This window comes from Musa acuminata, chromosome BXJ3-6, assembly GCF_036884655.1.
Source record: "Musa acuminata AAA Group cultivar baxijiao chromosome BXJ3-6, Cavendish_Baxijiao_AAA, whole genome shotgun sequence".
Classification (NCBI taxonomy): domain Eukaryota; kingdom Viridiplantae; phylum Streptophyta; class Magnoliopsida; order Zingiberales; family Musaceae; genus Musa; species Musa acuminata.
This window is the reverse complement of record NC_088354.1, coordinates 19,527,454-19,595,000: the sequence shown is the minus strand read 5'-3', so window position 1 is coordinate 19,595,000 and position 67,547 is coordinate 19,527,454. Positions and strand designations below refer to the sequence as shown.

Below are 67,547 nucleotides of genomic sequence, written 5' to 3'. Positions count from 1 at the left end.
GGGATTTAGGGATATATGATCTTCCTAGGTAAAATATAATATAATCTTTCATATATGTAGTTTTTGGTTTTATGGTTTTTGCACACCAATCTTCGCACGATGACGAACACCTTTTTGGGAAATCTAAGAATTTTGTTTTCTATTCTTCTGTTGCACATGTGATGTCACCCCTAAATTTTCCTTCAAATTGTACAATGATTTGAGGAGTGTGCATCTACCGTTTAGATCACCGCTAGAGACGAGAATAGTTGATCTTCTTCATCCTCTTTCACAGATCTGTAGGTTTACAAGGATATATGATCTCCCTATGTAACACATCTTTCATATACGTGTAGTTTTTGGGTTTTACAATTTTGGCATACCAATCTTTGCATGGGTTTTACAGCTTTTGCACATCAATCTTCACACGATGACAAGAAACTTTTTCTATTGGAAATCAAAGATTTTATTTTCTGTTTTTCCGTTATGCATATGATACTGCCCTAGTATCTCAATAATTTTTTTTTGTGATTAGATAACTCATGACTTTTAAATGACATCGTTATTTGGTTGATAACGATATCATGCCTAATTTTTATTTTCATTATGCCATAACATTGGTCCATGTTCATGGTTGAAGATGACCCCTATACCGACCTTAGGTCCGAGTTGCAACGATGAACCAAGGCCCGACCAAACCGCTCCACTTTTGATAACCCAAACCCGATCCATCCTTCTTAGGTCCCACCTTCCTCCAACCCACCCACCCAATCGCAACATCACCCAAACCTATCTCATTCGTCTCCCGTCCAATATGTCCCTTCCTAATATGAGCGTCCTGATTGCCATTCATCTTGTTAGCCAACTTAACATGTTGTAGAGAAATCTCCCAGATGTGGGGTTATAATCTGTCTACCATTTTATGTTCCAACTATTCATCTTCACCTATTTGAAGATGAATAGTTGATTTATGTTTTCAAAAAAAAAAATAAAAGATCACACCACTAAATTATATGGAGTGATGTGAGCTCTCAATTCAACTTAAGGATTTTTATAATCTCAAATAGAAAAAATTAAAATGATAAATAAATATATAAAATTACATTGTTGTCGACACAAAAACAATTATGAATGCAGGATAGATTTTGTAAGACAAGAATCTAAATAGAAAAAGGATTTACTAAAAACATTGTATTATCATATGATAGCTCTATTTGACTTCTTTATCATTATGATCGTTGAGTATAAGTATAAAATCTATAATATGTGGTATTAAATACAAAAATAATTTTTTATGTCAGGATTGAAATCAAATAATTAGATCTGGTTTAACGATACGTACCTTTTGATGTCATAAGAGATCTTTATTTGATTTGCAAAGGCACCATCTTTAATCCAAGATCGTTGTGAATCTACAAAAATAATTAGATCCTTCTCCTCTCTTCCTATCTTTTCACAGGACCACCTAGATTAATGGTTAGGGAGAATGGTTGAGAGAAAGACGGTAATCCTTCAACTAAGATAACCTCTATATTCTTCTCTTCAGTCCCTAGAGATCCTGTCTATTTATAGATGAGAGCAAAGGGTCTAGAATAAATAAGTAGGAGAGTTCCTCTCATCAAGGTTATCTCCTAAATAATCCTACTTTAAGTATACTTCATTTATATTATATATATCTTATCCAAATATAAATGGTCATAAAATCTAACATTCTCCCACTTTGTCCATTAATTGATAAGATATAAAAGAGATATTCAAAATCAAAATAAATAAAATAAAATTATTTAAAAATAATTTTACCTAATTGGATTCCAAAGAATTTTGAAAAGTATTTTATATATGGTCATCAATTTTAAAATAAGTGAACAAGTCCAATAAACACAATAATACTATATTAAGTCCAACTATCAAAGCAAGTTATAGCGGTTATATATCATCAATGTCATACTCCCTTTATGTAACACAATATTGTTAGTCATTCCTAATATAGTCCATAATGATCCCTGTAATTTATCTTATTAAGACAATCCCGTTATTATATTTAATTATAATATACATAAACATAATGTAAATAGGATAACAGAAACAAATAACTTTAGTTAAGCAAGAAAAATATCAATAATAGCATCCACCTATACATGCGTCACAATATCTTTTATGACTTACTCACAAGCCTCATTCTAAGAACATATTCTTTAAATATTTTACACTATAAAGCTTTTGTCAATGGATCAAGAATCATCATAGTGGTGATCAAGTTCTCAATTAACACATGTTGTTTCTAGACTCTTTCTCTAACCATCAAGTACTTTATCTCGATATGCTTGGAACCACTAAAGTACTTGTTATTCTTAGAGAAGAAAAATATTGCGGTGTTGTCACAAAATATCATCAGCAGCCTGACAATTGAGTCGATCACACTAAGTCTTGAGATGAAATTTTATAATAATAAAGCTTGATTTGTGGCCTCAAAGCATGCCACAAATTCAGCTTCAATTGTTCATGATGCAATAAACGATTGCTTTGTACTTTTCCAAGAAATTGCCCCACTAACTAACATGAATACAAATCCTGAAGTTGACTTCCTATTATCGAGGCAATTTACAAAATTAGTATCTGAATATCCTATCACTTCAAGTTGATATGATCTCCCGTATGTAAGCATATAATCTTTCGTCCTTTGTAGATATCTCATTACTTTTTTTGCAGCTTTCTAATGATCCATTCTTGGGTTGCTTTGGTATCTTCCAAATATTACAACTACAAAACTAATATCTGGTCTTATATAAGTTTGAGCATATAATAGACTTCCAATTACTCACCCATAAGGAATATTCTTTATTTGATTCTTTTCTAAGTCATTTTTCGGGTACTAGTTTTGATTGAATTTTTTACCTCTAGTAATAGGTATATCATTGGCTGGACAAAGCTATATATTAAATCTCTCCAAGATACAATTAATATATCCTTTTTGAGATAATCCTAATAATCCTTTAGATCTATCCCTAAATATCTCAATGCCAATAATATAGGTTGCCTCGTTCATATCAACCATCTTAAAGTTCTTGTTGAGAAATATCTTAGTTTCGTGTAATAAACTAAGATCACTACTGGCAAGTAAAATATCATCTAAAGACCAATATAATAAACTTGTTTCCACTTACCTTTAGATATATGCACTGATCAATAGTATTTTTTTTAAATCCAAAGGAAGTAATGGTATCATGAAACTTTATATACCATTTTCTAGAAACTTGTTTAAGGCCATAAATGGATTTCTTAAGTTTATAAGCCCAACTCTCTTCACATCCATCTAATGTAACTCAAGATCATAATGAGCTACTAATGCCATGACAATTCTCAACGAGTCCTTTCTAAAAACTAGAGAAAATGTTTCATTATAGTTGATGCCTTCTTTTTGAGAAAAACCTTTGGTCACAAGTCTAGCTTTATATCGTTCGATATTGCCCGTTGAGTTACATTTTGTCTTAAAGACCCATTTATAACCGACTCTTTTATAATTATTGTGCAATTTAACAAGTTCCCAAACACCATTCTAGACTATTGATTTTAACTCTTCTTTTATTGCATCATACCCTTTTTCAAAATCGTTATTTTTTATGGCTTGTGAAAATGATAAGGGGTCTTTTTTTATTCCTATATCATAACCTGATTCTTATAGATATACCACATAATCATCAGAAATGACATGTTTCCTTTTCCTTTGAAATCTTCTCAAAGCTATCAATTGTGATTGTTCTACAAGATCATTAGCGGCGACATCAACATCATATGAGAGTTTTTTATGTTATTTTATTATTCGCTCTCGTCAATACTCTCATTGATTTGAGGAGCAATAATTTCTCGAATAGGAGATGATAGGAGAAAATTAACCTGAATCTCCTCAATATCAAAATTGATCCTTCGAGATTTTTCACCCCCATTGATTTCATCATTTTCTAGGAATTTTATAGTATCAGATTCTACTATCCTCATACTATGATTAGGACAATAAAATATGTATCCCTTGGATATTTCTATATAACCAATAAAATATCTAGAAATAGTTCTTGAATCCAATTTCTTTTTATGTGGATTGAATACTCTTATTTCTACAGGACATCCCCAAACATGTAAATGTCTCAAACTGGACTTCCTACTAGTCCATAACTCAAATGGAATTAATGGAATTGACTTACTAAGAACTATGTTCAAGATGTACATAGTTGTCCTAAGAGCTTCACCCCACATCGACTCATGTACAAAGGAATAACTCATCATACTCCTAACCATATCCATATGAGTATAATTTCACCTTTTAGCAACACTATTCTGCTGTGGCACACATGGTAATGCATATTGAGCACAAATACCCTGTTGTTCTAAGAATCTAACAAAAGGACCAATGTTCTAACCAAATCTATCATATCTACCATAAAATTCACCACCCTTGTCAGATTTGATAATTTTAACTTTTCTATCTCTCTCGACCTCATTTATGTATACTTCAAGAGTATCAACGGCTTGAAACTTTTCATGTATTAGATAAACATAGCCATATCTAGACATGTCATCTATAAATATGATAAAATATATTTCTCCACTAAAACAAGGAATATGGAGTAGTCCACAAATATCAATGTGAATAATCTCAAAGAGTTCTTTACTTCTTGTGATATTTTTCTTTATATGTTTAGTTTGCTTTCCTTTAATGCAATCTATACAAACATCAAAAACAGTGAAGTCTAAATGTTCCAAAATATTATCTTTCACTAATCTTTAAATTCTTTTCTTGAAGATATGCCCCAATCGTCTATGCCATAATATAGAATATCTTTCATTATTGAAACTATGTTTCAATCCAACACTTAATTGCAGGTCAATAATGTCTTTACAAACTCAAGATCCAAATTAATTTTATACAAACCATCACATAGAATTCCTGAACTAACTTTTATTGAATCATAAAATATATTGAGTTTACCATTACTAAAAGAAAGACTATCCTAACTCATCAATTCTAGATAGAGAAACTAAATTTTCAGAAATAGTAGGAACATAACATGTGTCAACAAGATCCATTAGATGACTCATCTCTAAGCGTAGACGATAAGTCCCCACTGATATCACTTTCATTTTAAGATGATTTTCCATAACGATGAATCTTTCATATTATTTTGGTTTCCGGATCGAAAGAAATCCCTGCATATTATTGGTAACATGAGTTGAAGCACCAAAATCAATTCACCAAGTATTAGAAGAAACTTATGTAATGTTTGATTCAAAACATACAAAGGTTGAGTTAATACATTTCTTTTCGAACTAAGTTTTGTGTTTAATGTAGTCCTTCTTCACATGTCATTTCTTATCACAAAAGAAGCACTTTACTATAAAAGCTTTTTTTTTTCATTAGTCTGTTTAACATTTCCAGACCCGATAAATTTCTTTGATTGATGATACTTCAATTTTCTTTTCTTATTACTAGCTCCTTGAGTAGCAATCATGACATTATATCAGCTTTCTTGCTTTAATCTTAATTCTTTCTGAACACATATATTAGTTAACTCATTCAAGTCTTATTTATTCTTATTTGTATTATAGTGAATCTTGAATGGGCCAAACTGAGAAGGAAGAGAATTGAGAATGAACTACACGAGGAAAGACTCATCAGCATCAATGCCCAATGCTTTAAGTTTTACAGCTTTATCAGTCATATTGATGATGTGATCTTGAATTCCTTGAGTGTTATCATATTGAGTCATAGTCAGTTCTTTCATTAGTGTGCCAACCAATAACTTATCAGCAGATTTAAATCTATCTTCAATAACCTTTAAATATTCTTGTGTATTAGTTACAATCGGTAATGAAATCTTTATATTATTTGCAATCGCCATTCTTATGAATATTAAACTAAGTCTATCATATCTTTCCAAGCTTTTATTTCATTAACTTGTTCTATAGTACTTTCATAAGTCAAGTCTGTAGGTTTTTTAACAAGTAATGTTAAATCAAGATCTAATACACCTAGTGTAAATTGCACATGCTCTAACCATTCTGAATAATTTGATGTAGAGAGTACAGGGACACTAGAAATATATCAATGTATAGACGGAAGTACCACTACAAAATATAAAATAACATCAATGCTTTGAGTTTTTTTTTTTTAATTTGATGAACTATTAATATCATCTATATTACACTTTTGGGTGAAATATTGACATATCTAGTGTTCACTCAAAGATCATCTATGGAGGACTGATACCATCCTTGTGAAATAGTGTTATTACCTTTGTATATACAACTCTAAACTATAAGTATATCCAAAACAGTATCATTCTACTCCATCACATAATTATTTGAAGTAGATTCTCCTTTGAGATTATCTAAATCTCTTAATTATGTGTACCATTATAAATATTATTTTTTTAATATCATTTAGGACCAATTCTTTAATATCATTTTATAAATTATTAGTCTAGGTCACTTTGGTGGCTACAAGATCAATACAATAATATAAAATATAATTTAAAATATCATATAAATGATAAAATTTTTATTATAATTCACATCAGAAAAGCTTATCATCCCAAGCCATTTTGACAACTACAAGTTAGATAATAAAACTTAGGAATATGATTTACAAATAATATTCATCAATTTTTCTTCAATTTAATTTATATTAAACAGTTCAATAATAAAATAATAATCATAATAATTATTAAACATTAATCAGCAAAAAAAACTTATATAATAATCATGATAACATATAAATCATAATGAAATAAATATCCAAGAACAATAATTAGATTTTATTTACCATATGTAAAAAATATAATCAATAATTCATATGAGAAAATAATAAAATTAAATCATAATTTATATTTTTTTTAGTCAAAGATTAATTCCAATCAAATAATCAAAATATAATTATGATTAAATTTAATCATAATTATAATGAATCATATTTATCAATTTTACAATTGAGAATATAAATTAGATTTCTCAAATTCATAAGGGTAAAACTATAAATATTTGACAAGACATAAATTAGAATTATAAAATTATAAAGGGTAGAATTATAATTTGATAAAACTAGCCTCGAGGGCAAAACCATAAATATGCCAAAACCCTAACTTGCGTGCAGCGTTGTCGTTGACCGTGTGCGATTGCAGACGCCTGCGCGGGCAGCTGCGCGTGCAGCACTGCCGTTGCCCGCGCGCAACCACTGCCGCGGTTCCTGCCCGCACGCGGCTCTACCGCTTTGGGGCCGCCTCTGCTAGCGCACAACCGTTGCGGTGGTTCTTGCTAGCGCTGGCTGCTGCCTTGGGGTCGCCTTTGCTTGTGTGCGATCGCTACAGCGGTTCCTACCTGCGTGTGGCTACCACTTGAGCGGGATTGCCGACACCTACACACGGTTGGCCGCGGTTGTCGCCAACGCATGACCACTACCTAATGCGACTGTCTACCCTCGTGTGGCCACCGCATGGACGTGGGTTCTGCTCGTGTGCGGTCGTCGCATGGATGCGGTGTGCCTAGCATAGCAGAATCACTGGTTGTACGCAGCAAGGTCAACGATGACTATTACTACTTCGCGATCATTAGAGAATAGGTATTATTTATGCATTGTAAACAAAATAATATATCTAATGTATTTGATCTCAAGAACCTAGGCTCTGATACCAATTTGAAGCATAAAATCTGTAATATGTTGTATTAAATGCAAATCTTTGTTTGATCTGCAAAGGCATTATCTTTAATCAAAGATCACTGTAAATCTGCAAAAGGAACTAGATCTTTCTCCTATTTTCCTAAAAAGACTATAATCCCTCGAGATAACCTCTCTATTTTTTTGTTTCTTCAATCTCGTCCTATCTATTTATAGGTGAGAGCAAAAGGTTTATGATAAGTAATTAGGAGAGTTCCTCCCATCAAGGTTATCTTCTAAATAATCCTATTTTTAAGTAGACCTTTTTTTTATTGGTAAATATATTTTATCAGAATTCAATTAGTTATATTATATATATCTTATCCAATTATAAAAAACCTGAGCATTATATTTTTATCTTTTTAACTTAATTATATATTCATAATATAAATCTGATTCAGATATTTATATGTTATTAAGTGAATGCACTTCTTCCAGCAGTCCAAGTAGTGACACTGTTGCAGCAGCCGTCACTGGGCCCCACATACCTTAACCTCTTCAGGTACGTGACAGCCAATGGCCGATGTAAAAAATCGCAGCGACAGGCCCGCTCTATTTATCTCGCAGCAAGTCCTTTTCCTTCTTCCTGTAGATGTTGAGGCAAACATCTCACGGTTGCCAACCCCCAAATCACCCACCGACACACATCCGGAAAGGATCGCCTCACAGCAGATCTCTGCGATAAGAGAGAGAGAGAGAGAGACAGAGACAGAGAGAGATGCCGAGCGTGGCGGTGAAGCTCTACAGCGTGTTCTTCAAGCTCCTCCTGAAGCACAAGCTGCAGCAGCGCCTGCAGATGGAGGACGCGGCGAGCCCCTTTGGCGTCACCTCCCGCCCGGAGGAGTCCACCGCCCCGGCCAACCCCTCCTTCGGCCCCGACGGGGTCGCCACCAAGGACATTCACATCGACCCCCTCACCGCCCTCTCCATCCGCATCTTCCTCCCGGACCCCGCCCTCGACCGCGTTGGCACCAAGCCACGCCAAGCCCCTGATCAGGACCGCCGCAACAGCTACGGCGGCGCCTGTGCCACCCCCCCGCCCGACCATACCCGCCGCAGCAGCTATGACGGCCCCGGATCCCAGAACGGCAATGGAGCCGCTGCGGCTGAGACTGCCGCCACGGGGACCTACAGGGGATACCTGCCCTCTGTCGTGGATGCGCGTCATCGGACTGGCAGATCGAAGAAGTTGCCCATCGTCGTCCAGTTTCATGGAGGCGGGTTCATTGCCGGGAGCAATACTTCGACCGCGAATGATTTCTTCTGCAGACGGATCGCTAAGTTGTGCGATGCCGTAGTGATTTCGGTTGGGTATAGGCTGGCGCCAGAGAGTCGGTATCCTGCTGCATTTGAGGATGGGTTGAAGGTGCTGTATTGGTTGGGGAAGCAGGCAAAATTAGTGGAATGTAGGATGTCGATGGGGACTGCCAGGGGATTAGGGGTTGGAGAGGTGAGGAGATCCCAGATCGTTGATACATTTGGGGCTTCCACTGTGGAACCATGGCTAGCAGCTCATGGTGATCCTTCCAGGTGAATCTTCTTCTTAGGGTTGTGTTGGTCCTAGGTAATTATTTCTGTTAGCTCTATGCCACAGAATTTGATCTCAAGAAGATAATGCCTAAAATTAGTTCTCTTTCGTGGTTATTTGTTTATCTTCTCATTGTTGGAGGATCTTCAGATGGAATGATATCTAAGCTTCTGGACTTGGTTGGTGTATGTGAATAACATAGATGAAAATAGTGGCTGACATATGGATCACTGCTTATATACTTTTGTGAAGTTGCTTTGGACTGGAACCCCAATTAGAGATAATTCAGATGCACATCTGATGACTTTACTGCATGAACTTTGGCACTTGGTAATGTAGTTGTGCATGACATGAAGTAACATTTAAAAAGTTGGCATTAAACATGCATATATGCAGTAAAGTATTGATTCACCTAGGAAACATTAGTTACATAGGGAACTTTGTGAACCATTAATGGAGGATTTAGTTTGGCACTTGAGTTATAAATTGTTGGTAACTTATAACTTGTGCCAGACACAACAACTGAATGAGCAAGGTGAAATTCTTGAGCTTAACTTTAAATGCAAGATTTTTTAAACAGCTTGTTAATGAAATCAAATGGAATGGGTGCGTGGCTACATATTATTGTGTAAGACACATTTTGAAAGATTTATTATGAAATACTTGCATCATGGAAAATGAACACAAGATTTTTAGCCAAAAGATTTGTGTGCTCATATGCATTTTTGATATGCGAGGCACAAGATTTGATATGAATGAAGAATTTGGGATCTTCACAGTTGGTTTTTATTTTTTTGTTGCTAAGTTTAACTCACAACAAAATGGTGATGCTTACCATTTGGCAAGTATTTAAATGCTGAACTGAATGTATATACTTATCGTGGTTTCATGTTTTTGCTGCATACATGCAATTTATTGGCTGCAATTCTTCTTAGATGGGAATGATGGCATATCGGAAAGAACAGAAGTTTCGGAGGTTTTGTTTAAATAAATACGGGGAGAAGTTGTTCAATATGCAGAGTCAAACACTGTTCTGATTATTTGTTTCTTACATCTAAGAATTCGAAGAGAATTTCAGAAGCCAAGTATGTTATGGAATATAGATGCTGCACCGAAGTCTAAATAAGATGATGGACTTAAGTCTTTAATTGTAGTCATTTTTATAGACTAAAAATGTAAGACCGATGTTTTTCTGGTAACCAATTTCAGACAAGCAATTGGTTTTTTATTGAAAGTATGAACATAATATGTCAATTTTTTTTTTAGCATTGTTTCATTGTACTTTTTTTGGACATCTTGAAAGATTGTGTTTCATTTTCTCTGAGGTCTAGCATAGTGCTTGCATCATATGTTATGTCAACTGCCCAGTACGTCACATGCCTATAATTGAGACGAGTATAACTTAAAGTAAATGCCTAATGTGTACTTTCTTAATGGATCTTAAGAATCTGAATTGTTAAGTGGTGATTGAGTTGTATTTTGAGCATGAGATGTTCAATAAAACCCTTGGGGTAAACCACTCACATCATGTTTGCTAATTCAATCTGACCAAGTTGGGCTGACACATATCTTGTTCTGTCACTTGTGTCGTGTTGACTTGGACTCCATAGTTGGTTACCTGAACAACATGTTATGTTAAAGAAAAGTGGCAACTTGAGATTATGGAAAAGGATTGGATGAGTAGTTCGGGGGATGATGGATGGGACAGACACTAAATTCTGTGCAAAGCATCCATACTCTTAGTAATTAAATAAAGATACCTTTACCTTAGATATTTTTATATGACAAATGAGAAACTGGAAAGAATAGGATTTCACTTCTCAGTAAACAAGTATTTTTTCTTCTTTTTTTCTTTTTTGATTTTCTTTTTGTTGTCTGTGTTTCTATTTATTTATTTTTGTTTTCAGAGGGTGGAAGTTTGAGATGTGTGAACAGAATAAGATCACTTTTTTTTTTGTAAAATGATCTTTGTTTCTGTATAGTTCTTGACCTATTTGGTTTTCTAGGGGAATGTGCACCTTTAGATTGGTTGCTAATGAAGATCATGGTAGAAACTGGCAATAAGACTGAGAGTTTGAATTGTTAAAACTTAAAAGCAGTATAAGTAGGTGAGTCTCTTAGGTTGAATTTTTGCAGATCAACAAGGCGCAATAACCAACTTTTATTCTGCTTGCCACAAAAATGCCAAGCCTAAGTATCAATTTATATTCCAATTATGTTTTTTAGCCAGTTGGAAGTGTTGGTATCAGCAATCTTGCAGGTCCTTTGGTTTTGGCAGTTGTGGTTTTATGGACTATTGACAGGTTTTGCCTGTTCAGCTGATTCATATTGGACTTGGTGGTTTTTAATTGAACATTAACAGATATAATTATATAAAAATCATAGAACACCATTAGTTGCTTTTGAAACTATTAATCTGGATCTGAACCAAAAGTTTGAAGGAGTTTTGAGTTAGGTCCAGCTGATCCAAATCCATTGTGCAGCTTCTTTTCATCTTAATGTTTGTTTTATTTGTTTATTTGATATGCTCAAGGTTTTCATGCTGGTTTTATTGGCCTGTGCCATTAGCTTGGGCACTTGCACCATGTTGTTCATGCTAGTGCTGTGCTCATATATGTACGATAAGCTATGTGACTATGCATGTGATAGACACAGCACATATGTGGCACTTGGAGACATGCAACAGCACATTGCCTGGTCTGAATCTGCATGCATATGTTGTGGTTGCTGTTTGCAACATTTGTTTCAAGTTTGCTGATACTTAGTAGCTGGTGATACTATCTTCAGCTACTATTTGTTGAATATCATGACAACTCTTTAAATTAGTCCTCCTTTAAGCAACTATGAACCTCTCATAAGTTATATTGGTGAGACTCATGCACTGCACCGTCTGCCTTTTAAACAACTATGAGATGTTTAATTGTAATTGTTCGGTATGTTCCGTTAAATTCTTCAGATATTTTAATATTTGGTGACCTGTTAGTGTATCTCTAAAGGTAATAGATATTATATCTGCAGCTATAGCATTTGACCTATTGGCTTCTGGCTGCTGTGTTGAAACAGATGTGTTCTACTTGGTGTAAGCTGTGGAGCTAATATTGCAGATCATGTGGCTCGTAAAGTAGTTGATGCAGGAAAACTCGCCGAGCCAGTTAGGGTTGTTGCTCAAGTTCTAATGTGTCCCTTCTTCATTGGATGCGTCTCCACCCGTTCTGAGATAAAGCTAGCAAATTCTTACTTCTATGACAAATCTTCGTGTGTGCTTGCTTGGAAGTTGTTCTTACCAGAGGATGAGTTTAGTTTAGACCATCCAGCTGCAAATCCTCTCGTTCCAGGTAGGGGACCTCCATTGAAATGTATGCCTCCGACCCTCACAGTGGTTGCAGAGCATGATTGGATGAGGGACCGTGCAATTGCATATTCCGAGGAGCTTCGCAAGGTAAATGTTGACGCACCAGTCCTTGAATACAAAGATGCAGTTCATGAATTTGCCACGCTCGACATGCTCCTCAAAACTCCACAGGCGCAGGCCTGCACGGAGGACATTGCAATATGGGTGAAGAAGTATATATCGATCCGTGGACATGAATTCTCATATTAGATGCCACAATTTTGTGACTTAGATATCAGGGAAGGGCATTGCTGCAATTTTCTTTGCAGGGGCTGTACGTTTGTTTAGCTGCATCTGGTTGGCACGGTTGATGTGGTCAATTCTTTTATGATCTTCATTCTTATATGGTGTAAGATGTGAAGAACAGGCTCATTAAATGTAATGCTGTTTCCCTCTGTTCCCATTATCACTCCACAAGAACTATGAGACATTTCTTCTTCATTGCAGACTTAGTGATGAAATTTGGATGTATATATATTTTATTTTGATCATAGTTTGATAATCCTCTTTATGCTGATAGCGATTATGGATGTTAGTTTAATTTAATCCTTGCCAAAATATTTTGGTATATGGATAGATAATTACGAAACGAGCACTTTGGTTTGCTCGATGTTCTTTTCTTTGATGTTCTTTGGTTGGTTAATTCATACGAGAGTCCGATCTGAAAAAACATGTATGAGTCTATATTTTTGATCCAATGTACTAGGACTTGGCATGGGTGCTGATTTGGAGTCAATTAGGATCCTTCTGTCTTTGTCCCAGGATTGTGTTGACTAAATTGTCGTCCGCTTCTACTTCTGAATCACATCAAAACCTATAAAATTGGATTGGGAGCATTTCGGATAAGGCTTCTCGCTTTGAATACATTTGTACAGACTTGGGTGCCAAACCACGGGTATTACGTTGAGTTGGACCACGAGCTTTGGGCCACATTGGGCCTATGTCATTCTTGCTTACTTGACTCTGGTTTGATTCTCACACAGGTTGCATCGGACTAGACTTAACCTAGGTTTAATTTGGTCCATCTTAATAGATTGTTTCGACTCAACTCGTTCTAGTCTAGGCTATACCAAAGTGTCGATTGGACAAGATCCAATAGTGCCTCATCGATCCACATTTTAATCTAACAAATAATTTATTATATAATAGTATAAAATTTGTAATAACACAACTAAACTAACAATGATAAGGTAATTTAGTATCATTATGAATTATAAATGTAACTCTCTTTTTTTTTTAAGTCTAGTATCAAATAATATGTGAAATTCATAAAAAATCAGCAACATAAATTGAATATTTTCAACTTAAATTAAAGAAATATTGGAGGACTTACATATGTCCTCGATCAATGATCACTGCCCTTCGTCCTTTCATCCTTTCCACCAAACACTTCATGATCACCGTGAGATTGAATTGGGGTACTTCATGTGACCTAAACAGGAGAGTAGCGAGGATGTTAATTACGATAGAAACTGTAATTGTATTTTTCTATTCAATAATTAATTAAATAATTATGTTAGTCCATATTTGCTCATTAAAAAACAGAAAAATAGTCTTTTTGTTTAAAAATAAATTTTCATTTTAGGAAACACCTATCAGGAAGTAAATTGTGCTGTTATTGTTAATGGCTAATTATGGAATGATTTAGGAAATAAAAATAAAATTTTGGTGATTGCACTATGGTGATTTCATTTAGGAAATTAAAAATATAAAAAAAAATTAAGAATTTGGTCCTCACAATTTACCTTGTGGTAAAAGATGTAGTCATGTTCTTTGACGTCCTTTTCCTAAATGGCATAATGGTCTTTGTGTAATATTATTAGCAGATTTTTACTAAGAGTATGATTTTATTGTAGAAAACTCGTTTTCAAAATTTGAATGGGTTATCTAGATGAGTAGCATCATCTCTCAACTTGGTTTGTGTCAACATGAGATGGATTTTCGATATATTTTTGAGCATTAGTATGTACATTATGTATGTTTGCAAATGCTAGAGTCATGGTCAATCGGTAAGCCACAAATTCACTAACCTTAGATAATATAACCAAGACCTCGTTGGACTGTGTCCAAGGGGTTCCATATGGAGACAAGATTATTTTATGTATTTTTCCTTTTGTACCACCTGCACAGCCTACGACATTTCAAGCTTTACAAATAGAATCATAAAAATAAAAACATGCTGCCAAAAGAAAATTAATGCTAATAAAAATATGTCACATCCTATCCCATATAATAAGTTATCTATGAGAAAATATTTGAGAACACTGAAAAAAACATAATCGAAAAGCATCAAACACCTTAACTACGAGGAGGTTTTGGGTAAATTACCAAAGAAACAGCTATTTTAAATTAATATAAAATAAAATTAATTATATAAAATATTTTGCTAAGATTCGATCATAACACTTTACAATTATTATAAAGGCCAGGTTCAAGTTCAGGATTATGAAGGTAATTAATGAAGGAAATATCTTTCCATACTTTTTGAGTTAGTCAATATTCAAGTTAGTACACATGAAAATTTTATTCCTTCTTGGTGTTTTCTAAAACAGCCTCGGTACTCAACTATCTTCTAAAAAATGACGTGAAAAATATTTTCTAAAAAAGCTAAAAATAATCATCTATCAAATATTATAAAATAAATAATATTTTTTGTTCACTTATATTGGACAATTTTCCTAGAAAATACTCGATTATTTCCCAAAAATACCCCATCTTTTGTTTTTTCTAAACAATATCTTTCATTTAAAACATATCCCAAATACCCATCAAAAAGTTTTTCCACCAAGTTTTTTTACCCGTTCTTTTACTAGTTTTTAACTGATATAGTATTTTTATTCATCTAATTTATAATATTTTTCTATAGTATTTACAATGTTTTATTAATATACTGAAAATATTATAAATTATTTAAAAATATTATAAGTTATATCATATCGTGTCTATTTAGTTATTATTGCTCATATACCATTTCAATATTATATCTTTAGGCTTATAGTTAGTTTGATATAGTATATTCAGATCATTTACAGTGTTTTTAAAATATTATATTTTTGATATGGAGGCCTAAATTTATAATATTTTTGTCATGGTGGTCAAAATACTATAACATATTAAAATTGTAACAATCTAAAACATTATAATAGAAGAGAAAATTTTTTAGAACAGTTTAATTTTTTAAAAAATTAGGGGTATTGTTTGAAAAAAACATAATGAGGGATATCGGTTGGAAAATATCTAAAATATAAATACTTTATAGAAAAATTACCCATTTATATTTATGTGATATATTTAAATTTTATTTTGGACTGATATCCAAAATAAGTGACAGTAGGTACGTTACTTTGACTGGTAGAAGGTAGATCATTTACGAACAAGTTTAGGGTTAAGATAAGAAGTAGAGAAATAAGAGAACAAGTAAAATTAAAAGAGAAAATTAGATCTATATTTTATATTAGAAAAAAAATTATAAGAGATGATGGATTTTGTTCCTTTTGATGACCGCCTCAACCATTTTTTTTTCTCATGCTCGATCAGTCTCGGCAAGCAAGCAGGTGAAGCTGCTCCCTCTTTTCCCCTACAATGGTCCAGTTGAATCGGCATTCATGATCGGGAGATGGAACAGTTGACCACCAGCGTTGAGACTAACATGCAACATTTTTGTAAAAGGATATCATTCCCTTTCTATAATTTACAATCTTATCTTAATAATTTTTAATATTCTAAAAATACTCCTCTATAAATCCACATAAATGTCTTATTCTTCCTCTTATTTCCCATTACTCATCCCACTGCCATCGCCTAAGCGACAGATATGATCACCTCCTGCATGACTTCGGTGGCTGCTACCACCACCTTCTTCTTTGACTCATTGTCCGTGCTTCAACAACTTTGTGACCGTCATCGCTTTTTCCCCTTTCAGTTATTGTTGATATTGCTATCCAAAATGATTTCAAGAAGCCCCACCTATTGTTCTTGCCAACCCTATATTACTAGTGAGATCCACCTACTACTGTGGTGACGAGGAACCAAGGAGCGAACGACGAGCAAAGTCAATGGCAAGCAATGTAGGCAGTGGGTGAAGAGGTGACGAGCAATGTCAATTCTTACTGCACCCTATTCTCACATATAAAATTAAAATTTATAAGTGAGATATTTGATACAATGTTAAAGCATGTATGTATCTTTTAATTTTATTTATAGTAGGTAAAGGATAAATAGTAGATTAAATAATTTTATTTTCTTTAGTTTTAGTGATCGCCTTATGCTTGTAGATAAAAGTCATGTTACATAGTCATTTATAAAAATTTCATTCTATAGTGGATCATTTTGAATATTTTAAATCGTTCAAAATTTATAAAGTTTATTTATAATTCGTATTGATTATAAAGTGTTTAATGAAATGATTGGTCATAGATCTCGTGTTAGAACCCTTACAGATTCTAAACTTGGGGTTGATCTCTTTAGGGGATCGGTCTCCTTGGAACTCTATATGGGTTCCTCCCTCCAAGTTGCTGCTCAAAGGCTGCAGAAAAGATTCATCTATTGCTTATGAAAAGAGGATGAATACATGGCTATTTATAGGGCTTCTAAACCCTAACTCCTAATAAGACTCCTACTTAAGACTCTTACTTCTAACCAACTCCTAATAAGACTCCTACTCAAGACTCCTATTCCCTTACAACTCCTAATTCTTCTCTAAGAAGAAACCTCCTACATGAATGTCCCTCTCAATTAGGACTCTCCTAACTAGAGTCCTAACAGAATGTCCCTCTCAATTAGGACTCTCCTAGCTAGAGTCCTAACAGAATGTCCCTCTCAATTAGGACTCTCCTAGCTAAAGTCCTAACAGTTTTACATGAATGTCCCTCTCAATTAGGACTCTTCTAGCTAGAGTCCTAACATCTCGAGTAAAATATTTTCTCTAATCCGTCTTTTTTTTGAAGTCTTATAAAACTATAAAGGTTTTATGAAGATTGATTTTTACGGACGGACATGTAATTGTATCATATAACTTGTACAAAAGCAACTAAGTTCTTCGTGACACTATTATGAACTGGGAAGAAGCGTAGATAGCAAGTAGAGATGAGTCGAAAGGAGTGACAAGCGATATTTACGAGTGACTGCGCACTATCAGCAACGAGTGATCTCTAAGACTAAGGGGATGCGATAAAAGGTTTTTCACGTAAAAGAAAAATATAAGATTAGTAATAATGGGAGTATAAATATTAAAATAATATATTATTATTATTTTTTCGATTATCAATAATAAATGAGTTGTCAAGGCGCGCCCCCCGGGGGGAGACAGTAGACAGTTGACTGTAAACAGGAAAATAATATTTTATTATTTTATAAGAGATTATTAATAATAGATGAGTTGTGAATGGAAAGTCTCTTTGTGAAAAGGTGGAAGTTTGAGGGCAAAAGGTGTTGGTGAGACCGCTTTATCCTTATTAATTCCTTTCCGCACTACGCCAACTAGGGTTTGGTATCCTTGATTTCGGGACTGAGGCTCGGTGGTTATCTCCAGGATTTGGCCGGGGACAAAATCTTTTGATTCCGTCTTCGTTCTCTATCTAAGAAGGTAAGTTATTTCTTGTCCCCCGTGCTCTCGTTCGTTCTCTTTCTTTTTTCCTTTTCTTTTTCTCTTTCTTCGTTTGTCTTTTCGCTTTTCTTTGTGGAAGTATTTATTTATTTGACACATCAAATTTTTGAAAAGAAGCTTTCGATGGATTGGTTTGAGGGATATGGTTGCATTTGGATGGTTTTGTCGCATTTTATTTTTGTCACAGGTAAACAATCTCATGTGATAGACAGAAGGCTTTTGACTATTTGTGTGTTTTTTATTAAAATATTGTGCTCTTAATCTTTTTAAATTTATCGTTGTCATGGGTCAACATTCGGTTGGAAAATGGATTAAAAAGAAATGGATGTTTCTTCAAATTCTTGATTTTTGGATTATATTATTTACATTAATATTTCTAGACGTTTGGACTTAAAAAAATCCATTTTTTTGAAATAGATTAGAGCCGTTAGACTGGTCGGATATAGCCAAAACCACATTGAATATGAATACTAAGGAATGCTAACTTTAGAAATCATATTTTTTTAAAGTGGATACAAATTTACATGTTAATATGAATAAAAATCAAATGTTAAAGCTAAACAATAAAACAGATCATGGGAGGATGCAATGTGAATCAAATATGAAATGGACACATGTTATAATAGATTGATGGATATAGGTTAGTAATTAATGTATTATGAAAAATTATAGTTTGCAAATTTGCTGTCAGAATCGAATTGACCAAGGGCTCCATGAGTGTCTTTTTGTTAAAGCCTTCAGCATAAGTAAGCTTTTGTTCTGCAACATTTTTTTTTTCAAGATACTGAACAAGTGCAACATGAGATCAACATTTACAAGAGCAAAACAAAAGATGCAATAATGAGAATCCCCTTCAGCTGTTGAAAGGTAGAGGAACTTACTGCTGTGGTGCATATTATGGATTTTCTGTGAATCCAGCCTCCTATAGCTCTTTGGATTTCCTAGGTTAGGTTAATTAAGCTCTGGGCAGCTGGGTAAAGAATTTGATATTGGAGATAAACCCTGAGATTTATCATCATCATCAACAACTCATTACCACTTCACATTTTATTTGTATTTTATCTTTATTCTCATGGCTTTATGTTGCCTTGTATTTAAAGCTGTTTAAGTCAGGCAAGAAGCTCAAGAGGATGTCACTACCCTAATCAACTCAAATTATGCATGAAATTTATAGTATGTGACAAATAACATATATAGAAAATTTACCAAAATATTTTTGTAACATATTCAATTGTCTATCTTGTTTTATATTCTGACATACATCTTTGGGTATGCCTTCATAATTTGGCAGCTGATGACTAAATGCAATTGTGTAAACTATTAAAATAAATAGTTGTTAAATTTATTAATCTTTTATGCCTATATCTTGCTTTAGAGAATATCCAGTGCAAATCTGATGCTCTTTCTGTGCTTCCATGTTATCATATTTTATCTTCTTCTGATATGTTATTAGGTAAATCCTTTATAAATGATTTATGACAGGGTTTGACTTCTTTATGATGCCTGAAAGTTCTTCTGTTACGCAAAATGAACTAGGGCCTGACTATTTTGGTTACTTCAAGCATCTATTCTTTGAGCTGTTTCCTCAAAGTGGTGATAGAGCTTCACCTTCTCTGCCATCAAATTTGGAGTCACTGTTAGGATATCCTAGTGGACAGGTTGAAGGCATTGTTAGTCCAAACAATGTTGTGGAAGATAAAAGTTGCTATCATTCGGCTTCGTTCTTTACCAGAGTAATTGGTGAAGAGCTTTCAGAATATAAGAAGGAGAGACTGAAGGCAATCCTCCACCATGCAACAGTTTGTCTTAATCAGGAAGCTGATGAAGTACATTACAATTTACTTTTTGTCACTATCTAAAAATGTCTCCTTAATAATTAAGTTAGCTTTTCACAATCTGTAAATTGTTGTTTCAGGAAACTTTTGCAGATAAATAGTCATGCTTGGCTGCTTGCATCAAAAACATATATTATGCATCAACAGTGTATAATTACAGCTGTTCATGTCATATAAAATTTAGATGTATTTGACAATATTTTGGCATTCTAAGCCTCTCTACTTCTGTTCTCTAAGATACTATCATATGTATAAAGCGACATTTTTTGTTGCCTACAAAATATCCCTTTAATATGGTAGTAGCATTCCTTGTCGCTTGAGGCATTAAATTGTTCTGTCTGTAACATGTTTTGTAGCATGAGGTGGCTAAGTTTATCAATATTTTATTTGTTCTTATCATATGAAGCAATCAATACAAGTTGCAAAGATCTATAATGATTATTACCACCTTGAACAATGAATGCAGGTTTTTGGCTGTATTTTAACAACTCTACTGATCGAGTTGGATCTGCAAGATAAAAGGCAATTGTCATGTCATTCAAGTTTCTCAAATGAAGAGATTTGTGAACCTCTTTGCAACAAGAAGCGAAAGTCATCTTCTCTCGACAACTTTGGTGGCTTTTCTAATCCTTTCGGTGTCAATACCCAGTTTAGGACAAAGGTATATGTTACGTTTAAGAAATTTATCTTAAAGATATGCATAGTAGAATAGTCACTACTCTTAGGAAAGTAAGAGATATGTATAACTTGTATCCTGTAGTCATAAAGCAGTACCAAGCATTAATGTTAAGTTTTTATATTTTTGAATTGATAATGGATGAACTTACGAAGCATACACAGAGGCTTTGGTGCTATATTTTATTTGTTGATGATATCATTCAGACTCATGGGTGTTTAGTTGGGTTTAATTCTAAATTTGAGTGTTATATATATACATATATATATATATACACATACACACACATATATATATACACACACACACACACACACACATATATATATATATATATATATATATACACATACATATATATATATACATATACACATACATATATATACATATACATACATATATATATAAGAGTTAGAAATGACAGGTTTTAACAAATAAGGATTGTGACACGATAAATGAGATATAATGCTAAGAAAAAAATTATAGACTTATTTAAGATACATGGACAAAAAGATCACAAAAATAAAGATTTAGATATCTTTGATCTAATATTTAACAAAAAAGAGAGATTGATGTAGATATTATTTATGGAGTATGGACTAAAAGTGCGATGGATAAAGTGAGGAGAGGCATTAAGGGTTTTTGTTTTATTGTTGTGTATCATAAAAGAAAATTTATATGTGATATTACGAGGCCAGCCACATCTCGTGGATCAAGATGTTGAGGAATTACAATATAACATACAAAAAAGTTAATGCCACCAAGATGAAAATGTTGGGATGGATGTGAAGAATTATGTAGAAAAGATTAAAAGTAAGAAGTTAAAAAATAACATCCTATTCAGACAATAAGTATGTGTCTTTTCTTTATCTTTTTCACCCATGTGATAATGAAGGCAATAGCGGCAACAATTCTTAAGACAAAGGTGGTGGCACCAATCAGAATGGTGCTCTACCATAATGGTGGCAGATGTGGACTGCATGTCATAGTGCTATTAGTAGATATCATGGACTACATATCATCTATAACTTCAATGTTGTAACCTATCACAAGGATTGTGATGGTACATAGTATCAAGGTTCGCCGTACTGTACCGTACCGGGGTTTCGACCCGGGCTCGATACGGTACGGTACCGGTGTATTGGGCGGTATATCAGGGCGTATCGAGTGGTACACCCTGATGTACCGAACAATTTAATATTTTTTTCATACTGTAGCATTGCTACAGTATAGTACTGTAGCACTGTAGCGGTACCGGGCGGTCCGCGTACCGGTAACCTATCGGACCGGTACGTATCGCCCGATACGGGCGGTATGCTTCGGTATGACAGACCTTGCATAGTATCATTGTACTTAAATGAATCAGCACCCTGCCCTCCAGATGCTTTGTCGATAAAATCCAGATATTCATAGTACAAGGAAGAAAACATGCTTTATGTAAAGCATGTCCTATCTTGCCATGGGTCTTTAGGTGTGATAGTTAGGTACAGTAAGAGCACCTTTCTCCTTGGTTAATCTCTCTTGAGCATTGGGTTTACTTTGGTGATGTTTTGGGTGATGTTGTCTTTATGTATATTTATACATACGCATGTACTTGAGAACTATATGCAATTCATCATTTGAAGTACATGAACTGAAAATATAGATACATCTGACGCTGACATGAGAAACATCATCTGTCTTTTAAACTGTCAAAATGTAATGATTTTAATTATCCAATGAAATGGAGAGATTGTTGAAGATATTGTTCATAGAGTAAAAACAAAATGATTAAAATGGGGCATTAGGAATTTTGTATAAGCATTAGTTATATTTGTTGGATAAGAAGTTTATGTTGTTGAGATGAATGTTAAAGTGGATGCATGAAGTTTACAGGATATTTCGTGAACAATTAGGTGTCTATACGATAGAGGATAAAATAAGAAAGAATGGCTTAAGATGATATGAATATGCTATAGAGATCATATTGTAGAAAAGATAAAATGATTACTATTAGTGGTACAACAAATGAAGGGAGACATGAAAATTTTTTAATAAAAATTATAAATAAAATATTTAAATATTTTTAATGGTTCTTTACAAGATCTCAAGGACAGCAAAAGATTTATGTAACCGATCTCAAATAGTTAAACTTTACAATTTTATTGTTGTTATGGATGTTATTGTTGTAGAAACCAAGGTATGTAATTTTGAATAATACTGCCCGGTACGGGCGGTACGTACCAGTCCGTTGACCGATACACGGACTGCCCCTTACCGGACGGAACGAACTATATATATATATATATATATATATATATATATATATATAAACGAGGTGACGTTGCGTCGTCGAGGCGATGCGACGTCGCCTTTTATAAAATATATATATAAATATATATAATAATTTATATATAAATATATATTTATTATTATATATATATATAAATGAGGCGACATCACCCCGCTGGAGAGAAGAGAGAGGCACGTCGCCGAGGCGACGCGACGTCACCTTTTATAAAAAAAAAAAAATATAAATATATAATCTTTTATATATAAATAAATAATATATATATATATATATATATATATATATATATATATATATATATATATATATATATATATATATATATATATATATATATATATATGAGGCGACGTCGCCCTGCCTGAGAGAAGAGAGAGGCGACGTTGCTTCGACGACGTCGTCGAATTATATATATATATATATACACCAAGTGGTATATCGAACGGTATACCGCTCGATATACAATATCGTATCGTATCGAGCGAACGTCGAAACTCCGGTATGGTACGATATTGCATACCTTGGTATAAACTAAAGATGATAATTCTTAAGCAACTTAAACTATGAGTTCTAAATCTTAACATGATACAACGTGAAATTTATAATAGAAACCGGTAAGATGAGTGCTTTGTACAATTGTTCCTTTGTCCAAAGTCCCATAGATCATACAAAAGCTTATGTAAAAAGAACTATACAATTATATAGGTGATTTTTAAGCATAATAATATTTACATATGCTTAGTGAGAAATTAAAACAATTATATAGGTGATTTTTAAGCATAATAATATTTACATATGCTTAGTGAGAAATTAAATGTTCCAAGAGGTTAGTTGGAATCAACAGTTTAACTAGGTGCCCGGGTGCTCGCCTAGGCGCTTGGGCAAGGCGAGGCTTGAACACCTTAAGGGTGGACCAAGCAGCATGCTTCAATGAGGCGCCGCTTGGATGCTTGCCTGAACCCATGCATCGGGCACCTCGGGTAAGCGCTCGGCTCAAATGAAGCAATTGAACTAGTTTGGTTCGGTTCAATAGTGGTTAGTTGGTTCAATCGAACCAACTAACCAATTTCTTACTCACAAAAGCCACCCCCAGATGCTCGTACTGCCCCGAGCCATCAACCCTAGCGTTGGTTTTGCCTCCGCTGTTGACACTTTCTGTCGCTGTCTTCGTCACAGACGCAACAAACCAAGGCTTCCTCTATCGTCGACAGATAGGTCCGACGACCTAGCCTTCGTCTGTAGCTTCCTTTCTCCACCACTGCTTTTGTGTGCAGTTCTTTCCACCGTTGAGGGAGAGGACCGTAGCTTCCTTCGCCATCGATAGACACTTTTGAAGCTTCCTTCGCCCACGACGTTGTCGTCCGCAACTTTCGCCACTAACATCGTTGTCGCTGTTGCTTGTTAGGACTCTAGCTAGGAGAGTCCTAATTGAGAGGGACATTCATGTAAAACTTACCTAAGCCGACCCCTATTAAAGAGGTGAAGAGGCCGGCTAGGGTTAGGAGGCTGTTTCTTAGAGAAGAATTAGGAGTTGTAAAAGAATAAGAGTCTTGAGTAGGAGTCCTATTAGGAGTTAGAGTTTAGAAGCCCTATAAATAGCCATGTATTCCTCTTTTCATAAGCAATAGATGAATCTTTTCTACAGCCTTTGAGCAGCAACTTGAAGGGAGGAACCCCTATAGAGTTCCAAGGAGGCCGATCCCCTAAAGAGATCAACCCCAAGTTTAGAATCTGCAAGGGTTCTAACACCTGGTATCAGAGCAGCGTTCTTGGCGTCTCGCTACCCTTCCACAGCCATCCATTAGCCCTCCATAGCCGCTCAAAGCAATTCCCACAATTACTTAAAAGATCGTCGTCAAATTTCACCGTCATCTCCACCATCGCAGATCATCCTTTGATCTCCTCGTGAATTGCAATAGGTTCTGGTTTCCTACCTTACTGCTGTTGCAATTTAGTTATCCTTATTCGAAAATAAAAAAAAATTGTTCCAAAATTGCTGTATAAACTTTTCGTCGCAAAGTTTTCATCTCTACGACGAAAGATACATTGCAGAATTCCAGTCGCATAGCACAGTCTGTTTGATCTTGCTACTGCATTTTTTCTATCCAAATCTCTACGAAATTTTTATGACAGCTTTGACACTTCCTAACAGCAGATTTCCCTTTGGTTTTGTCAAAAAATTCTTAATATAAACCATTGATCTTTTACGTATAAACTGCTATACTTGAAAATCTACACTATAAAATTCCAACCGCATAGCACAGATTGTTTGATCTTGCTACTATGTTTTTTCTAACCAAACCTCTACGAAATTTTTATGACAGCTGTAATACTTCCTAACAGCAGATTTCCCTTTGGTTTTATCAAAAAATTCTTAATATAAACCATTGATCTTTTACGTCTAATCTGCTATACTTGAAAATCTGCACTGTAAAATTCCAACCGCATAGCATAGTTTGTTTGATCTTGCTACTTTGTTTTTTCTGTCCAAATCTCTATGAAATTTTTATGATAGCTTTGACACTTTCTAACAGTGGATTTCCCTTTGGTTTCGTCGAAAAATTCTTAATATAAATCACTGATCTTTTACGTCCAATCTGCTACACTTGAAAATTTGTGATGCAGAAAATTTCAGCCGCATATTGTTGCCTTAACCCATCTATTTGCAATCTTTTTTGAATGAAATTTCTTATACACTTCATAGATCATCTTGGCTTCCATCTAAGATTGATCTATTGAGGAATTAATCTCTAAAAACGAATTTGTGTAGCTACAAATTTTTGTCGTAAACCGCTGAAATTTTTCGACGAGAATTCTGCTATCACAACTTGCATCAATTTCCTTGTTGTTATACTACCGAAATTTTCTTGATTAAATTGGACATCCTTGCTGTCATATAAACTAAGATTTTACTATCAATTTCCTCCTTAAATTTCTTAAGTTTTTGGTGGAAATTTCATCGAGAAATCGTTATTTCTTCGACGACAATTCTGCTCTTACAAGACAACACATACCTGCAGCAACTTCTATTGATTTCTATCAAACCTTTGTTGCCATCTACCACAGATTTAAAACTTTCATCCACAGCCTTAAAACTCCACCAAACCACACCCTTAAACTGCACCCAAAATAGCTACAAAACAAGCCTAAACCGCAGCCTACATCCATCAATCCACCAACCCTTTCAACCATCATTTCTCTCAACCTATACATGCCTTTAACCCGACAACAAAAGAGAGATCTTAACATCATAGATTTGGAGGCATATACTATGGCATCTGAGGAGGTAATCAATGTTAAATTTGAAGCCTTCGAGGCGCGAATAGAGGATAAGATTCAGACTCTCTTTACCAAACTCAGTTTGGGCAGACCACCAAGCCCGAAGAAATCACATCAAGGAGAGAGTTCTAACCAATTGCACCAAGCCCGAAGAGATGACTTCTAAGAGAGGGGAGGCTCTATGATCGACCCCAACTATCCATGCATGAGAGTGGACTTCCCTAGATAGGAAGGAGACTCGATTGGTTAGATCTCGCGCACGGAGCGATACTTTTGGTACCACAAAATTGCGGACACATCTATGGTGAAAATTGCGGCTATACATCTTGAAGGGGATGCCATACAGTGGTTTGACTGGTTTGAACACACTTATGTAGTCCTCTCATGGCAACAATTCAAAGAAGGACTGTTGATTCGCTTCGGACCAACCGATTACGAGAACACTGATGGACAACTAGCAAAGATCTGATAAACCTCCACCATTCAGGAGTACCAAACTAGGTTTGAAAGGTTATCTAATTAAACTCATGATTGGTCTGAAAAACAGCTATTGGGGATCTTCATTGAGGGCTTGAAGCCGAAGATCCGAGGAGAAGTTAAAGCGCGACAACTGTACACGCTTATGGCAGCCATCTCTTTCGCACGATTTCAAGAGGAGCAATTGATCTCAAACAACAACCGATCACTGTTCTCATCGACACGGGCAACACTAATAACTTCCTAAACAGTAAGGTTGTTGTCCAAATTACCTTACCTATCGAGAATTGCAGTAGGTTTGATGTTAAGGTCGCCGACGGATGGATTTTGAAGTATGATCGTAGGCGCCCATGAGTGAAACTGTTGCTGCAGGACCAAGAGATAATTGCATATTTTTTCCTCCTCCCTCTTGATGATTATGAGGCCATGCTTAGAATTGAATGGTTGATGACACTAGGTGATGTTTCCTGGAATTTTATGAAACTAATTATGAAATTTTACAGTAAGGGGAGACAGGTGATACTGCATGGGAAACGTGGGGGCGACGTAACGACGATTTGCACACAACAAATGGAGAAGGTTTTGCATAAAGCATACAACGACTTTTTGGTATAACTTGAGCAACAAACTAAGGGAGAGCCAATAGAATTTGAAGATCCAAACCTACTTCTTTTGCTTGCTGAATTTTCATATATATTTGACGAACCGCACAACCTACCTCTTACCCGTCGGCATGATCATTATATAACGATTCTTCCAGGCAAACCTTCAGCAAATACTCGGCCATATCAGTATCTACATCTCCAGAAGAATGAAATAGAAAGGATTGTAAAAGAGATGCTCGAAACAGGAGTTATTCGGCCATGTTATAGTCTCTACTCTTCACCGGTGCTACTTGTACGCAAGAGGGATGGAACATGGCGAATATGCGTTGATTCCCAAGCTCTCAATGGCATAACCATCAAGGATAAATACCTTATTCCAGTAGTAGATGAATTGCTTTATGAAAGGGAGCACAAATCTTCACAAAGCTGGACTTTCGATCCGGGTATCATCAAATACGAGTGTGCGAAGAAGACATACCGAAAATTGTCTTTCGAACACACAACGGTCACTACGAATTTTTGCTTTCTTCAACAAAAGGTGAAATATCTTGGGCATATCATATTAGAGGAAGGTGTGACTGTGGACCCCTCTAAAATAGAAGCAATGCAGAACTGGCCAACCCTGAGGAACATAAAATTGCTACGTGGCTTTCTCGGTTTAACAGGCTACAACCGTAAGCTCATGAAAAACTATGGAAAGATCAGTGCACCACTCACTTCTCTACTGAAAAATGATACCTTCTAATGGTCGGACTAAGCCTCCGCTGCTTTCGACAAACTTAAGGCAGCCATGACGACGATGTCGGTGCTAGCACTACCAGATTTCAGCCGACCCTTCATCATTGAGGCCGATGCATCTGGAGTCGGAATTGGAGACGTTCTCATGCAAGATGGTCGACCACTTACATACACTAGCAAGGCATTGTCTCCCTCCCATCAAAACATGTCAACATATGATAAGGAGATGCTCGCCATTGTGCACGCAGCAACGAGGTGGAGATCGTACTTGATTGGGCGATGCTTTCAAATCAAGACCGACCATAAAAGCCTAAAATATTTTTTGGAGCAGAAAGATATCTTCCCCCGAACAATAAAAATGGGTAACAAAGCTTCTTGAATATGATTATGAAATAACTTACAAAAATGGGAAAGAGAATGTTGTTGTAGATGCGCTTTCATGGCTACTTAACCAAGCTGAATTTTTGGCCATTTCACTTTCGACTAGTGACTTCCTTAACGATATTAAGAGGGAATGATAGGAAGATTCGGAGACTAGTAAGATCATAAAAAAATTGGAGGAAGCACCAAGCTTCGTGGCTCATTACAATTGGGACTCGAAAGAATTATGCTATAAGGGATGCATTGTGTTTGTGACAAATTCTACTTGCATCTTCACGAGCAGATTTTGGACAAAGTTATTCCATATGCAGGGTACTAAATTGAAAAGGAGTACGGCATATCACCCACAAACCGACGGCCAGACGGAAGTTGTAAATAGGTGCTTGGAGACAGCCCAAAGCCACCCACCAAATATGACTATCCAAGGAGAACTCCAGACCCAGCCAAGTGCCATTATTGATCGACGGATCGTGACTCGACAACAATGACCCACTACTGAAGTGCTAATATAGTGGACGAACCTACCAACAGAAGATGTCACTTGGGAGAACTATGACGACTTGAAGATCAAATTCCTAGAATTCATGAATCATCAACCTTGAGGACAATGCTGATTTGAAGAGGGAGGGTCTGTTAGGACTCTAGCTAGGAGAGTCCTAATTGAGAGGGACATTCATCTAAAACCTACCTAAGGCGACCCCTATTAAAGAGGTGAAGAGACCGACTAGGGTTAGGAGGTTGTTTCTTAGAGAAGAATTAGGAGTTGTAAAAGAATAGGAGTCTTGAGTAAGAGTCCTATTAGGAGTTGGTTAGAAGTAGGAGTCTTAAGTAGGAGTCATATTAGGAGTTAGGGTTTAGAGACCCTATAAATAGCCATGTATTCCTCTTTTCATAAACAATAGATGAATCTTTTCTGCAGCCTTTGAGCAGCAACTTGGAGAGAGGAACCCCTATAGAGTTCCAAGGAGGCCGATCCCCTAAAGAGATCAACCCCAAGTTTAGAATATGCAAGGGTTCTATCATTACTGTTTGCTGCTTCCGCTACTGTCGTCCTGTCACAAACGATCGTCGCGCATTGCAACAACTCCGTTCAACGAACCGTTCATCGCTCTAATCCACATGTACAGCTGCTTGGCAACATGTTTTGGCTTGGCTTTAAGTTCTTTTGTTTGTAAAAATGTAAGTTCGAACAAGTTGCAGCGCTACAGTGCGACCGCTCACCGAACTGAGCAAAATAGCTCTATTTTCGCGTGCCACGGGCTGATTTCTACAGCCCGCTGCTGCACGCGAAACGTCAGCCATCTCAGCACCCTGGAACCACCCGGGTGGCACAAGGCTGGATGGGGCTTCGGTATAATGTCGGGCGTTGAACACTCTTTCGCAAGTTCGCACGTTACCTTGACGGGAACTTGTTGTCGCGCCCGGCACTTGGTGAGCAACTGTTTGTGGACTTGCAGTTGTTTGTTCAACCTTCTAAAGTCTTTGTTTTCCCCCTCTCCCTCTTTTCTCTTGTGCAAGCAAGGTGCTCGTTGAATTGCTTATAAAGCTTCCTCTTTTCGCGAGACGTTGGGACTTGTCCGTCGATCGTTCTTCGAACTAATCAACTTTCTCTTTTACAGGTCCTTCGGGACCTGCGAGAGGTTGCAAGTGGGCTGATCTTTGCGGACGCAAATCGCAAGGGGAAGTGCGACTTTGGCAACGTAAGCTAAGTTCGCGTCTTTGCCGCAAGGGTGCTTCGCGACTTAGGCAACGCAAGCTAAGTTCGCGTCTTTGTCGCAAGGGTGCCTCATGCCTTAGGCAATTCCAACTAAGGCCGTGACATTGTGGTATCAGAGCGGGCAAGCACTTCGAGCGAGCAGCAAAGGAACTTCGCAACTTCGCCATGGCTAAGCATTGTGGCGAATCAAGCAAGACGGGGCAAGCCGGACCCTTGCCCTAAGCAGCTGCAGGTGGGCTGCAAGTGCACATTCGCTCGCATGTTGTTGGAGCCGCTTAGGAGGAGCGCGATAGCGAACATGATGAGCGAGAAGTTGGCTACTCTTCGCGAGCGGAGGAGGCGCAATATGGAGCGTCAATCGGGAAAAAGAGTCATAAGGAGAGACTCACAACGGCGGAAACTCGCTTGGATGTTCTCGAAGCGAGCTTGGAGGAACTCTACCATGGCCAACGAAGGCTTGTTGGGGTAGAGAGCTCGCAAGAAGAAGCGGAGTCCAGGATCGACAAGGTTGAGGCCCTAGTCGACCAATTGTTAGATGACACCAAAGTGTCCGTGCAACACCTGCAGGAAGTTGTGGCAGAACTCACTTCGAGGGTGTCCATGCTCACAAGGGCACTAAATGCGGGAGGAAGCAACACTCGCGTTGCGCCGTCACAAAACTTGAGGGCACCCGAGCTTCATGGTTATGGAGGGGCCAGAGATGCAAAAGAGCTCGAGAATTTTCTATTCGATATGGAACAATACTTTCGAGCTACGAGGCCTGATTCTAAAGAAACCAAAGTTTTTATAGCGACCATGTATCTGAACGGAGATGCAAAACTTTGGTGGCAAACCCGTTGGGAGGAGATCCAACAAGGTCGGTGTCGAGTTGACACATAGGAGGACTTGAAGCGGGAGTTGAGAACTCAGTTCCTACCGGAGAACACCGAGTTCGTCGTAAGAAGGAAATTGAGACAACTCCGCCAAAATGCTTCCATTCGAGACTACGTGAAGCAATTTTCTGCGCTAATGTTGGACATCCAGGACATGTCCGAGTAGGATAAGCTGTTCAGCTTCCTCGATGGTTTGAAGCCATGGGCGCAACAAGAACTACATTGAAGGAATGCCGCCGATTTGATCAGGGCAATTGTTGCCGCAAAAAGGCTCATAGACTTCGTTTCCTCTGAAGACTCAGGAAGAAAGAAACAATCTTTAAGCAATCGCCCTCCAAAATATTTTCGAGGGAAGGAGCTCGGGGGCGAACAAAAGAAGAAGAGTTCCCACAAAGGGCCAAGCCCGAAAGGCAAGGCCCCGAAACCTGGCGGATGCTTCTTGTGCGGAGGGCCGCACATGGTGAGGGAGTGCCCACAAAAACATGCACTCAATGCTTTAACAGCTTTCATCCACCCTCCCAAATCGGACAAGGGCAAGGTTGTCGCTCTTAGTTCGAGTAGTTTTGAATCCAGCAGCGACGGCGAGGAGTCGCAAGGACCCCGAATGGGAGCAATGCGTTTGTTGAACGCCGTGCGGGGTCAAGTGGGGGAGAACACAAAGACAAAGCTACAAAAAGCAGGAAGTGTTGAGCTGATGTACGTCAACATCAAGCTAAATGGCCAAACGACCCGTGTAATGGTGGACACGGGTGCTACCCACAACTTTATTGCCGATCGAGAAGCAAAGCGACTTGGGCTGATCTTGGAGAAGAGCCCAAGTCGAATGAAGGCGGTGAACTCGGAGGCCAAGCGAATCTTCGGGTTGGCAAAGGGTGTCCCCATCAAGATTGGAACATTGAGCGGGAGCATGAACATGATGGCGGTGCCATTGGATGACTTCCAAGTGATCCTTGGAATGAAGTTTATGAACGCGGCGAAGTTGGTGCTAATGCCGTTCCTAAACACCCTATGCATGATGGGGGGTGACGACCCCTGTGTGGTTTCCGTCTCTAGGAGAGGAACCAAAGACCCCCAACAGATATCAGCATTACAATTGAAGAAGGGGGTACGAAAAGGCGAACTAATATTCGTGGTTGCTATGAAGCTAGAGCCACTCGACGAGAAGGCCATTCATGAACCTACTGTGGTGGCGAACGTCCTGAAAGAGTTCACTGACGTTATGCCACCCGAGTTGTCAAAGACTCTTCCGCCACACAAAGGCGTGGACAATAATATCGAGCTGGAGCTAGGAGTGAAGCCTCTAGCGAGACCACCCTACCGTATGCCCCCGCCAGAGCTGGCAGAACTCAGAAAGCAGTTAGGTGAACTGCTAAGCGGTGGTCTCATCCGCAGTTTGAAAGCACCATTCGGAGCTCCAGTTCTCTTTAAAAAAAAACAAGATGGGAGCCTCCGACTATGCGTTGATTACCGAGCCGTCAACAAGGTGACGGTGAAGAACAAGTATCCCATCCTGCTCATCGCGGACTTGTTCGACGAATTGGGCAAAGCCAAGTATTTCTCAAAACTCGACCTTCGGTCAGGGTATTGGCAGGTGCGCATTGCTGAAGGCGACGAAGCAAGGACTACCTGTGTGACCAGGTATGGAGTGTTTAAGTTCTTGGTGATGCCTTTTGGCTTAACCAACACTCCGGCCACGTTCTGCACTCTCATGAACCAGCTATTCAAGGAATATTTGGATAAGTTTGTGGTCGTCTACTTGGACGATATCGTCGTCTACAGTCAAACGCTCGAGGAACATGTCAAGCACCTTCGGACAATTTTCAAGGTTCTCAGGGAGAACACTTTGTTCGTGAAGAGGGAGAAATGCTACTTTACCCAAACGAAGATCTTATTCTTGGGGCATCGAATCTGTGATGGCTCCATTCGGATGGACAAATCGAAGGTGCAAGCGGTTGCGAATGGCGAACTCCAAAGAAGGTGCCAGAGTTGAGATCCTTCCTTGGCTTCGTCAACTACTATCGACGCTTCATAGCGGGGTATTCGAAGCGTGCAACTCCATTGACGGAGTTGTTGAAGGAGCAGCCTTGGAGGTGGTCGGATAAATGTGAGATTGCATTCCAAGATCTAAAGGCTGCTGTATTGGAAGAACCGATGCTTAAATTGTCGGACTATGGGGAGCCCTTCGAAGTCCATACATATGCTTCATACTTCGCTATTCAGGGAGTACTCATGCAGGAGGGTCATCCGGTGGCCTACGAGAGTTGTAAACTCAACGAGATTGAGCGGCGGTATCCGATGCACGAGAAGGAGATGACAACGGTGATCCACTGTCTACGAGTTTGGCAACACTACCTTCTTGGATCGTGATTTGTACTAAGGACAGTTTTGGGTCCAGGAAGGACTCGTTTATACCAAAGGGAATAGGGTTTATGTATCTCGAGTGGACAATCTGAGACGTGAACTCTTAAGAGAGTGTCACGATTGCCTTTGGGCTGGACACCCTGGCATTCACAGAACCTTGGCTCTCGTGGAGAGGGCCTTCTATTGGCCGAAGATCGGGACTGATGTGGAGGAATATGTTCGAACGTGCCTCACTTGCCAGCAAGACAAGGTGGAGCAACGGAAGCCGGTGGGACTTTTCGAGTCGTTACCCATACCAGAAAGGCCGTGGGAGAGCATTTCCTTAGACTTCATATTAATCTTGCCCGCAGTAGGGAGACTCGGATCGATACTCGTGGTGGTCGATCGATTTTCAAAGTATGCAACTTTCATTGCTGCTCCCCTACACTGTTCAGCGGAGGAGGCGGTCAAGTTGATGATGAAGGATGTAGTGAAGTATTAGGGAGTCCCGTACAATATCATCAGTGATTGAGACGCTCGGTTCCTGGGATGATTCTGGACCGAGCTTTTTAAATTGTTGGGGTCCAAGTTATACTTCTCCACAAGCCTCCACCCCCAGACAGATAGCTAAACCGAAAGGATAAACTCGCTCTTAGAGCAATATCTTCGGCACTACGTGAGTGCCAACCAACGAGATTGGGTGAAGTTGTTGGACATTGCCCAATTCTCCTACAACTTGCAATGGAGCTTTGCGTCCAACAAGAGCCCCTTCGAGATTATTACAGGACAACAACCGTCAACTCCTCACACCATGGCAATCGGGTATATTGGGAGTAGTCCGTCAGCCTATCACTTTGCAAAGGAGTGGCACCGAAATGCAGATATTGCAGGGGCTTACTTGGAGAAGGCGGCAAAAAGGATGAAGAAGTTGGCAGACTTGGGAAGGCGACCGCAAGAGTTCAAGGTCAGCGATTTGGTGCTAGTAAAGCTCCAACTAGCATCACTCCAATTCTTTAGGAACAAAGTACACAAAGGATTTATGCACAAGTATGAAGGGCCCTTCCCAATTATCAGCAGCGTGGGCAACGTCTCCTACAAGTTGCAGCTGCCGGCATGGTTCAAAATTCACAATGTTCTTCACGCCAGCAACCTAAAAGCCTACCACTCGGATCCGCAAGATGCTTCTCGAAGTGTTCCAACTTGGCTACCCCCCACCAGAGTCTCCTACGAGAAGCGAGTTGAAACTATTTTAGTGGATCGCAAGATAAAGCTACCCAATGGAGCTGAGCAGACCGAGTGCTTGGTGAAGTGGCGAAAGCTTCCCCGAATTGAAGTCAAATGGGAGCCCGAAGATGCCCTACGACATGAAGAAACAATTATCAACAACTACCAACAAGCGTCGACGAGGGCGTCGACAGGTTGAGTGGGGGAGAATGTCACGAACGGTCGTCGTGCACCCGCAACAACTTCGTTCAACGAATCATTCGTCGCTCTAATCTACATGTACAGCTGCTTGGCAGCATATTTTGGTTTGGTTTTAAGTCCTTTTGCTTGTAAAAATGTAAATTCGAACAAGTTGCAGTGCTACAGTGCGATCGCTCACCGAACCGAGCAAAACAGCCCCAAAACAGCTCTGTTTTTATGTGTCACGGGTTGATTTCTATAGCCCGCTGCTGCACGCGAAACGTCAGCCATCTCAGCACCCTGGAACCACTCGGGTGGCACAAGGCTGGATGGGGCTTCGGTATAGTGTCGGGCGTTGAACACTCTTTTGCAAGTTCGCACGTTACCTTGACGGGAACTTGTTGTCACGCTCGGCACTCGGTGAGTAGCTGTTTGTGGACTTGCAGCTGTTCGTTCAACCTTTTAAAGTCCTGGTTTTCCCCCTCTCCCTCTTTTCTCTTGTGCACGCAAGGTGCTTGCTGAATTGCTTGTAAAGCTTCCCCTTTTCGCGAGACGTCGGGACTTGTCTGTCGCTCGTTCTTCGAACTAATCAACTCTCTTTTACAGGTCCTTCGGGGCCTGCGAGAGGTTGCAAGTGGGCTGATCTTTGCGGACGCAAATCGCAAGGGCGAAAGGCAACGCAAGCTAAGTTCGCGTCTTTGCCGCAAGGGTGCTTCGCGACTTAAGCAACGCAAGCTAAGTTCGCGTCTTTGCCGCAAGGGTGCCTCACGTTTTAGGCAATTCCAGCTAAGGCCATGACAGTCCGTTGCTTCTTTCGCCACGGTTGTCATCCGCAGCTTCCTCCACTATTGTTGGTACCATCCACAACTTCGTCATCGTCGTCGTTGTCCGAAAGTTTCTTCATCACCGCTGCCCTCTCCTTCCCTACTTTCCATTATCGGTGACACTTTTCTCCCCCTCTACTACTGTTAACAGCTCTTTTCTCCCCTCTAACTACTGTTAATATTAAATAATATACTGTTAACAGTAGATTGTTAACTACTGTTTAAAGCAATCTCTATTTAGATTGATAATATACTATTTAGATTTTAACACTGCTAATCTTTATTTATTTAAAATTATTATTAGAGTTTTAGAATTAATGACAAGTGTACAAAGCAATTTAGAAGATTCTTCAAAAACTTTAAAAATGATCTTACCTGAAAATACAATTATATAAAGGATGCTAATGATCATAATGCAGTTACTTGCATCTTTTGTGATAAGACTACCAAAGGTGGTATTTTTCATGTAAAACGGTATTTAGTAAGAAATTTCAAGAATACGTCAGCTTGTAAGAAGTTTCTATTTCATTAAAAAAAGAACTATTGGCTTATATGACAGAAAAAAGATATAAAAGAATTAATCTTATGGGATTTTACCAAAGGATAGTGTTGAACATATTATAGATGATGAAGAAGAAGATTATTCTAAAAGTGTCAATCCAAGTGAGAAAAAAATATGTGATAGAAGAGGAAAAGAAGTCATGGTTATTAAAAAGGGTAAAAAGTGACCGATGGATTTATATATGTATCAAGGATCACAGAAGCAACAAGGGCAAGCAAAAGTAAAATTAAGATAAACAAATATAAGTGATGCTTATGATAAGGAAATAAGGGGAAGAACAATTCAGCATATTGCTCGTTTCTTCTATCAGGTTGGCTTTCCTCTTAATACAACTCGTTTAGACAGTTTTAAAGAGATGATTGAAGCTATTGGATGATATGGTGGGGGATTAAAACATCCAAGTTATTATGAGATGCAAGTTCCATTATTGAAAAAAGAATTGGATTATACAAATGACTTATTAAAGGGTCAATTATGGGTAAAGTATGGTTGCTCTATTATGTTAGATGCTTAGACCAACATGAGACATAGGAGTATAATTAATTTTATGGCCAACTGTTCTTTAGGAACCATGTTTGTAAAGTCAATAAATGCATCATTTTTTATGAAATATAGAGAAAAGATATATAATTTGCTTGACAACTTTGTGGAGGAAATTGGTGAACAAAATGTCGTCGAAGTTATAATCGATAATGGAAGCAACTATGTGTTAGTTGATAACATTTATCTTTTGATTTTTTTAATCTTTTAATTATTTTATCTCTAATTTGAATGAAAGAATTATGTGATTCTTAAGTCTTATCAATTTTGTTATCCTTTATTTTAGGTAAATTACTTGAAATAAAAAAGACCACTTATATTGGACTCCATGTGCAGCATATTGTATTGATTTAATGTTGGAGGATATTAGAAAGATTTCTGAAATCAAGAAGACTTTAGAAAGGGCAATCTTTGTCATTGGATTTCTCTATAATCATGCTTGGACTGTGAATATGATGAGAGAATTCACAGATAATAAGAAATTGGTGAGATATTGTGTTATCTAATTTGCTATTTCCTTCTTGACATTACAGAGCGTGCATTGTCAAAAATATAACATGAGAAACATGTGTAACTTGGAGAAATGAGTAATAAGCAAATAGGTAAAAGAAGTGAAAGGTAAGAGGGCTAGTGATATCATCTTAATGTCGTTCTTTTGTAATCTTGTAGTTCATATATTAAAGGTAACGAGCCCTTTTGTTTGAGCCGTTCAATTGGTAAATAATGAAAATAAGCTTGTAATGTAATATATTTATGAGGCTATGCATAGAACAAAGGCGATGATTTAAAAGTCTTTTGATGGAAACGAAGAAAATTATAAGAAAATATTTGTAATCATTGGCGAAAGGTCAACTTCATCGTCCATTACATGCAGTAGGACATTATTTGAACTTAAAATTCTTTTATAAAAACACCTCCGTTAGGTTTGATGCAAAAATTGTAAATTGGTTATATCAGTGCATTGCAAGATTGGTTTTAAACCTTGAGGTGCAAGATAAGATCATACGTGAATTACCTTATATAAGAATGTCAATGGTCATTTTGGAATTCTAATGATAGTTCGATCTTGGATAACTACATCCCTAGGTATTAATAAATTGATATAATTAGTTTTATCTATAGTATGTTACTATGTTATTGCTAATAATAAAATAAATTTTGTAATGGTGGAGTTTATTTGGGAATTCCACATCGATCTGGCAACAATTGGCTATCAAAATTTTTTACTTGACATGTAGTGCTATGGGTTGTGAGCAAAACTGGAGTATCTTTGAGCATATAAGAATCAGAGAATATTTTTGTTTCAATTAATCTATTCTTTTTTAGATAGATGTATTAATATATTTTCAAATTATATGACATGATAGATTTACATAAAGAGAAGAAATCGATTAGAGCATCAACAATTATATGATCTTGTTTATATAAATTATAATCAAGTATTGAAGGATCGTCATTATTTGCGAAATAGTATTTATCAAATATCATTACGAGACATTGATGATTGAAATGAGTGGTTGGTGAGAGAAATGGGTGCGAACTTGCAAGATGCCGAAGACGAGCTTGTATTTGAAGATAACAGCTTGACATGTAGAGATGTGGCAAGAGCCTCAGGTGTGGAAGAATTACAGATATGTACAAGACAGATGGCAAAGGGAAAAATGAGTACAAAAGTCTTAAGCTCATATTTTGTCATTGTTGAAGAGGAGGAAATATATTTTGATGAAGAAGGACGAGAGGAAGAGAAGGATGATGATATGTTTGAGAATGATGATGTTGATTCTAATGATGAATGAATTTGATACAAGACTTTATTGTTTTGAGTCTTTTGATATTTTTGTTATTTGAAGATGAATAATGTGACTTGGTATTTTAGATCTTTTTAATTTAAATTTATATTTTTATTATATATAATTATTTTTATTAATTATATTTTATAACTTTTATATTTTAATATTTTAGAGCGTTTCGCTTCGCTCGGACGAGTGCTTAGCACCTCAGGCATTTTAAGACTTTGGCGTCTAATGCTTTTTAAATCACTGGTTGAAATAAAATTCAACATCTTAAGCCTAGTAGTGTAGGTGAACATGGATATCAATCAGATAAAGAACATATTTGGCCATAAACATTATATAGCATCAGAAGCTTAAGTAGAAAATTGTGTTTCTTTTGGTTTGGATCTTCCTCACCATTATAGGTATATGATTGGTGTGCTTACATTATCAATTTTGAGACTATTAGATATATATAGAAATTATGAATATTTCTTTACATTAACCTTAATCTATTGGATTCCTCTACAAGCATGGAAATGAAAACGAGTTTTTTTCCTTAGAGCATAGAGGTTTTAAAAAGTGGACTAGTGGGTGATGGGTTCACCTAATTTATTGCTGAGTCTAGTACTTTAAAAAGTGCTAGGCACTAAAAGGAGCTAAGGTCCTAAAACGCCCGAGGTGCTGGGCGTTCGTCATAACGAAACGAGATGCTCTAAAATATTAAAAATATAATAAATATATAATCTAATTAATAAATAATTATTTAAATAAAATATGATATTAAATTAAGAAAATCTAAAGTATAAAGTCACAATGTCACTTTAACAAAAGTCTCGAAATTCAAAACAATAAAGTTTTACATCAAAGTCATTCATCATAATCAACATTATCATCATTTTTAAACAAATCACCTTTATTAAGTTCGTCCTTTTCCTCTTGTCCTTTCTCATCAAAAGATGTTTCATTCTCTCTGTCTTCAACAATAGTAGGAGCCGAGCTTGATGCTATTGCACACATTTTTCCTTTCGCAATCTGTCTTGTATATATTTGTAATTCTCCAGCACCTGAAGCTCTTGTCACATCTCCTTATGTCAATTTATTATCTTCAAATACAAACTCGTTTATGGCATCTTGTAAGCAGTGATTTCAATAGGCGCTCGGGCGCTCGCTTAGGTGCTCGGGTGAGGCGAGGCGAGGCTCGAGCGCCTCGCTTTATGTCCAGGCGCCTCGCTTCAAAGAGGCGCCGCCTGGGCTCGGGCGCGAGGCGCCGCTTGGGCGCTCTCCCGAGCCCAGGCGTCGGGCGCTTCGTATGAGCGCCTGGGTTAAACTAGGCGATCGAACCAGATTTTTAGGTCTGGTTGGTCTCCGGTGCTTTAGTTGGTTCAATTGAACCAACTAAATCATCGATATCAAGCTCCCTCACGCGATTTCCCCAACTTCTCCAACCCTAACACGCGATTTTACTATCGAGATTTCTTCTCCGTTGCCGCTGCTCTCTATTGTCGCTGTCGTTGCCACTACCACTGTCGCTACTTGTTGCTGCTACTATTGTCGCTACTCGTTGCTGCCACAATCGCTGCTCGCCAACTGCTTGCCGCTGCCACAATCGCTGCTCGCCACTGCTGTCGTCGCTCGTCGCTGCTGTCGCCGCTCTCGTTGTCCCTCGCAGTTGCCGCTCCCATTGTGGTCGCCACTCGCCGCTCCAGCTACGGTTGTTGCCTGCTATCGCTGTTGTTGCCTCGACAACCTCTGTCTTCTCACAATCTTCTCAATATACTATTAACAGTATATTAATAGTATATTGCTAACTGTATACTAATAATTATATTTTTATTTATTAGATTAATAATATATTATTTTAATTTTAATATTATTAATTTTTTATTTATTTAATAGTATATTTTTTATTTAAAAAATAAAAAATATACTATTATGATTTTGTACCCAATTTTCTTAATTTAATAGCATATTTTTTATTTAAATAATTATATTTATTAATTATATTATATATTTTTATATTTTAGTGCCTCGCTTCGCTCGGGCGAGCGCTTGGGGTATTTTTGGATCTTGGCGTCTAACGCTTTTTAAATCACTACTTATAAGTTGGCACCTATTTTTCTCACCAATCACTCATTTGAATCATCGATATATTGTAATGCGATTGGATCAATTATATTTCGCAAATCATGACGAGCATTCAAAGTTTGATTATATCTGATATAAATAAGATCGTGTAATTGTTGATGTTCTAACCGATTTATTCTCTTTAAGTGAATCTGTCGTGCCATATAATTTAAAAATATATTAATACATCTATCTAAAAAAATAAATTAATTGAAACAAAAATATTCAATGATCCTTACATGTTCAAAGACACTCCAGTTTCGCTCACAACCCGTAGCACTATATGCCAAACTAAGTATTTGATAACAAATTGCTGCAAGTTCGGGGTGGAATTTCCAAATAGACTCTATCATTCAGTTGCAAAATTTATGTTATTATTAGTAATAACATAGTAACATACTATAGATAAAATTAATTATATCAAATTATTAATACCTGAGGATGTAGTTGTCTCGGATCGAAATGCCATTGGAATTCCAAAATAACCATCAACATTTTTATATAGAGATAATTTACAAATAATCTTATCTTGTACCTCAAGGGTTGGAATTAATCTTATAATGCACTAATATAACCCATTCAGGACTTCTACATCAAACCCAACATATTTGATCTTATAAAAGAATTCTGGGTTCAAATAATATCCTACTACATGTAAGGGACGACGAAATTGATAATTCCATCTTTCGTCAATGATTGTAAAAATTTTCTCATATTTTTCTTTATTTTCATTAAAGGACATTTGAATCGTCTCATTTGCTCTATCAATAACCTCATAAATATATTCCATTGCTGGCTTATTTTCATTATCCACCAATTGAAAGACTCGAACAAGAGGGCCCATTACCTTTAATATATAAATTATATGATTCCAAAAGGATGACATTAAGATGATATCAGTGGTCCTCTTGCCTTTTGCTTCTTTTTCTCATTTGCTTATCACCAATTTCTTCCACGAATTTATCAAGCAAATCATATATTTTATCTCTAGATTTCACAAAAGATAAAGCATCTATTAACTTCATAAATATGATCATTAAAGAATAATTAACCATAAAATTAATTATACTCTTGCGTCTCTTATCGGTCCAGGCATCTGACATAATAGAGCAACCATGTTTTACTCATGATTTTTTATGGCCTTTTAGTAAGTCATTTGTATATTTTAACTCTTTTTCAATAATGGAACTCGCATCTCATAATAACCTGAAGGTTTTAATCTCTCATCATATCTTCCAATAGTTTCAATCATCTCTTTAAAATTGTTTAAACGAGTTGTATTAAGGGGAAGACCAACATGATAGAAGAAGCGAGCAATGTGCTGAATTGTTCTTCCTCTTATTTTTTATCACGAGCATCACTTATATTTTTTTGTCTTAATTTTGAGCTTCCTACTTGTCCTTGTTACTTCTGTGATCCTTGAAACATATATAGATCTATCGGTCTCTTTTTATCCTTTTTAGTAACCATAACATATATAAATCCATCTATCCCTTTTTACCCTTTTTAGTAACCATAGCTTATTTTTCTTTTTTGTTGTGTACCTTTTTTCCACTTGGGTTGATACTTAGAATAATCTTATTCTTCATCATCCCTGATATGTTCAAAATTATCCTCTGGTAATTCCCATAAGATGCATTCTTTTGCATTTTCTTTTCATTCATATAAGCCAACAACTCTTCTTTTACCTCAGGTGGATACTTCTTGCAGGCTGTTGCATTCTTGAAATTTCCTACTAGATGTTTTGTACGAAAAATATCACCTCTAGTAGTCTTATCATAGAAGATGTAAGTAACTGCATTAGGTTCTTTAGGATTCTTTAGATAATTATACTTTTATGTAGGATCCTTTTTGATGTCATTGAATAATCTATTGAGTTGCTTTGTACACTTACTATTTATCTTGAAACCCTAACAATAATTTTAAATAAATAAAAATTAGCAGTATTAAAATTAAAATAATATGTTATTAATCTAATAAATAAAAAATATTATTAATAGTATATTAATAGTATAATGTTAATATATTGTTAATAGTATACTGAGTCGATGTGAGAAGTAAGAGCAGAGACCGATGTGAGGATTGAGGAGGAGACCGAGGCTATTGATTGAGAGCAAGAGGCTATTGACAGAGAGCAGCGGCAGCAGAGAGCAGTGACAATGGTAGTGGCAACAGAGAGTAGCGATAGTGGCAACGACAGCGACAACGATAATAGAGAGAGGCAAGGGCGGAGAGAGGCAGTGAAAATGTTGACGGTGGAATTGCACGTAGGGTTAGGGGAAGTCGCGATGAGGGTGAGGCTGATATGCATGCGATAGTTGGTTCAATCGAACCAGCTAACGTAAATGCGACTGACCAGACTTAAAAATCTGGTTCGGTCGCCTTGTTTAAACCGGGTGCTTGCCTGAAGCGCTCGACGCTTGGGCTCGGGCGAGTGCCTAGGCCATTAAATGAGGCGCTCGAGCCTCGCCTCACCTCACCCGAGTGCTTAGGCGAGCGCCCGAGCGCCTTTGCAAATCACTGTCTAGACAAAACAAACAACGGAACTATTTAAAATAAAGTGTACTAAAGAAAGTCTTTCCTGGTCACACAAAGCACAGTGAAACTATGCAAATGCTTTCACTTTATCTTTATTCTAATTTGGTTTTGCCTTACATGTTTTTGTTGGGATTCAACTTATTCTTTCAATTGCATCTCAATTAATGTCTCTGAGTTCTGTGCCCCTGAATATCAACCTTGGCTCTGCTACTGATTACATTAAGACATTCTAATTTAGTACTAGTTTCATTAATATATTGGTCATTAAATATTTAGGTTTTGGATTACATTAGGTCTACAATGAAATTCAAGCTGTTAAAGGAGATGGTGCAATATGTATGGAAGCTGTGGAAAAGTACTCAGATAAGATAAATGAGAAGGTGCTCTCCTTAATATGTATGGTGGCTTGAAAGAATTACCTTTGAGTTCAATTTATTCCCTAGAATATAACATTTTTTTGCCAATGGATACTCGATACTGTTAGTTCAAAGTAGGGTTGGTGTTCTGAAATGTTAACACTGGAGCAAGAACATCTCTTGTTTTTTCAGCTTATGGAAATGGAGGAGAACATTGATGAATATCTGGATATGGTTGTCTCCAAATGCAGGTACTCTATTTAGTATTTCTTGATCTCGAAACATGATGTTTTGTAGAGTACCTTCTTTTTTTTTCTTATGAAATCTTTAGTACGTGATGCATGGGCTATTTGGATCTCATGGTTAATTTAAAAGATTAATTCTCTAAAGACTCTACCTGCATATGCTGCATAGAACTTACTGGACATGAATAAAATCAAAACTTGAAATTGTGGAAGAGTATTATAACCTCATCGATGTAATACCTTGACAGTCGAGTGTGTAAACTGTAATTTTTTTAATTTTACAGTAACATTCAACATGGCACCAAAGTTTCTGATCTAGAAATGACATTCTCTTGGTCCAGTTATCTTGACTCATCTAAAAAACCAATAATGAACTTGGGAGTATGATTTTTTTTTCCATGAAGACCCTGATTATTTGCTAAAGGGATTAGTAATGTTTTGGCAGATGAGAATCTTAAATGATTGGGCACATGATTTAGGAATGCATTATGGCCACAATTGGGAAGGGAAATGGAAAATCTTTTAATTGAAATTGATTTTTGTTTTTTTTTAATTTAGTTTTTATGGAGGCATGGAACTTGGTCTCAGTTCTTGAACCCAAAATTTGTGTCAGTATACCTAATTATCCATCTAGATCGAGGTATGCTGAGTTTTGTAGGAAATAGAAGGGAAAGATCTATCAAATCACTCACATTTGAACACATCTGTAAATTTTTTGTGTTTTAAGGGCACTTAAATTTAAAAAAAAAATCATCAATATGTAATGAGATGACTGGCAAGCAGATATTATAGTTTTTTTCCCAGAAATATCATCAGAGTATCAAAAGTCATTTATGATCCAATATGATAAGGTATGATGATCAATTTGTGAACATATTTAAGCTCTACAATTACCAAAACTGTGTTGGAATAATTTCCTGATACGTGTTCTTTGTGACCCTAATCTGGGTTTCTCAGTGTTTGTAGCTGACAAGCTTAATTTTGGGAGTGTAAATCTTCAAATTTTTGAAGATTTGAAGAACTGTCAATACAGGATCAGTAAATTATAGAATTTACCTAATGTCAGGTCTCTGCTCCTCTGATGTCAGTTATGTTTCAAATTTGCCCAAGTCACATAGGTTTTTAGTTCTGAATTTTTACTAACTTGTCAAATCATACCTTGATTGGTGGAGTAGTTTTCTTTACTATCAGTAGTTGAAGGTAATAAAGTGTACTGACACGGACTTAGCTGGTTTTGCCTAAGTCGTGCGGCACCCTTGCGTGTCCGTCCGCAAAGGTCAGCCTCCCCGAAGACTCCCATTGTCCCTTAGGACCAACAAAAGAGAGAACGGGCAAGAGAGAACGCCTCAATCGGGATCCACAAGCAAACATCTCCGAAAAACACTTCATAGACAATGCAAATTACAAACAGACTTTACAAGCTCTGAACAGTGGCACAACAAAGGGTAAAATGGTCCATTACAGACCGAAAAGCTCTCGCACGTGTCCACATGACACAACCTTTATTTACAAGCCTAAAGAGACCACCACCCAACTAAAATGGGACTTATAAGCCTTCAGCCGCCCCTTTACATTCTGTACAGGGCATGAACATGCCAAAAGACACGGACACACATAAGCATTACATCCAACATCTTGTTGAGAAGTTTGTCCGTGACATTCTCCCCCACTTATCCCTTCGACGTTCTCGTCGAAGCCTTTGTGAACACTGCAACTCTTCGCCTTTGCTGAGTCTTCAATCTTCTGCTCCAGCTGCAATGCGCCTCCTGGCTCCCAGCTGCTCTCCGCTGCTGTTTTTGAGTAGTCGAACTTTGATCCGCCATGCTGCTTCAACTCACCAATGACTCTGACTCTGGTGTGGGGTTGGCTGAGTTGTGTTGATCCTCGTTGATTCCTGCGGATCCACCAAATGAAGGAAAAGACCATTCTTACTGCGCCAGTTTCTCAAAATTTCCACATGCTGCTTGAATTGGGTGGATGCTTGTTGGAGTTTTAACGAGCATCGCCTCGCAAACTTCTGAAGTTTTGGGTCCTTCCTCCACAAAATCTGCTCATTGACTCTTCTTTCAGTTAGTTGTCACATCCAAGTAGGTTCGCATCACTTCCGCTTTCGATTGGCATTTCGTTGGGAAATGAAGCGGACAATCTACTCTCAGTAGCACTGATCACCGTTGGTGAGGATTTGACAACTATCGTCTTCCATTATCTTCGAAGGGTCTTTGAACTTGTGCAGAGCTCCTCTGATGGATAGATAAGAGGACTGGGGTACTCGGTTTCGCCCATTCTCTTAAGAGTTGAGAAGGCAAAGGTTACTTGACTTCGCCCGCCTCCTCGAGGTTGTACTTCACGCATCGAGCTGGTTACTGGCCTTCGCCTGCTCTTTGCTCACACTTCTGAAGCACTTGGAAGTGTTTGCACTCCTTGCGTTGAGTTAGCTACTGTGATTCACCTTCTCAATGCCATTGAACTTCTGGAATGCAGGAAGTTTTCACCCCAACTTGGAGTAATTCTCTGATAGATGAGGTCGCCTCTGGGATTGTAACGTCTTCTCCATCAACCCTGCCGCCTACTCCACTGAGTAGCAAAGGTACAGCACCGCGTACTGCCTGCTTCGTTCCTTGGTCGTGCACTCTTGCATGACCCGAAGTCCTTCACTTACGGCTATCTTGATGAGAAACTTGTAGACATCGGTCTTACGAAGTTTCTTGGCCTCTGCCCTTCAGCCTTGTCTCGGTACTTGGAGATTGCCTCTGCATGCTCCACCTCCTCGACCCCTTTCACGACCAAACGCTCTCCCTCCGTGAGAGCAAGGGATCAATGACTTTCACGGAAGTCCCACCTCTGCGGTACCATGGCGCTGCCATGCCCATGGCACTACTATCCGTCGCCTCGTCTCTGAATCCCTTTTCTTCACAATCAGTAGAAATGTCTCCGTGGCACTCCTCTGAGTCCACCTCCATTCTGACTGATGCTTGATTTTGGGTAGCTAAGTCCCTCTGGACTCGTCGTCGCTTCCTCGCCCCTTTCGACCCCCTGCTTTAACACCTCTGTGTTCTCCAAGCAATCTGTTTGGTCGATGGAAAGACAGACTGCAACTCCCATGCATGGCCTCTGCCATCGTGTTGTAGGGTTTGCACCAATTCTGTTCTCCTTAGCTTCCTTGGTAGCAACGTTCGCTTACTCGACCTTGTCCTCTGACTTGTCGGGCTCCCTTAAGCGAATATGAGCTCTGGAGCAGTCCAACTCTCCAGCTGCTTCGATCATACCTCTGCATGATCAAGTCCCTCCCATGGAACTCACTGGTACTTGCATTCGAACTTTTCCCTTGGTGGAACCCAGCCCCCATATGCTGATGACCAAGGTTTTCATCCGATGCAAAATTTGGTGCACGCCCGGAAGACCCGCCTCTGCGGTACCATGGCCTTCACTCCTTGAATCCATAGCCCTTCTTGCCGTCGTGTTGTTCACCAAAGCGGAGCTCCCAGTAGCTCCCGATTATACCTCCATATGATCTCATCCCTCACGGGACAATGCCGTGTGTGTCGCATTGCCACGAACTGTTCCACCACGATCCGCTGCACCATGTCGCCTCCTGGTGACATCTCCATTGCATTCTGATCCTTGTGGAATAAACTCGAATTGTGAACCCTCCATGTGTGGCCTCTGCCAATACATCGCAGGGTCTCCTCCACCTTCGATTTTGTTCGCTCCTTTGGCAATTGACCTTCATCCACCCACTCTTGGGTCACACCTAGATGAAGCACCGCTCTAGGACAGTCCGTCGCCTAGTAGCTCCCGAAGTCCACCGACTTCACTATAATTTGTGCACCATTGTCTGGATCCTGGGCCTCTGCCCCTACCAACACAATCTCCGCTACGCACCGCTTCCTTCATAGCAACTCGAATGGCAACACTGTGGCATATTCTTCAAGAGTATCTGCCTCTGCGTCCTCTTGCCCCGTGCTAAGGCCTTCTGAACCCAACTTCGCCTCCGCAAATTGGGTCGCCTTAGTTCCTCCATCAAATGCTTCTCCGAGATAAGGTGCATGTGCCCCGAAGCTCCCTTCGTCTTTGGCACCATGCAAGATGAGTCCACTCCGTCAGAATGAAGGACCCATGGAACAACATGATCCTGCTCTTGCCTCTGCAAGAGCTCATGTCCTTGACCTCTGTCTAAGAAAAGCACCGTACCTCTGCTCCATGTTCCAACTTCTCTGCTGGCTCCCTTCATGCGGCTTGGGTACTTCGCCAAGTTACACCCAAGTTGCTCCGCTCCTCATTTTTGCATTGAGTCGATGGTGGCCCTCGTGCCCACCATTCCACGGGTCAGCCCTCCCTTGAGTTCGATCTCCACATCGACTCCAAGTGTGCCTTCATTTAAGTTGCTTTAGGTCGCTCCCCCGCTTGATCTCGCAATGCATCCACCAATGCATTCTCTCGAGCGAGATCATGCGGCAACTCCTCGCTGCTTGCTCGGTCCATTGAGCTTCGTGGAGTTGTTGTTTGTGAGGTACTCCTCCTCACCATGTGAAGTCCGTCTCACATGATTCTCCCTCTGGAGTGCCGAGACTTATCCCTCCTGGATAACTATCCCGTTGAAGCAACATCTCTCTTCGTTTCGGAGACCACCATCCCCTTGGACTACTCCGATCTACTGAACAAACTGTGCATTGTTCTGCCTCCTGCAAACGCACTTGCTAGATTGCGCCTCCACGTCAATACAGCCACCGCTGCACCCCTCAAGGCCTAGCAACATGCTGAACTCGTTGCACACTTCAGCCTCCTCCGGACGTATCCTTCGCATGCCGAAGAGAAAGTTTCAATGCTCCATGGCGCCGAGTCTCGACCGCCTTGGGATGGCCACGAACATTCCATCGTCCGCATACAAGCCCATGCATGAGTACCAAATTCTTAGAGTTAGCAATTCGCATAACTCTTTTGGTCGTTGAGCAACTCATTCCACCTTGCATGGTCTCATTCTTGCCAAGCGCCTCGCTTGCCTAGAGCACCATCAAGTATAGTTGTCAGCGTTGAGCCGTAGCTCAAACTCAGCCATCCCAACCTTTGTGCACTCCAAATTCTTCCAAGCTTGCCTGTTCTCGTGGTGCCTCTTGCGCGAAGGGTTGGCCATTCCTCTGAATGCCAATCTCAGATGCCCGCTCCTCTGAGCGACTCTTTTCCCTACATCTCCATGCCCGTTTTCCCTCAAACGGTCGCGCGTGTGCTGACTGCCCACAATGCAGCCCAGCTAGGTCCCCCACGTTTGCATGTCAAGTGTTTCTATGAGTGCTTGTCCCGCTCTGATACCATATGACACGGACTTAGCTGGTTTTGCCTAAGTCGTGCGGCACCCTTGCGTGTCCGTCCGCAAAGGTCAGCCTCCCCGAAGACTCCCATTGTCCCTTAGGACCAACAAAAGAGAGAACGGGCAAGAGAGAACGCCTCAATCGGGATCCACAAGCAAACATCTCCGAAAAACACTTCATAGACAATGCAAATTACAAACAGACTTTACAAGCTCTGAACAGTGGCACAACAAAGGGTAAAATGGTCCATTACAGACCGAAAAGCTCTCGCACGTGTCCACATGACACAACCTTTATTTACAAGCCTAAAGAGGCCACCACCCAACTAAAATGGGACTTATAAGCCTTCGGCCGCCCCTTTACATTCTGTACAGGGCATGAACATGCCAAAAGACACGGACACACATAAGCATTACATCCAACATCTTGTTGAGAAGTTTGTCCGTGACAGTACGGTAACAACAATAATGAGCCCTAAGATTTCAAGCATATAGGGCTGGTGCATAAAGTAAATCATAATTGGCTTTCTTGCAATGCATTGTTTATCACAAGTGAAGTTTGCTTTCTTTGTCCAAAAAAGTATATTTTCTTTCTATCTTGAGATTATATTTGTCTCTATAAAGCACCATTTTAAAATCTATATTTAGTTTTTTCTTAATGAAGCCTTTCCTCAGGAAAATATATTATACTTGCAGTTTGTGCTGTAATTTGCTAGTTGGATAATTGGGGCTTCTCTAAGTTGGTCTTCCATCTTATTTATATCGACTTATGATGTAGTAAATTTAGTACACAATCAGTATAATTTCTTATCTGATAGCCTTATGATGTATTGTCGCTATATTTGTGAAAACCATCACATTTGGATCTTATATGAGGGAATTTGGGGTGACAAGACTTCATTTTCCAAGCGTAATGCTCTTGTTGTTGATGGCTGCCTGCTGAGACAATATATAGTATAGGTGTCAATTTTCTGGCACACAGGATATATGCAATCCAAAGATACTGATGCCATTTTATGTAATTCTTGGGCTCGAGTAATTTGCAGACCTATGACCAATGCCGAGAAGCAGCAACTTGGTAGACGGATCCAGAAGCTCCCAGGAGAGGCGCTTGGTGGTGTGGTAGATATCTTTCGGCAAAGGAACTCTCCGGCAACAGATTTTCCTGATGATGTCTTTGTTAATTTGGAAGAGCTGGTAAGGTTGGCTCAGCTCTCTGGCTTTGACAAACTCAAGTTTTTTAGTCACACCATGAATGTTTCACTGCTGTTTTCTAGGATAATGTGACATTGTGGAGGTTGTATTTCCATGTTCAAGCTGTTGTGAAATCCAAAGAGCTCTGATCCGGGTGCCAGATTAGAGTACGAGTCGGGTGGCTGGTGCCACTTCACAAGATGGAGTTACAGCAACATTCGAATAGTCATGGTGGCATCTTTTGCATCCGAGTGGATAAGATATCCCTGAAGGTTAATGTGCCATGTACCAGTTATTGTACACTCTATATACATTGATGTAGTACAGGAAACACTCAAAATGCAACAATTTTGGCTGCTAATTGTGGACAAGGTGCCAGTTCAGAGTATTGAAGAGAATGTAGTCATGGTGGCATCTTTTGCATCCTAGTGGATAAGATGTTCCTGAAGGTTAATTTGCCATGTACCAGTTATTGTACGCTCTATATACATTGATGTGACATGTACCAGTTATTGTACGCTCTATATACATTGATGTCGTACGGGAAACACTCAAAATGCGACAATTTTGGCTGCTAATTGTGGCCAACACATGACAAAACTTTGGCTTCTAATTAGTAGATATAGTGTAGAACAGTTTCGTCTCCTTTTTCTGAATGTGTACTCGAACAACTTCGAAATGCTAAAGTCGTGTTGTTCTAATGTTCATATATCTTCGTGCGTGCAATGAATTTGACTCAAAAACTTCATTGTTTGTTGCTCAATATGTCACGTGCCACTGCCATCCTTGGGTCTCTTTTCTCGTGTGCAGGCTTCTTAGCTCAACTTAGTTGGTGCATCAGCGGCCCCATCTTTCACCGTAACATTTGGATATTAACTTATAAGGGTTTGATTAGTATATAATTATTGATCATCGTAACTTAACTTATAAGGGTTTTATTAGTATATAATTATTGATCATCATAACATTTCGATAGGGTAACTGAATCATTATTTTATCGATCACTGTTTTATAATGAGAGTATTTGAATAGTCTATCAAGATATGATAGTCTAATTAGTCTATCAAGACTGATTGAAGCACCGTTGAAGCAGAGAAAGCCGTAGACATATTCCACCGCTGTGTAAGCCATAAATATCCACTGTGAATGTGGATATGATGTAGGAAGTTTGAGTTTGAGCATCCGCACTTGTTATTCATCACCTTGAGTTTTAAACTAGTGTTGTTAGATGTGGGAATTAGAGATGCGTGCTTCTATTGGAAGTATTTTTGTGCTGCAATTAGCGGCAGGCTTGTAACTGTAAATAAAGCAGCTCCTGTGGAGAGAAGCCCGCGAGGTTTTGAACCCTCTTTTAGGATCTACGTTGGCAATTTGCCTTGGCGAAACGGATGATGCCCGCTTGGCGCAGGTCTTTCGGTGAAGAGGGCAAAGTTTTGGATGCAAAGGATGGTGTATGACCGGACGCTCTCGTGGTTTCGGTTTCGTTAGAATGACAAATCACAGTCGGAGATGGACGATGCTATCGCTGCACTCGATGGACAGGTAATTCCCATTTATATTGGCTTTAAAGGATGTTTTGATATTATGCCTGACCAGATCATACAACCGGATGTTAGGATCTTGTTCCTGAAAAAAGAAAAAGAAAAAAATAATCACAATTCGAAGTTTTGTTACTTGTTTCTTCTGCTCAGTATCACAATAACGATGCCATTAATGACTTAATAAGATTAGAACTTGATGTTCGACACCTCAGGTTGTACCGTCCGTATCTTGAAATTTTAGGGGTTTGAATTTAGCGCTCCAAATTAGAATTCATTTGGGGCCTATAAATACCTTAGCTATTCCTGCATAGATAAGCAATAAATATTGAGCAAAACTCTATAATTCTAAAGTTGTAAACCTTAGAAAGTTTAATTCCCTCCTCTCAAAGCTTAGAGAGAGCTCTAAGGGAGATGTGAGAGAGATACCTTGTAAAAGAGGGTTGTAAAAGGTTGTCTACTAAACCTATGAAAAGGAGAAGAGGGGTGTAAAAGGTGATTGGTCTTTGCCTATTGAATGAAGACCAATAGTGGATGCCGGTGGCCTCGACGGAAGAGGAATCAGCGGAGTGAATGTAGATCATGATGATTAAACCACTATAAAAATTTGGTTTGCGTTTCTCTTGAGCAATTTACTTTAACTATAAATCACTTTACTTGCTTTATATCCACTATGCTCTTCCGTGCACTTTTTAAGTTATTACCTTTAGAAAACGGATTTTCATCGGAAACGGATTTAATCACAATGAAGTTTTGAACCGACATAATTTTTACCGCTGCACTAATTCACCCCCCCCCCCCCCCCTCTTAGTGCCACTCTTAATCCTAATAGCATGCTCCTTTTTCAAAGAGTTATACTTTTTACTCAAGGTTCTATATTAATCAAACAATTCATGGAAAGCACTTAAAAGCTCAACGAAAGATAAATTTACATCTAATAAACTTGTCACCTCATCTCCAATAGCCATTAGTGCATAGTGAGCAACTTGCCCGGTGTTGATTGGCTCATCTTATTCAGATGCACTTGAGTTATCCCATGTTGCTTTAAGAGCCTTCTTCTTCTATGGTTGCTTCTTTTTCGCTAAGGGATATTCGTTCTTATAATGTCCTGGCTTCTTGTATTCGTAGCATATTACTTGATCTTTATTGGGTTCAAATTTACTTTTAGTATCATTTTTAAATATATTTCTTTTTATGAATTTTTTAAACTTTCTTGTCAAGAGTGCCAAGTCATCATCAAAGTCCTCGTCACTTGAATTTTCTTTCAAGTGGTTTTCTTGAGTTCTTAGTGTCATATCCTTTATGTTCTTTGGAAGATTGTTCTCAAGCTCTTCATGAGTATTACAAGTCATCTCATAGGTCATTAGTGACCCGATTAGTTCTTCGAGAGGAAAGTTATTTAAGTCATTGGCCTCTTAAATGACCGTTACTTTAGGGTCCCAACTCATTGAAAGAGATTTTAAAATTTTATTAACAAGTTCAAAATCCGAGAAACTTTTACCAAGTCCTTTTAGACCATTGACGACATCCATAAATCAGGTGTACATGTCTTCAATGGTCTAACTCGGTTTCATTCGAAACAATTGATAAGTATGCACTAAAAGATTAATTTTTGACTCCTTCACTCTACTAGTGCCTTCATGAGTCACTTTGAGTGTGTGCCAAATATTAAAAGTCATTTCACAAATAGATACACGATTAAACTCATTTTTATCTAAAGCACAAAACAAGGCATTCATAGCTTTGACGTTTAAAGCGAAAGTCTTCTTCTCCAGCTCATTCCAATCATTCATTAGAGAGTTGGTTAGTGCTCCATGAAGGCAAGGCTCGGAAGTTACATATGACTCATAGTTGGCCAATTTTTCACTAAACATGGTTTCAAGTTTTCAAGGTATAACATGCATAATTTCAAACTATAAACTCATAAAGCATGATTTCAAATTATCAAGCATGGTTTCGTTGAAAAAAAGTATTTTCAATCAAAATCAAAAAGCAATATGGAAATCATCAAGATAAATATTATTACTTCATTATATCATTGAAACATCAAGCATGATTTCATTAAACATAAAGTATTTTTCTTTTTAAATGAATCTAACTTTTCATGCTTAGTGCTAGGAGTTAACATGCAATTGTCATGCTTAAATTTTTTATTTTTCTATAAAATCACTAGAAAAAGAAACATGATAATATATATATATATATATATATATATATATATATATATATATTACTAACTAATTAAAAATAACAAATGAAAATCATCAAGTAATTTCAAAATAAATTAAAGGAGTTTCGTTTGAGTTGTTTACCTCATTGCGGAGAGTCACCAAAGCGAAGTTCGCCACTTCGTCTTCATCGGTTTGCTCCTCATCTTCGGATGCACTCGTTTCATCCCAAGTCACCTTAAATGCTTTCTTTTTCTTTGGTAGCTTATTCTTTTTAAGTTTATTTCATTTTTCTTGAATGAGTAGAGAAGAAGGGATTGGACAGTTTGTAATGAAGTAAAGTTGAATGTAGTAAAGAGATTAAGCAGTAAGGAATGAACACACCAGAGTTTATAGTGGTTCGGTCATTGTGATATCCACTTCCGATACTCATCCGTTGAGGTCACCGGCATCCACTAATGGTCTTCCTTCAATAGGCGAAGACCAACTACCTTTTTATAGCTCTTTCTCCTTTTCATGGGTTTAGGAGATAACCCTTACAAGCCTCACATCTCTTCTTGGATGATTACAAAGCTAAAGAGAGGGAGGAGGGGTATTCTTCTTACTTTTATAACACTTTTAACACCCTAACACTTATAATTTTTTTTCACACTTTGATTGCACTTTGTTACACTTTCATGCAGAAAAGGGTGGGGTATTTATAAGCCCCAATAGCTTCTAAATTGGAGCTAAAAAGTATCTCATCCCGGATTTTTAAGGTACTGGCAGTACCACCATTAGTACTGAGCAGTACCACTGCCTGATATTTTGATACTGGATGGTACCACCGCTCAATCTGGCGGTACCACCGCCTGATAGAGTCTTGGATACTAAGCTCTGGCGGTAGGTAATAACTACTGATGGTACCATTGCCTAGACCACCTAGGGGATCATTCCCTGGGTGGTTCCACCACCCCAGTCTAGCGGTGCCACCGCCAGACAGGGTCTAGCAACTTGGTTGGGCCTTGAATCCGGCTCAAACTAATCCAATTATGAGCCAAGTTGGCCCCTAATTGAGTTAATGGGATTTACCTCCCAAACCTAACCCCCAATTACGTGTTAAGTACGATTCTTAAGGCATACACTAAGCAAATCAAGTTCAGTTAGTCTAGGTTTCTTCCGACGATCTTTCGGCAATGTTCCAATGAACTCCTGGCTATTAGGATTGAGTCGGCACTAAGAGGGGGGGGGGGGGGGGGGGGGGGGTTGTGTGAATTGGTGTAGCGGATAAAATCACCAGTTTTGAAAATCCTTCATACGATAAAAACTAATCTCGAAAAGATAACTTGAAGTCTCGTTCGTATATGTAGCGAAAGCAGTAGGCAAGTAAAGTAGTTTGCAGTAAAGCTAAATTACTCAAATATAAATGTAAACCGTTTTATAGTGGTTCGATCGTCGTGACCTACATCCACTCTGCCGATTCCCCTTCCGTTAAGGCCATCGACATCCACTAATGATCTTCTTTCAACGGACGAAGATTAACTGCCCTTTTACACCCCTCTTCTCCTTTTCACAGGTTTAGGAGACAACCTTTTACAAGTACTCACTCCTCCCTAAATAGAATTCTGAACTTAGAACTAGAGGAGGGGATCTCTCAAGTGATTGCAACAGAGTTTTCCCACTTTTAAGCTTTCTGTGCTTGTGTGTGTTAACCAGGGATGAGAGGGGTATTTATAGGCCTCAAGTGGATTCAAACTTGGAGCCTAAAAGTGGCTCATCTCGGGTTTCAGGTCCTGGAGGTACCATCGCCGGTGTTGAGCAGTACCACCACCTGCAGCACTGATATTGGGCTGTACCACCACCCAATCTAGCGGTACCACCGCCTGACACCCTGCCACTGGGTGGTACCACCCCCTAGTCTAGCGATACCACTGTCTGATAGTCTAAAAAATTATGCCATGATGGTTCCACTTGTTGGGTTACTATTTGGACCTTTCACTTGGCCCAGCACAGCCCAAACTTGGGCCTAATTGGCCCCTAATTGAGTTGGCCCAATTCCAATCCAATTGCGCCTAAAACCTACTTCGATCGAGATAATTATTGCAAAGCCAATCAAATATTTTTTAGCATGTCATTGGTTCATCGATGCCTTGTCCAATTCTTCGGTGCATCGCCCTCTCTTGCGCCCTATTGCCCAATCGGTCAGTTGACCTCCGCAACTCTAATTTCCTTGACGCAATTTCCGCTCTTCTTGCCCTGATGCCCAAAGCCTTCTGTCTATACGTCGACCGATCCTCCAGCTCGACGTCCAATTTTTTGATTTTTTGACATGTTCTACTCTAACCCAACATGATTCTTCCTACTTTAATTGTCTTTCCTGATCGAAGCTAGTCCCGCGTCACTCAAAATGAATATTAGATCACAAATACTCTCAATTGGTTTCATCATCAAAATCCAAGATTCAACAATCTCCCCCTTTTTGATGATGACAACCAATTGATGAAGGAGTTAACCTTAACTTCACATATCAATATGGCATATTGATAGAAACCTTGAATTTAAATTGAATTCAAGTCAAGGCAAATTTAATCATGAATCCAAGCAACATGTCATCATAAAATCATGCATAATCAAAATTTTAATATATCATTCCATGCATGATTGTCATCATACCTTCTCCCCCTTTGTCACCAACAAAAAGGAGAAGTATAACTATGCAAGCTAGTAAGATAGCAAGTATTGAACATGCAAGCTAGCAAGTTTTAGAGATGTATAGAGTTTAGCATGTTTGCTTTTCTTTGCAATGTTTAAGCTAGCAAGTTTTCGAAAAAGAATACAAGATAGCATTTTTGTCACTTTTTGAAGTGTTCAAGCTAGCAATTCTTACTTCCTTTTGCAAAGTGTAATTTACAAGTTTTGCTTTTTGTGATAGGCAAGATAACACTTTTGCTTCTCTTGAGATTGCAAGATAGCATTTCTTGCTTCCTTTTTTAGATGAGCAAACTAATAAGTTTTGCCTCTCTTTGCGATGTGTACGTTTGCAATTTTTGTTTCTCTTTAGATGTGCAAGTAAGCAAGCAAGTTTTTCTATCTTTGAAATATGCAAGCCAACAAATTTATCTCCCCCTTTGTCATTGTCAAAAAGAAGGGAAGAATACAATTTTGTAATTCTTTTTCCCTTTACAACAATTTTCAAAGCATGACAAGGATAAGGTATTAATCTTATTTTAATATGTTTATGCTTAATTATAGTTTCAAATTATTTTTACTTTTTGATTCATGTTTTAAGAACTTTTTAAGTTTTATTGTGAGAATTTTAAAGTCATTATCATCATCACTTGAGTTATAACTCAAGTGGTATTCTATTATTCGAAGTGTCAAATCCTTCATGTTCTTTGGAAGGTAGTTCTCATGTTTATCATGTTCAATATAAGTCATTTCATAGGTCATCAAAGACCCAATAAGTTCAATAAGTGAAAAATAGTTCAAATCCTTCGCTTCTTGTATTGCGGTTATTTTTATATCTCAATTTTTAGAAAGAGATCTTAGAATCTTGTTTACAAGTTCAAGATTAGAAAAAGATTTACCAAGTACTTTTAAACTATTGACGACATCCGTAAAATGAGTGTACATGTCAACAATAGTTTTACTTAGTTCCATTCGAAATAATTCAAAATCATGCATCAAAAGATTTACTCTATTACTCTATTCATGCCTTCATGAGTTACTTCTAGTGTGTGCCAAATCTCATGTACAATTTCGCATAAAGAAATACGATTAAACTCATTTTTGCTCAAAGCATAAAATAGAGCATTCATAGCTCTAGCATTCAAAGAAAAAGTTTTCTTCTCCAAATCATTCCATTCGTTCATTAGAGTAGAAAACTTTTGAAAATTATTTTCAATAATATTCTATAAATCAAGGTTTAAGGAAAGCAAGAAAACTCTCATCCGAGTTTTTCAATAAGTGTAGTCCGTCCCATTGAATATGGGAGGACGAACAATAGAAAAGCCTTCTTGAAAGCTGAAAAGAGTCATTTCTCTTGGGTGTTAAACCAAGCGAGAAATAACGTGGCTCTGATACCAACTGTTAGGATTGAGTTGACACTAAGAGGGGGGGGGGTGGTGTGAATTAGTGCAGCGGATAAAAATGACACTGGTTCAAAAATCTTTCGTTCGATTAAAATCGATTTCGGAAAGATATTAACTTGAAACACATTCGTAAGAGTGTGTAGCTAAAGTAATGAGGAAGTATGGCAGTTTGCAATAAATGTAAATAGCAAAGTAGAAATGCAAACTAGAATTTATAGTGGTTCGGTCATCGTGACCTACATCCACTCCTGATTTCTCTTCCATCGAGGCCGTTGGCATCCACTAACGATCTTTCTTCAATGGGTGAAGATTAATTACCATTTTACACTCGATTCTCCTTTTGACAGGTTCAGGAGAGAACCTTTAGACCCCCATTTACTTCTCTCTTAGGCCACACTATCACTTCCCTGAGTCTATACTCATAATAGCCTTCTCGTAGGTCTGAGGATCAATATCCTCAACATTCTCTCCTCTAATATGTCCCACATATCTCTCAGGGGGATGAGATACTCTATTAGACCCATGTAAAGTTGGAACTTGTGTGCTAAGTACCTGAACAAACTCATACTATGGAGTGGTACTTGAGTTAGGTTCTCTAACCTCGCTTAAATCTATCACACTCTCATTGTCTCCGCCAAGCATATGTTCCTTCTCAAGGAACACTACTCTCTTGGCTATAAAGACCTTTTGGTCCTCGGCGTGATAGAAATAATACCCACATGTTTCCTTGGGGTATCCCATGAATTTGCATCGTTTTGTCCTAGATTCTAACTTATCGGGATCGTATCTTTTAACATGGGCAGGGTAGCCCGAAATCTTAACAACCTTAAGATCAGACTTCTTCCCTTTCTATATCTTATATGGTGTAGATACTATCGACTTAATTAGAACTCTATTCATAGGTAAGCTATGATCTCTAGGGTGTATCCCTAGAATGAGATGGGTAGGTCGGCGAAGCTCATTATGGACTACACCACGTCTAACAGTATATTATTCCTCCTTTCAGATACACCATTGAGTTGAGGTGTATAAGGAGGTGTCTATTGAGATAGAATCCCATGGTCCTTGAGTAATTGGGTGAACTCTGTACTCAAGTACTTACCTCCTCTATTTGATTGAAGAGTCTTGATACTCTTTCTAGTTTGATTCTTCACTTTATTCTTATACTCTGAATTTCTCAAAGGCCTCAGACTTATACTTTATTAAGTATACATATCTATACTTTGAGAAATCTCAGTAAAAGTAATAAAGTAGGAGTAACCACCTATGTCATGAGTTGACATGAGTCTATATACATCACTATCTATAAGTTCCAACAGCTCAATGACACTCTCTCCATTTTTACTAAAAGGAGAGTTGGTCAGTTTTCCATGAAGGCAAGACTCGCAAGTTGCATATGACTCATAGTTGGTCAATTTTCCACTGAAACATGAGTTCAAGTTTTCAAGGTATAACATACACAATTTCAAACTATAAACTCATTAAACATGATTTCAAATAATCAAGCATGGTTTCATTGAACAAAAAGAATTTTCAATCAAAATCAAAAAGCAATATGGAAATCATCAAGATACACATTATTATTTCATTACATCATTGAAACATCAAGCATGATTTTCAACAGCTCAATAACTCTCTCTCTAGTTTCACCAAAAGGAGAGTTAGTTAGTTTTCCATGAAGACAATGCTCACAAGTTGCATATGACTCATAGTCGAATGTATCTAGATATCCATCCTTTAGCGTCGTTTAAATCATTTCCTCATGGATGTGACCTAGCCTACAATGCAATAACTATGTACTGTTTATCTCATCTCGTTTCCTCTTGGACATACTTACATTCATGATATATGGAGTAGTGTCGCAATATTCTTCTCGTGATGATCTCATCATCTAATAATATTGAACAACTATTATTTTTAAAAATTAATTTATATCCACTAACTGTCAAATATGAAATGAAAATAATATTTTTGATAATAGAATAAACAAAATATTACGCATCCAATGCAATAATGGCTCCACTAGGCAAATGTAGGGTGACCTAGCCAATAGCTACTATAGCAACTTTTGCTCTATTGCCCATCTTGAGATCCATCTTGCCTCTCACTAATCTCCTAGGTCTTGCCAGAACCTACAACGAATTGTAAATATGATAAGCACTACTAGTATTCAATACTCATGTGTTATCATAAAAGTCTGAAAAATTAAGATTGATCATTAATGTACCTGAAGCTTCTCTAAGCTTCTATTTCGCCCTCTCTACAAGATACTCTTTGTAGTTCCTCTTCCAGTGCCCATCTTTGCCGCAGTGGAAGTACTGGCCTTCGTCCTTTGTCGGGTCATTCTTAGAAACCTTTCCTTTACTCGGTCTAAGTGTAACATATAATTCCAAAACATATGATTTCAAATCATTACTTCAAGGCATTTTTAAACAAAATTGAAAATCAATACGAAAATCATCAAGATATACATTATTTCTTCTTGAAAAACATACATAGGATTATCATTAGATTTAAATCTAACATTTTATTCCTTTAACATAAAACATATAATTTTTATTATCATTTTTAAATTTACTAGCATGATAAGCATGATCCTATTTTATTTTTACATTTTTCATTACATCATTAAACATGTAAATTTCAAGAAAAATAATTAAACTAAATTAAAAATAACTTATTAAAAGCATCATGTAATTTTGAAATAAATTAAAGAAGTTTTATTTGAGTTGTTTACCTCATTGTAGAAAGTTGTTAAGGTGTAGTTTGCCTGTAGTTTGCCACCTTGCCTTTGTTGATTTTCTCTTCGTCTTCAGAGGAGCTCAATCCATCCCAAAGTTTTTTTCTCTTTTTGCGTTCATAGCAAGTAGTTGCGTTCTTTTTATTCTTTAATTTTTATTTCATTAACTTTATAAATTTCATGAGTAGTTCAAGTTTACTATCACTTGAGCTTATGCTCAAGTGGTCTTCATGTATTCTAAGTGCCAAATCCTTCCTGTTCTTTGAAAGGTTGGTCTTAAGTTCTTCACATGTATTGCATGTTATTTCATAGGTCATTAGAGACCCGATGAGTTCTTTGATAAAAAAAGTATTCAAATTTTTTGATTCTTGTATAGCAGTTATTTTCGAATCCCAAGTTTTAGAGAGTGAGCGTAAAAGTTTATTCACAAGTTCAAGATTCAAAAAACTTTTACCAAGAGCTTTTAAACCATTGACGACATCTGTAAAACGGGTGTACATGTCAACAATGATTTCGCTCGGCTTCACTTGAAAAAGTTTAAAATCATACATTAAAAAGTTGATTTTCAAATTTTTAACTTTGCTAGTGCCTTCATGTTGTTAGGATCAAGAGCACTAGGGGGGTTGAATTAGTGCAGCGAAAAACTTTCGACGATTAAAACTGCGTTCGTACGTTGAAATCCGATTCCGACATAAAAGTCGTTTCGTGCATATAATAACTTCGAAAGCTTACGAAAATGTATTTGAAGTAAAGTAAGGAAGGCAGTTTGTAGTTAAGATAGAAATCAGAATGTAAGCGCAAACTAAAATATGATGTTCGTACGATAAAACCGATTTCCGTCTTAAAGCCGATTCGAAAAATACTTAAATAAGAAACACGTTCGTAAATGAGCAGAAGGCAATAAGCTACTGAGGAGGTTTGCAGTAAAGATAAGATGTTCAAAGTAAATGCAAACCGAGATTTCGAGTGGTTCGGTCAGTCTTGACCTACATCCACTTTTGACTTCCTCCACCAATGAGGTCATCGACGTCCACTAGAGGCCTTCCTTCAATAGGTGAAGGCCAACCGCCCTTTTACAGTTTCACTCCTTTTAACGAGCTTAGGAGACAACCCTTACAAACTTTTCTCTCCTCTCTTAAAAGATCAAAACTTGGAAAAAAAGAGGGAGGAGAACTTCTAGACTTTACAACACTTTTGAGCTCTAAAATTACAGAGTAAGATAAAGCTTTCGGTGCCCTTTCATGCAGGAAAGGGTGGGGTATATATAGGCCCCAAACTAGTTTGAATTTGGAGCTAAAAAATGCCTTTTCCTGGATTTTCGGGGTCCTGGCAGTACCACCTCCTGACTGGGGTGGTACAACTGCCTGGCAGCTCAAAGACTGAGCCTCTGGGCGGTGCCACTGCTTGATAGGGGTGGTTGCACCGCCTGGCAGAGCTCGGAGACCGAGCTCAGGCAGTTCCATCGCCTGTCAGGGGCGGTTGCACCGCCCAGTCTCGCTCGGAGATTGAGCCCAAGCGGTGCCACCGCCTTGTTGAATCTCGTATTTTGATGATGAAACTACTTGATATATGTTTATGATTTAATCTGCGTTTTGAGTAACGCAGGATGCTTCGATCAGGATGAGACAATTAAAGCAGGAAAATCATGTTGTGCCAAAGGAACATGTCAGAAGATTGGACGTCGGGCCGGTGGATCGATCGACGTATCGACAGAAGGCTTCGTGCCGTGGACTCGGGCATCGGGCCAAGAAGAGCGGGTATTGTGCCAAGGATATCGGAGTTGCGGAGTCAATTGGCCGATTGGGCAATAGGCTGCAGGAGAGGACGATGCTTGATCTTACTCTGTGATTTTTAGAGCTCAAAAGTATTGTATGAGTTAGAAGTTCTCCTCCCTCTTTTCTTCCAAGTTCTGATCTTTCAAGAGAGGAGAGAAAATTCTGTAAGAGTTGTCTCCTAAGCCCGTCAAAAGGAGTGAAACTGTAAAAGGGTGGTTGGCCTTCGCCTATTAAAGGAAGGCCTCTAGTAGACGTCGGTGACCTCGTCGGTGGAGGAAGCCAGAAGTGGATGTAGGTTAAGATTGACCGAACCACTCTAAAATTACGGTGCTCTCTGGTTTGCATTTACTTTGAGCATATTATCTTTACTGCAAACCTCCTCAATAGCTTACTGCCTTCTACGCATTTATGATTGTGTTTCAAAGTTCTGTATTTTCCGAATCGGTGTTTAGACGTAAATCAGTTTTATCGTACGAACATCATATTTTAGTTTGCGCTTACATTTTGATTTCCATCATAACTGCAAACTGCCTTTATAGATTCGCTTTAATTGTATCTTGCTTGATCACAAGTTAAAGTGATTTACGAATCAGTTTTTCTATCAAAATCGCTCTTATCATACGAACGTAATTTTAATCGTCAAAAATTTTCCGTTGCACTAATTCACCACCCCCCCTCTTAGTGCTCTTGATCCTAACATGGGATACATGAGCGAGAAGGAGCTGCAAGCTCTTTCCAAGAGAGAGGTATTGATAGAACTCAGAGGTACACATTTGAACCCTTGTATTGATTGTTTGGCTGGTAAATAACATAAAGTTTCATTTGTTAGTCCTAGAAAAATGCATGCATTAGACCATGTTTATATCAGATATATATGGTTCTTTGAGGATAAAAACTCCTAGTGGATCTGTTGATGTTCCTAGTATAAGTGGTGCACTTTATTTTGTCACTTTTATAGATGATTTTTCCAAGAAAGTTTGGGCCTATGCTTTGAAGACTAAAGATCAGGTTATTAATATCTTTGAAGAGTTTCATACCAGGGTTGAAAGGGAGATAGAAAGGCAATTGAAATGCATAAGATCAAATAATATTAGTGAGTACATAGGATTATTTAATGATTATTACATATCACATGGGATCCAACATGAGATGATAGTTCTTGGTACACCTCAGTATAATGCTATTGCAGAGAGGATGAACCGTACCATCATGGAAAAGATCATATGTATGCTTTCACAAGCTAAGCTACCCAAAAGGTTTTGAGATGAGGCTTTGAGGACTGCAGTTGATGTGATCAACTTGTCACCATGTACAGCCCTAGATGGTGATGTTGCAAAGCATGTATGGTCAGGGAAAGATGTTTCCTACAGGCATTTGAGAGTGTTTGGTTGTTGTGCATTTGCACATGTTCTAGACAATGAGAGGTCCAAGCTAGATGGTAAGACTAAAGAATGTATTTTTCTTGGCTACTCACATGATTAGTTTGGTTACAGGTTTTGGGATCCAGAAAAGTAGAAGGTGTTTAGAAGCAAAGATGTAATCTTCTTTGAGAATCAAACCTTTGAGGATTTGAAGAAGAAGGCACCAGCCAAGACTTCTACAGAAGGATTAGTAGATTGTGACCAAATTACTCCTCCAATATATCAGGGTGATGGGGGAGATGTGCAGGAAGATAGTGTAGAGCCTGATGTTGATCGACTTGTAGGACATGAGCAAGAAGAAGTTGGAGAGCAACTTTCCACAGAACCCCAAATGAGAAGATCTTCTAGACAACATCAACATTCCAGAAGATACTCTACAGATGAGTATGTGATGCTTACTGATGCAGGTAAACCAAAGAGTTACCAGGAAGCAGTTGAAAGTAATCAGAAAAGGAAGTGGTTCATTGCTATACAAGAAGAGATGGATGCTCTTCAAAAGAACCACACTTATGATTTGGTGCTACTACCAAATAGAATGAAGGCCTTGAAGAACAAGTGGGTTTTTAGGTTAAAGACTCAAGAATATTGTTCTCAACTAAAATACAAAGCTAGATTGGTTATGAAAGGTTTTGGTCAAAAGAAAGGTATTGACTTTGAAAAGATTTTTTCTCCTATAGTTAAAATGTCTTCTATTCGTGTTGCTCTTCATATTGCTACTAGCTAGGACTTGGAGGTTGAGTAGTTAGATGTGAAGATAGCTTTCCTTCATGGTGATTTAGAGGAAGAAATTTATATGGAGTAACCAGAAGGCTTCAAAGTTAAAGGTAAAGAGAACTTGGTCTACAAGTTGAAGAAGAGCTTGTATGGGCTAAAGCAAGCTCCAAGATAGTGGTACAGAAAGTTTATTTCATTTATGACAGAAAATGGATACAAAAGAACGGCTTTAGGTTATTGTGTGTACATCAAATGGTTTGGTGAGAATTTTATTATTCTCTTACTTTATGTTGATGATATGCTTATTCTTGGGAAAGATATGTCTAAAATTGACAAGTTAAAGAAGGAACTGAGTGAATCTTTTGCAACGAAGGACATAGGGCCAGCAAAGCAAATACTGGGTATGCAGATTTCCTGTGATAGGAAAAACAAGAAGATTTAGTTGCCACAGGAGAAATACATCGAGAAGTTATTGGAAAGATTCAGTATGAGCAATGCAAAACCAGTTGGTTCTCCTCTTGCATGTCACTTCAAGTTATGCTTAGAACAGAGTCCATCAAGTGATGAGGAGAAGGAGAAGATGCAAAAGGTTCCTTATACTTCAACAGTTGGAAGTTTAATATATGCAATAGTATGTACAAGGTCTAACATCGCATATGCAATGGGTGTTACTAGCATATTTCTTGCAAATCCAAGCAAAGAGCACTAGGCAGCAGTGAAGTGGATTTTTAGATATCTTAGAGGGAGCTTTAAGGTTTATTTAAGCTTTGGAGGTGAACCACCTGTGTTGATAGGTTACACAGATGCAGATATAGCAAGAGATATAGATATGAGGAAGTCCACATCAGGTTATGTACTTACTTTTACAGGGGGAGATGTGTTATGGCAATCCATATTGCAAAGGTGTATTGCTCTCTCCACCACAGAGGCAGAATATATTGCTGCTATAGAGGTATGCAAAGAAATATTTGTTAGGAACGGGGTCGGCACTAAAAGGGGGGGTGAATTAGTGCAACGGATAAAAACGTCGGTTTCGGAAAATCTTTCATACGATAAAACTCGAACTTGGAAATGCTTAACTTGAAACACGTGTTCGTAAATGTATTGAAGGTAGTAAGCTATTAAAGAGGTTTGCAGTAAAGATAAATTGCTCAAAGTAAAATGCAAACTAGATTTTAGAGTGGTTCGGTCGTCGTGACCTACATCCACTTCGTCGATTCCTATTCCGTCGAGGCCACCGGCATCCACTAACAGTCTTCCTTTAATAGGCAAAGATCAACCTCCTTCTTACACCCTTCTTCTCCTTTTTACGGGTTTATGAGACAACCCTTACAAACACTCACTCCTCTCTTATAGAATTCTAAACTTAGAGTGGAGGAAGGAATTTCTAAATAGATTGCAGTAGCGTTTCTTCACTTTTAAACTCTCTGTGCTTATATCTTTTAACTAGGGATGAGAGGGATATTTATAGGCTTCAAGTTGATTCAAACTTGGAGCCTAAAAACATCTAATCCTGGGTTTCCTAAGCACGAGAGGTACCACCGCCAATGTCAGTCTGACACTGACACTGCACTGGGCGGTACCACCGCCCAATCTAGTGGTACCATCACTTGGGAGGTTGTGCTAGGCAATACCACTGCCCAGACTAATAGTACCACCACCTATAGCCTCTTGGAGGCTGTGTCTGGGTGGTACCACTGCCCAGACCGACGGTACCACCGCTCGACACAATCTTGGAGATTGTGCCACGATGGTGTCACCTCTTGGGGCACTGATTGGGCCTTTTCATTGGGCCTAACACAGTTCTTACATGGGCCCAACTGGCCCCTAATTGGGTTGGCCCAAATCCAATCTCAATTACGTGCTAACTATGAAATCTAAGGCATACTTAAGCTAAACAAGTCCCTAGGTCTTGGTTTCTTCCGGCGAGCTTTCGGCCATCTTTCGGCGAACTTCCGACAATCTCCCAGCAATATTCCAACGGACTTCCGGCAAGCTCCTGGACTTCACGATAATCTTCTTGATGAGTTCCGGCAAGCTTCTTTCGGTAAGCTCCTGGACTTCTCGGTTGGTTCCTGCAGAACTTCCGATGAACGTTTGGACTTCCGACAAACTCTCAAACTCCCAACGAAATCGCGTCCTTAACTCCGGGACTTCATTTTACTTTATGCCTTGCTATCATAGTTAATCCTGCATATGTAAAAATACACTTTGATCTAGACAATTATTACTAAGCTTGAATCATGTTGTCTAGCATGTCATTGGCCCGTCGACGCTTCGTCCGATTCTTCGGCACATCGTCCTCTCTTGTAGCCTATTGCTCAATTGGTCAGTTGACTCCATAACTCCGATATCCTTGGCACAATATCCGCTCTTCTTGGCCCAATGCTCGAATTCATAGTCCGAAGCCTTTTGTCGATACGTCAACCGATCCTCCGGCTCGACATCCAATCTTCTAACATGTTCCACCGGCCCAACATGATTCTTCCTGCTTTAATTGTCTTATCTTGATTGAAGCATCCTACGTCACTAAAAACATAGATCAAATCATAAACACTTATCAATTGATTTCATCATCAAATTACGAGATTCAACAATCTCCCCGTTTTTTATGATGACAACCAATTGATGACGGAGGTAAAACAAACTCCCGGAGTTTAAACAAACTCCCCCTATCAATATGTCGTATTGATAGAGACTCTTGGATTCAAAAATCTAATAAAAAATGTCATGATTAAATTCATGCATAACATCAACATACTTCTCTCCTTTTGTCATCAACAAAAAGGAGAAGTGTAACTTTCATTTGTTTGAGATACAAGTTCAATACATT

General features: G+C 38.1%; 2 protein-coding genes across 5 annotated transcripts; both read left to right on the top strand.

Moving 5' to 3' along the window:
- The first annotated feature begins 8,268 nt into the window (after window positions 1-8,268).
- On the top strand, window positions 8,269-13,064 carry LOC103988840 (probable carboxylesterase 11). The gene is made up of 2 exons (XM_009407495.3): window positions 8,269-9,214; window positions 12,276-13,064. Exons 1-2 carry the CDS (start codon window positions 8,403-8,405, stop codon window positions 12,811-12,813), a joined length of 1,350 nt encoding a protein of 449 aa, XP_009405770.1. The 5' UTR covers window positions 8,269-8,402; the 3' UTR covers window positions 12,814-13,064.
- Window positions 13,065-18,022: 4,958 nt separating this feature from the next.
- Window positions 18,023-50,995, top strand: LOC103988839 (uncharacterized). Of its 4 annotated transcripts, none has more exons than XM_009407493.3 (7): window positions 18,023-18,187; window positions 19,691-20,034; window positions 20,510-20,704; window positions 43,482-43,568; window positions 43,737-43,795; window positions 50,141-50,291; window positions 50,372-50,995. In XM_009407493.3, the coding sequence occupies exons 2-7, from the start codon at window positions 19,705-19,707 to the stop codon at window positions 50,435-50,437; spliced, it is 888 nt and encodes a 295-aa protein (XP_009405768.2). In that variant the 5' UTR covers window positions 18,023-18,187; window positions 19,691-19,704; the 3' UTR covers window positions 50,438-50,995. The 4 variants fall into 4 exon arrangements, with proteins under 4 accessions (XP_009405768.2, XP_065010301.1, XP_065010302.1 ...); XM_065154229.1 differs by having other exon boundaries at window positions 18,034-18,187; window positions 19,691-19,986; XM_065154230.1 differs by having other exon boundaries at window positions 18,034-18,187; window positions 50,141-50,296.
- The last annotated feature ends 16,552 nt before the right edge of the window (window positions 50,996-67,547 follow it).

Excerpts from the sequence above, each read along its gene's own strand:
- LOC103988840 (XM_009407495.3), top strand. The coding sequence starts at position 8,403 with ATGCCGAGCGTGGCGGTGAAGCTCTACAGCGTGTTCTTCAAGCTCCTC. Across the intron at positions 9,215-12,275 it reads GCTCATGGTGATCCTTCCAG|ATGTGTTCTACTTGGTGTAA; the intron begins GTGAATCTTCTT and ends GTGTTGAAACAG.
- LOC103988839 (XM_009407493.3), top strand. The coding sequence starts at position 19,705 with ATGATGCCTGAAAGTTCTTCTGTTACGCAAAATGAACTAGGGCCTGAC. Across the intron at positions 43,569-43,736 it reads CAGATAAGATAAATGAGAAG|CTTATGGAAATGGAGGAGAA; the intron begins GTGCTCTCCTTA and ends TTGTTTTTTCAG. Across the intron at positions 50,292-50,371 it reads TTGTTAATTTGGAAGAGCTG|GATAATGTGACATTGTGGAG; the intron begins GTAAGGTTGGCT and ends GCTGTTTTCTAG.